The 72,089-nt window shown below is 37.5% G+C and overlaps 1 protein-coding gene and 1 pseudogene across 1 annotated transcript; one reads left to right on the forward strand and one right to left on the reverse strand.

The window, feature by feature from the left end:
- Nucleotides 1-3,589: 3,589 nt before the first annotated feature.
- LOC109676053 (vomeronasal type-2 receptor 116-like) lies at nt 3,590-35,046 on the reverse strand (annotated as a pseudogene).
- A 31,796-nt stretch (nt 35,047-66,842) lies between these two features.
- LOC109676052 (olfactory receptor 7A10-like) lies at nt 66,843-67,811 on the forward strand. Its single transcript, XM_020152586.1, has one exon. It carries the CDS (start codon nt 66,843-66,845, stop codon nt 67,809-67,811), a length of 969 nt encoding a protein of 322 aa, XP_020008175.1.
- Nucleotides 67,812-72,089: the final 4,278 nt, after the last annotated feature.

The raw sequence follows: 72,089 nt of genomic DNA on the forward strand, positions 1-72,089 counted from the left end.
TTTTATGTAGAATTGACCATTTCAATTTTATTTCTTTCAATTTTACTCTTTCTTGTGATCAATGGTATTAAGATTACAACAAATTTGTTTACTTTTATTTATTCATTCATTCATTCATTTATTTTTCATGGTTGTAAATGGAGTTTATTAAAATTTAGGAAAGGAAAATACAAAGGGGTGTATGGTGTGGCCCAGGTGAAATGTGGAGGCTGAGACAGCTTGCTTCTGCTCTTCAGCTCCTTTTAAAACTCATGTTATCCTAAGGGAAGGGGAGAACCAGGTGATTCCCATCCACTGATCAATGAGTGGGGATAGGTTTGAGCAGTTCCCAGCCAGATGAGCCAAAGTATGGTTAATCTAAGATGTAATATTTTTCTATGAGTCCAAACTTTCCCTAATTTAGCCTGCCTCAAATTCCCCCTGAGATATAATATTTTGTAAATTTGGGTGGGGAGGGTTGCTGAAGGGTGGTGGTCCAGCTTCAGTACCTGATTTGAGCTGACAAGGGGAGCATATCCTACCTATAAGAGGAAATTGTCTCTCCTATTTCTTTCCTTTGGAGCTCATTTGTACATAAGGTGTCTGAATTATCATCCAACAATCAAGGTTCCTCATGGAGCTCTGGGTTGCTCATGGAGATGTCACTCATCAGAGATTGCTAACCCTGTTACCTCATGATTTGGGTTCTAAATGCTTTCATCAATGTCTGTTATAGTTGATAGAGAAGTACTTGTCAGAGTAATTTTTCATGAATTTGTTTATAAATGTCCCAGTAGGATTATAAATGTGGGTCCAGGGTATGTGTTGTCTGCACTGCTCCCTCCAGTTGGCTAGGCTGTGTGGCTCCTGACAGTGGTAACAGGCTCTTGGCGTGGGTGCATGGGTGACACCGCTGCCGTTGCTACCACCAATGATGGGGCCAGCGATTTGGTGGGTGTGGGGATGAATCCCTAGCTTCTCTAATAGGTAGCAGGTAAGCATAAGTGGTGGACTTTCTCCTGGCTGGTTTTGCCACAAAATGTCAATGGTGCTGGTGAAGTCTATGATCAGAAGACTTCCAGATTTTTTGTGTCCCATGGGAAGAATCCATTGCAGGACCATGGGTGCAAATGGAATTTATTAAAAGTTAGTATAGGAAAATAAAAAGGCAAGCATGGTGTGGCCTAAGTGGAAATTGTTTTAAAAATAAAAACGCTGCAAAGATAAAAAATGTAGGAAGTGATTGAACTATGGGTTCTACTGCATTATTACATACCAGGTATAGAAGACTGGAGACTGAGAGTGAAATTTATTTTTTAGAATATACTTTAGCTATGCGTACATTTTATTTTGTTTTCCTGTAATATTTCATTTCATTTCTGTTTTTTTTAAACACATGATTTCCATGTAGCCCAGTCTGACCTCAAAATGGCTATTTAGTCAATATAGTCCTTGAATTCACTATCCTTCTGTGTTCTTCTGAGTTCAGAGTTTCTAGGTGTGCACCTAGAAACTCTTTGCTAATTTTCTTCCTTCCTTCCTTCCTTCCTTCCCTCTCTCTCTCTCTCTTTCTTTCTTTCCTTTCTTTTTTTATTCAACTTGCTGTAACTTTCTACCTGTGGAAAATATTTGATATGCAGAATTTCAGGCATGTTTCATTGAAATATGCATACTATAGCCACATAAACTATGGGATTTTACAGAACTGTACAAAGAGATTTAATTCTGTCCCACAAAATTTCATTCATAATATTTCCACATCTGACTGTAGATAATAAATATATTAATTACTTTTTTACAGAATATGGAGAGGTTCACTTCTTAAACTATAAAGCAATAAGAAATGACATCAATGTGTGCAGAGGAACATTGCTTTGAATTTACCATAACACCCATGTGTATAAAGAATATTTATGCAGACTAACTTCATTCTTTACTATATTGGGGACCTCAATAAATTTCTAAACAAATCCCCGCTTGGAGAGGGAAAATGGCATAAAACTTCTATTAATCTAAATATGAATATTACCAAAGTGATAATTATGAAATCTATAAATGTTTAATATTAGTTCTGTGTCCCTTTTCCATTCCATATTTGACCCCTCATTCCCACATTCTATGTGTTTCAGTCTGATTGAAAATTTTAAGCTTTATTATCATATGTACTGGTTATGTGAATTATTTTGCCACTTCTATTCCAACAAGAGTTTATTCCACTCTTTTTCCTCTGATAAAATAATAATACTCAAAATCTCTGTGCAGAACTCTTTACCACCCACACAAATCTGTAGATAATACAGGATAATTTCCCCTATATGTCTCTGCATATATCAATTGCAACTTTACATCACTGCCTTGAATTTATGTAATTATATGTTGCCTCTCCTTCTCACCTAGGTAATAGTGGAAAGCTGAGAATAAAACTACTCATGTAAGCATTATATGAACGCTACCCAGCACACATATACATACTTCTTTAAAAAAAAACAACCTTTCTGAGCCCTTGTTCTATGTCAAGATAAGTGCTGGGTATTGGGAAAGTAAAGATTTTCAAAATCCATGTTTTCATTTTGACATAAGTGTAGTGTCAAAAAGGATAAGAAACAGTTCCTTCATAATATTTTGTGTTTAATTCTATGATAGTAATGATGCTTGTGTTACTGACTCTAGGGATGAAGAGTATATCCCAGTAGATTAATGGAATTGTTGCTGGGGTGAGGGCCCTGCTGAGTGGAAGGAAGCATCATGAGGGAACTTGACCTTCAGTAGGTTTAAGGCAGACAGAGCAAAGGTGAATTGCCATGTTTTCAATTTTGAGATTCTGACTTTTTTGTTTGTTTTTTTCTCCAAAGTTATTAGCATATAATAATTGTACAAGTGGGTTTTATTGTGATATTTCTACTCATCTACATAATGTACTTTGATCAAATTCACCTCCTCTGTTATTCTTATCATTTTCTTTTATATCTTCCTTTTCGTAGTGATTAAACTATGAAAGGAAACATAAATATGACTTGATTGAGAAAATGATTGTGCCTGTAGCAACTCTCCTCAATAATTAGTCCTTAAATTGAGTACATTGCCACATGAAATTCAAGAATATATTTATGTCATATAACATGCCAATTCTGGAGAGAAATTCTGCAAAAATATTGCAAAAAGCAAATGTGGAAATAGAAATACATATAACAAAATATAATGTAATCAGTATAATAAAAGCACAGAACTTTTGCAAAGAAAAATAATGCAACACATAAGAGGACCTGGAATCAGTGATACAGAAGCAGATATTTATTATATTTAAAATTACAGAAAAAGTAATTAAGAAAGCCAAAGAGAAGACTGAAGAACAGTAGCTAATATACTCAAGATAGAGAATGATAGAATGAGGTACAGATTAAATGGGAAGAATAAAGAAATATTCAGAATAAAACTCAAATTTAGAAGGTGATGGCTACGAGTGATTATTTACTCAAAATAACAATACTAGCGAAAAGAATAAAAGAGACGTCTTCATGGAAGTCATTCCCACAGTGTAGTCTAATCTTTGACTAACAAAACAGTACAGATTTTCCTCAGATCCTTTGTGCATTCTAGGAAATAGATATATTTAATTGTAAGAAAACGTATTTCTCCCAGAATGAGTTTTATCCTTGAGTCTCCATAGAGAATTTATTTCTGGACAAAACAAGATTATGTAGCACTTAGGGGCAAAGATACAGCCTAGGAGCCCTGTGCTGGAGGCCAAGATGGAGAAGACCTCCACAGCCACCAGATCTTCCCCTTGGTGCTGTGGTAGACAGGCAGGAAGGTGACCCAGACACTGAAGAACATCAGCATGCTGAAAGTCAGGAACTTGGCTTCATTGAATGTGTCAGGCAGGTTTCTGGCCAGGAAAGCAACAGTGAAGCTCACCAAGGCCTGGGAGCCAAGATATCCCAGGACACAGTAGAAGGCAGTGACTGAGCCACTGTTGCACATGATGATGATGTGACCAGGTTCAGAGTGTGCATCTGTGTCATGAAAGAAGGAGAGGCTCCCAGCCAGATTCCACAGAGAGTCAGTTGAATCAGGGTGCAGATGGGGATTATGAGATTAGGTGCCCGTGACAGCAGTAACTTCCTCACCCTTCTCCCTGAAGAAGTGACTGTGAAGGCCAGAACCACAGTGATAGTTTTGGCCAACACAGTGGAAATAGCCACAGTGAACACAACTCCAAATGTGTTCTGTGGAGGATGCAGGTGGCTGTGTTGGGATGCCCAATGAACAGCAAGGAGCAGAGAAAACAGCAGGTGAGGGAGATGAGCAAGGTGTAGCTAAGGGCCAAATTATTGGCCTTGACAATAGGAGTGTCATGGTGCTTCACAAATACCCCAAGAACAACAGCTGTGAGTTCAGAGAAACAAAAAGCCATGCAGCCCAGAGCCATCCCCAAGGGGTCTTCATAAGCCAGAAAGCTCACAGCTTTTAGGAGGCAGTGGTTTCCTTCTGTGTTTGCATACTGATGATCTGGACACCTCACACACTGCTCCTCATCTGGTGAGGAGTGTGCACTGCCATTAGTTATTGTTCAGTATTTCCCTTTCTCCAGAGACTACTCATCCAGACCATCTCCCTGCCAGTGCAGCCAAATTGTTTTTTTTTAGCCAGCAAATAAAATATACCAATTAGATAATAATTCCAAATGAATATTGCCCATGGTTTATTATCATAAACTAAATTATTACTTCTTCTGATTTTTCTGTCATATCTATGACACTATTTTTATATTTTTTACAATTTTTTAAATTAAATTACCTTCCTAAATTAAACCACTATATGCTATCATTTTTATTTATTCATTAAAAACAAGATGCATACTGAGAAATAATTCCAAATATATTCTGTGGAATATAATTTGATAAATTCCAAGGAAATGAGAAGAGAAATAACACCTGTTGCCTGGTCAATTCACCCATCATTTACAACCTGTACTTTTTACCACATACATGCTGAAATTTGAATGGGAGGTGCATTGAAACATGACATCAATTTTGAAAGTAATGATATTTTTCTAGTATGAATCCTTACAGCCAGAAACACACCTTAAACCCACCCTAATTCCTGTCTGTTGGTATTTTTCTACATATCACTATACAATTTCTGTCAAGAATCTTCAAAGCAATCATTATTTTTATGTCTAGGTATTTTATATTTTAAAATGTACTAAATAACATCTTTTTAAAAAATCAATTATGAATGGTTTATGATCAATTTTTGAACCATTAATCTTGTATTCAGCCACCACAAATTCACTAATAGTTAGATAAATGTAATACTTTACAAGTACTATCTTGTGAAAATATCTATCTTATTCTTTCTTTATTTTAAGAATTTATCCATCCTCTTTGTTTGTTCTGGTGATAATATGGTATTGCCAGCATCCCACATAATATGTAGCAGAAGTGGACATGCTGAGGATTTTTAATCTCATTCTTGCTTCACTATTGAACCACAGCATATGATGCCTGGTTTAAGAGTCTGTAAACATCTTTAATGAGATGATGGTGATTTACACCTTCTGCCACTTTAGCAGGGCAAGTTTTGTTGTTATTCCATTTGTAAGCCATGAATGGGGTACAGGATTTAGTTATAAAATTTTTCTGAAGTTATCGATATTATTTCTCTTTTTGCAGAGTCTAGTGTATCTAGTTATGTTGCACATATCATATTTGATCATGTTATAGTGTTCTTTTTTGGTGATACTCAGATTTGAACCCAGAGCCTCAGGTTTGTTAGGCAGGTGCTCTATCACTTTAGGAGGCTGGCAGCCCTTTTTGTGTTGAGTACTTTTGAGATATGGTTTCAAGGACTATTTTCCTAGGCTGGCTTTGAACTGTGATTCTCCTGATCTCTACTTCCCAAGTAGCTAAGATTACAGGTATGAGCGGCCAGCACCCAGCATGTTGTAGCATTCTTAAAGTATCTAAGTTTGAAGAAGAAATATTTCTTTAGATCAAGATAGAAATTGACCTATGAAATTCTTTTAAAAAATATCATTGTCAGATGTGCCAACCAATTTTAAATATTGCTATAAAAATCATTTTAATTGTTTCATTTTTCTATACTGTTAAGTGGTTTGAAAAATGAGTTTTATCATATATTGAATTATTAATAAATTTCTCCAAGGAAGATGCTGGTCACCATAAAATTAGAAAAAAATTTGTTACAGATTCTACTTTCAGTAATATCTGCGTGTGTAGGCAAATCTTTTGGGGGATACTAGAATTAAATCCAACTTCTTGTGCATTTTATGGGAGTACCCTACCCTTGTGACACACTCCTAGCACTTTAGAAATCTTTTTCCTCTTGGTACTTTTGGTAGCTAGAGTTAACTGATATTTGTCAACTTTATATTTTAAATTTTATCAATATGAAATTATATTATACTTTCATGATGCTATTTTTCCATGGAATTGTACAAAGTATCCTCCTTTTTCAAGTATAGTCTTCCTTGGTGGCTAATCTTAAAGGTATATCAAATTTAGTACTTTGAATACACTTCACTTTTTTTCGTTTTACATGAAATATGTCTGACATTTTGGTCATCAAGTTAATGCAAATCAAATCTACACTGAGATTCCATGTCAACACAGCTAGAATGGCAATCATCAAGAATGCAAGAGAAATTTTGTCAAGATTAAAAAGAATCACTTTTTAAACTAGTAGGTATACAAGTTAGTCCAGACACTATGGAAATTAGAAAGCAGTTTCATCATAAAACTAGAAATACACCTAACATATGATGCAAGTATCCTGTTCCTGGATTATACACCCAAAGGAATAAAAATCAGCATATTCTAGAGATACTTGCATACCCATGTTTATCCACCAGTATTCTCAATAGACAAGATATAGAATCAGCCTATGTATTCATTAACAGATGAGTGGATATAGACAATATATATATATTGCATATATACACAATGGGCTACTACTGGACAATAAAAAAGAAGGAATTCATGCTATTTTTAGGAAAATTGGTCAAACTGAAGATCATCATGTTAAGCACTTCAAATGATAGAAGTAAATAAGAATCAAAGATAAGCATATATTGTACTTTCTCACATGTGGAGAAAATGATGACATAAAGATGACATGAAACTAAAAGGTGGATTATTAGGGAAGAATAGGCTGACTAAGGAGAAGTGAGAATGGAATAGAGAGTGTAATTTGGGGGTCATACATAATACTATATATGCATGTATGAATGAAAATCTTTTCTGTCCATGAAAAAATTTTAACCATGTTTGGCCAATAGTTTACTTCATGTCTGAACACCTTTGTAAATTCCTGGTTGCCTATCATTTGCACTCTGTTATATAATTTTCCCAATTAGTGTTGTTACATAAACCTAATCTCAAAATGTAGACTCTTAAATAATCTTGTGATGGTTTGAAGACAGATGAACACTCAGTAACTGGAGTCAAAATTATCTGAAATCATTTGTGAATTCTGAGTCTTATTCTAAAATGATTGAAGAACCAGATCATTTGATTGAGGCACTCTCCAGGTAGCTTTGGCTTCCTCACAACATGGTAGCATTGCCTGGGTGGTCTTATAAGGTGAATTGGGCTGTGTTGCATGAGCATTTACATAAGATGGAAGCTGCTGACTTTTCTGGACTAGCCTCAAAGTTAGATGGATTCTAACACAGAGAACCACAGAAAGATAGCAGCTGCAAGCATCTGGCAAGACCAGGACCCAACAAATACAAAGGGACACAAAACCTCTCTGGCTCCTGCCTGTTCTGCCCTGCAACTGACCCTTTCTCAACAAAGTGATTCTGCTTAGCTGCCAGGTGTAAGTACAACATGCTGTATGTGAGGAAACCTCATATTCTATTTCAACCAGGGAGCCAATTGCATTCCCTCTGGACAAAACTGGTGGCCAAATACATAGAGGTAATATTTCTCCTTTGCCTGGGGGGAGAGGCAGAATGCAGAGCTGAAAAAGCCTATGTGGGGGTGGGGCAACATAGCAGCCCCTGTGGAGAAAGCCAGGAATTGCAGTGATTGGAGAAACAGGAAGCAAGCTGAAACTCAAAGTCTCCCCAAAAGAAAAGCTCATTTCTAACCTCCCGGCTTGTCCTGTGAGTGGAAGGGGCTGGTGACTGCTCCTTTAACAAACCCTCATGTGATGATATCTGAAAACCCACCTGCTCCAGAGGCCCCACTCCACTAAAGAAAGCCAGGGCACCCAGAGCTGACCTACCCCCCTGCCCCAGAACTATCCGATAGGGAAGAGCAATACTCATTGCCATGTGACCCAACATAGCAACCTTAAGAAGGGACAGTCTTGGTCAAATCCCCTATAAAAAATGTAAATGTCACCACTTCAATCTGAATTCAGAAGAACAAGTCTAGAATATTCATTGAACTGATATATATAAAACACTTTTTTACTTACTAATTATATGTGTGCATGTGTAACTTTACTTTTATTCTAGTTTAATTTCATTTTAATATTTTTTTTAATTTTTAATTTTAACTTTTATTTCCTTCCTTTATTCATCCATCTTATTGTAACCTAATTCCCTTCTCCATTTGTCCTAACACTGACTCATTCAGCCCTCTATTGGCCAATTTCTTTTCTCTACCTTATTTTTTTCTTTCTCATCTCTTTCCATCATCTCCCCCTTCCTTTCTGTACCCAGCACAACCATTATCCACACCCCCCAGTCTCCACAGATAACAGATAATGTCACCAAGTGACTCACTACATATTGAATAAATAAAATGGTCTGGCATTGAAACTGTGAATTTGTTATTGCTAATTTATATCACCTAGGCAGGGAACAGAAATAGCACATCAACCTAGCTAGTGACTAAGCCAGTCATAGCATAGAAAATTGAGTGAAGGGGAAGATAACAGGTGACTAAAATCTCTCAACTTTCCACTCAGTTCTAGGAGCCTGCCATTACACAATTAAGTGAATCCCAGCCTCCATGCTTTCCTACTCTGGTGGTGCCAGTAGGCATCTCTCCCCACAGAGCATGGAAGCCCTGCTCTCACCACTATCCTGACAGAAAGAGCCCCTGCTCCCCCATCAGAGCAAGAATGCCAGATTTCCCACTGAGGAGAGGAAAGCTATCACCTGCTACTCTTCAGGTGGCACCAGAAGCCCTGTTCCCCAAGGTGCACAGAAACCAAGCACTTTACACTGCATCTCCCTGTAGAAGAGTCAGGTCTCTCGGATCCAAGAGCTGGAATCTGAGCTCCTCCAATGAGTGGCAATCAGCTACCCTGCTGGTGCTAAGAGGACAGCCCCCAACAATGCACAGAGACCCAGTGCTCCCTACTGGGACTGCAGAAGAGCACCTGTGCCCCCAACAAAGAGCAGTAACTCCAACCCTCTAGTTGAGGGGAGAGAAATAATTGGCAGCACAACAAGATGCCTGCAAGGGGCAACATATCTAATATACCCCTCTCTGAGGAAAATTGCTGGAGCTCCTGAAGAAAAAACAAACTTAAAACATCAACAACAGGGGAACAAGAGATCAAAACCTTAACCTTAAACAACTCCATATGTGTAAATCTTAATGTAGAATGAAGCAGCAAGACAACCACTCTCATCAAAAGCCAATTCCACCATTAAGGAGCCATCCAATAGTGAATTCCAAAAACAATAGTAAAAGTGTTTAATGACCTCAAAGAATAAACTCTGAAGTTAGTACTTGACCTCAAAGAGGACATGAACAAATAATTAAGTGAGCTCAAAGAGAATACAAATAAACAGGTGAATGAAATTAAGAACACTATCCAGGTTATGAAAGAGGAAATAAATAAAGGTATGGAAACACTGAAAAATAATCCAAAATAAACAACTCAATACCCCCCAAAAATATAGCAATCAAATCTTTGTGAACAGAGTGGTGCGAGATGAAAATAGAGTATGAGGAACAGATGACAAAGTAGAGGAAATAGGCCAAACAGTTAAAGATCATGAAAGAATGCTAAGAAAATATGAATGGAACATGCAAGCTATCTGGGACACCAAGAAAAGGCAAAACCTATAAATCATGGGTGTTGAAGTAGAAGAAATATAAACTAAAGGCAGTGACAATCTATTCAATAGAATAACAACAGATATAGTCCCTAACCTTTAGAAAGAGTCACCCAGGTGCAGGAAGTTTACAGAAAAGCAAATCAGGGCCAAAAAAGAAACACACTCAGACACATTATAATCAAAACACTGAGCATACAGAACAAAGAAAGAATTCTGAAAGCTTCAAAAGAGAAAAGACAAGTCATATAAAATGTTGAACCCATTAGAATTACAGCAGATTTCTCAACTCAAACACTAAACACAAGCAAGTCATGGAAAGACATAATTCAGGCCCTGAAAGAAAGCAACTGTTAATCTAAACAAGGAAAAACTAAAGGAATTTTCTACCAACAAGCCAGCACTACAGAATATATGTAAAGGACTTTTACATATAGAAGAAGAAACTAGAGTGAGTCAGGTAGACTCAAGAAAGAATAAATCCTTTTGAGCAAGCAGCATGGTAAACAAGGAATAGGTAAAAGTAAACAACAGGGAACAAAAATGACTAGAAAGAACTGGCACCTCTCAGTATTAACACTGAATGTAAATAGCCTCAATGCCCTCATCAAAAGGCACAGAATAGCATATTGGATTGAAAAACAGGACCCAACCATAAGTTGCTACCAAGAGACTCATCTCACTGAAAAAAATAACACTGGCTTAGAGTCAAAGGATGGAAAAATGTTTTCCAATCAAATGGACCCCATTTAGTACAAAGTAGACTTTGTACTAAAATCAACCAGAAGAAACTCAGTAGGTCACTTCATATTAATGAAAAAAACAATTCATCAAGAAGAAATATCAAGAATTCCAAGATGGCAGCTAGAGGGAAGAAGCAGAAAGTGAGCCTCCTATAGTGAAATCTTGGAGAGACACCGGAGACACACTTTGCAGGCATAATCACTGAGAAAAGGCATAACCTTGACCTCTCCACACCTCCAGCCGGTGCAGAGAATCTCCACCTCACGTTAAACAGAGAAACCAGGAGGGCCCCCAGGCTGCCAGTCGCTGGAGCCCAGATGGCTTGGAAGACGCAGACCAGGTGAGCTTTGTGATACCACGGTACTCCCACAGACAAGCCTGGGCCAGAGCAGCATGGCCCCCTGGACAGACTGACCTCCACCCAGGAAGAAAAAGAGAAACTGAGTAATAAGCAATAAGAGCAATAAAGACACACTGGAAAGAGGGTGGGGCGCACTGAGCACTGAAGATTGGGGGAAGGACTGTAAGTAAACAAGCTGTGTGGGCCGGAGAGCCTCTGGTGGGAGCGGGGGCGTGCGCCCAGCAACCAGGAGCGGGGAAGCTGGTGAGAGTGGTGGAGGGAGGAAAACTCCACAGGAGAGGAGGGAAGACCCACTTCCCACGTGAACTGTAAACAAACATGGCGGCTGGCAGGAGCAGCAGCACCTGCCAGTAAGCAGGAGCAAGAAAGCTTGTGAAAGCAGAGGTGGGAGGAGAACTGCACAGGAGAGGGGAGAAGACCCACCTCTCACATGAACTGTAAATAAACATGCAGGCCTGACAATGTGGGTGCAGTGTCACCTCCCCCAGTGTCCTTGGAAAGGGGAAAGCTTGTAGCAGAGGCTCACACACAGAAGAAATCTGAGCTACAAAGCCTGTGGGTCCAGGTGAGTGCTAAGCTCACCCCAGAGATCTGCATAAATAATGCCTCCAGCAACAGCAGGCTGACAACAGCGGGCAGGCAAGCCCTGGTTTCTGGTTGCAGAAACCATTCTCAGAACTGTCTCCAGACTCTTTTTTTTTTATTTGTCTCCCTACCTTTGATGAGAGAACAACCGAATTACACCTGCAAGCTGAAAACCTTACTGAAACAGTATTGCATTTGAACTTGGGACACATGGTGGGGTTATTTTTGTGCGTGTGTGTGTAGTTTTGTTCTTCTTTATGCGTCCCCTTTGATGAGACAACTGCAAAACAACATCTGAGACACCTTCTCCAGGATTGGAGACTGTGACTTCACTGCACTTGAACTTGGAGGTTTTTTGGTTTTTTGTTTTTTTTAAATTTTCTATTTTTTCATTTTATTTTAATACATATTTATAAATAGATTTTTCTTTCATTTACTTATTTTTTATTTTTATTCTTACTTTTTTTTTTACTTTGGATTTTCAATCCTCTCTCTCTCTCTCTAATGTCTGTTCAGCTTACTGTCGATTAGTACACTAAAGCTCCCTGTTTATACCTTTGAACTCTTCTTGTCTGACACCTTGTTCTGTTTTCTCCCTCCAGTCTGTGTATTTGTTTTTCCCATTTCTTTAACTTCTTGCTTTCCATCTCAGCTCACCCTTCCATTCTAAATATTACCATTGTTATTATTACAAGCTAGAAAATACTTAATTGCACACAGTACAGGGACAGTAACAACACCAAAGACAATGATGGGAAGACAGAAAAAACAGGGAAACCAGTTTCCTCACAGCAAAAAATTAGTACAGGAACCAGAAGGGAATGAAGAAAACAGAAACTCAGATCCAGACTCCAACAAAATGAAGATAAACTATGCCAAAGGACCCAATGAAGCCCACATGAACAATTTAAAAGAAGACATACTACAGTGCTCAATGAGAATTTTATAGAGATGATACTGGGTAGGGTCAACCAAAATGTACAGGAGACACTCAAGAAATTCCAAGACAACAAAAATAGAGAATTTGAAAAAACAAAAGAAAAAATAAAGGAAAACATAGAAGCACTGTATAAACACCAAAGTGAGAGAGAACACGATGAATAAACAGATAAATGAACTCAGGACAAAAATAGACAACATAAAAGAGGAAAACAGCCAGGATATGGAAAACCTCAGAAAAAAGAACGAAACAGAACTGCAAAACAAAACGGAAGGCCAATCCAGCAGAATAGAACAAACAGAAGACAGAATCTCAGAACTTGAAGATGAAATGGTAATTAAAGGAAAAACCAAAGAACTATTAATTAAACAACTCAAGACCTGTGAAAAGAAAATACAAGAACTCACTGACTCCATCAAAAGACCAAACTTGAGAATAATGGGCATTGAAGAAGGAGAAGAGGTGCAAACGAAGGGATGCATAATATATTTAACAAAATAATAATGAAAATTTCCCAAATCTAGAGAAAGATATTCCCATACAGATGCAACAGGCCTCCAGGACACCAAACAGACAAGATCAAAATAGAACTACCCCAAGACATATCATCATTAAAACAACAAGTTCAGAAACTAAGGAAAGAATACTGAAGGCTGTAAGAGAGAAAAAACAAGTAACATACAAAGGTAAACCCATCAAAATCACAGCAGACTTCTCAACAGAAACATTAAAACAAGAAGAGCATAGGGTGAGATCTCCTGGGCAGTGAATGAAAATAACTTCAACCCCAGGATAGTCTACCCAGCAAAACTATCATTCAAAATAGATGGAGCAATAAAAGTCTTCCATGACAAGCAGAAACTAAAACAATATGTGACCACAAAGCCACCACTACAAAGGATTCTGCAAGGGATTCTTCACACAGAAAGTGAAACCCAACTTAACCATGAAAAGACAGGCAGCACCAAACCACAGGAAAAGAAAAAGGAAGACAGTAGAGAGTAACCTCAACTTAGGTACACACAATCAAACCTTCAAACAACTAAGACAACTAAATGACAGGAATCACCACATACCTATCAGTACTAACGCTTAATGTTAATGGACTTAATTCACCCATCAAAAGGCACTGCTTAATGAAATGGATTAAAAAGGAAGATCCAAAAATTTGTTGCTTACAGGAGACCCATCTCACTGACAGAAATAAGCATAGGCTAAGGACAAAAGGCTGGAAGAAGATTTACCAAGCCAATGGCCCCCGAAAACAGGCAGGAATAGCAATACTTATCTCTGAGAAAGTAGATTTCAAACCTACATTGATCAAACGAGATAAAGAAAGACATTCCATACTAACAAAAGGGGAAATAGACCAAAAGGAAATAATAATCATCAACCTGTATGCACCCAATATCAATGGACCCAATTTCATCAAACATACCCTGAAAGACCTAAAAGCATATATAAACGCCAACACAGTGGTTGTGGGAGACTTTAACACCCCATTATCATCAATAGATAGGTCATCCAAACAAAAAATCAATAAAGAAATCCAAGATCTAAAATATGCAATAGATCAAATAGACCTAGTAGATGTCTACAGAACATTTCATCCAAACTCTATACAATATACATTCTTCTCAGCAGCCCATGGAACCTTCTCCAAAATAGATCATATCCTAGGGCACAAAGCAAGTCTCAGCAAATAAAAGAAAATAGAAATTATACCGTGCATACTATCTGATCACAATGCAGTAAAAGTAGAACTCAACAACAAAAGTAAAGACAAAAAACATGCAAACAGCTGGAAACTAAATAATCATTACTTAATGAATAATGTATCATCAATGAAATAAAAGAGGAAATTAAAAAGTTCCTGGAAGTCAATGAAAATGAAAACACAACCTACTGGAACCTATGGGCACAGCTAAGGCAGTCCTGAGAGGAAAGTTTATAGCCATGAGTGCATATATTAAAAAGACTGAAAGATCCCAAATCAATGACCTAATGATACATCTCAAACTCCTAGAAAAACAAGAACAAGCAAATCCCAAAACAAATAGGAGGAGAAAAACACTAAAAATAAGAGCTGAAATCAATGAAATAGAAACCAAAAAAACCATACAAAGAATTAATGTAACAAAAAGTTGGTTCTTTGAAAAAATAAACAAGATCGATAGACCCCTGGCAAACCTGACTAAAATGAAGAAAGAAAAAACCCATATTAGTAGAATCAGGAATGCAAAAGGGGAGATAACGACAAACACCATGGAAGTCCAGGAAATCATCAGAGACTACTTTGAGAAATTTTATTCAAATAAATTTGAAAATTTTAATGAAATGGACAGATTTCTAGATACATATGATCATCCAAAACTGAACCAAGAGTAAGTTAATCACCTGAGTAGATCTATAGCACAAAATGAAATTGAAGCAGCAATCAAGAGTCTCCCTAAAAAGAAAAGTCCAGGACCTGATGGATTCTCTGCTGAATTCTATCAGACCATTAACGAAGAACTGATACCAACCCTTCTTAAACTGTTCTACGAAATAGAAAGGGAAGGAAAACTGCCTAACACATTTTATGAAGCCAGTATTACACTTATCCCAAAACCAGGCAAAGACACTTCCAAAAAGGAGAACTATAGGCCAATCTCCTTAATGAACATGTCAATCCTCAACAATCCTCAACAAAATAATGGCAAACCGAATTCAACAACACATCAAAAAGATTATTCACCACGACCAAGTAGGCTTCATCCCAGGGATGCAGGGGTGATTCAACATACAAAACTCAATAAATGCAATAAACCAAATTAACGGAAGCAAAGACAAAAACCACTTGATCATCTCAACAGATGCAGAAAAAGCCTTTGATAAGATCCAACACCATTTCATGATAAAAGCTCTAAGAAAACTAGGAATAGAAGGAAAGTACCTCAACATTATAAAAGCTATATATGACAAACCTACAGCCAGCATTATACTTAACAGAGAAAAACTGAAACCATTCCCTCTAAAATCAGGAACCAGACAAGGATGCCCACTATCTCCACTCCTATTCAACATAGTACTGGAATTCCTAGCCAGAGCAATTAGGCAAGAAGAAGGAATAAAAGGAATACAAATAGGTAAAGAAACTGTCAAAATATCCCTATTTGCAGACGACATGATCCTATACCTTAAAGACCCAAAAAACTCTACCCAGTAGCTTCTAGACATCATCAATAGCTATAGCAAGGTAGCAGGATATAAAATCAACATAGAGAAATCATTAGCATTTCTATACACTAATAAGCAAACTGAAAAAGAATACATGAAAATAATTCCATTTACAATAGCCTCAAACAAAATCAAATACCTAGGTGTAAACCTAACAAAAGATGTGAAAGACCTCTACAAGGAAAACTATACACTTCTGAAGAAAGAGATTGAGGAAGACTATAGAAAGTGGAGAGATCTCCCATGCTCATGGATTGCTAGAATCAACATAGTAAAAATGTCGATACTTCCTAAAGTAATCTACATGTTTAATGCAATTCCCATCAAAATTCCAATGACATTCATTAAAGAGATCAAAAAATCTAACATGAAATTTGTATGGAAACACAGTAAGCCATAAATAGCCATGGCAATACTCAGTCAAAAGAACAATGCAGGAGGTATCACAATACCTGACTTCAAACTATATTACAAAGCAGTAGCAATAAAAACAGCATGGTACTGGCACAAAAACAGACATGAAGACCAGCAGAACACAATAGAGGACCCAGATATGAAGCCACAAAACTATAACCAACTTGTCTTTGACAAAGGAACTAAAAATATACGATGGAGAAATAGCAGCCTCTTCAACAAAAACTGCTGGGAAAACTGGTTAGCAGTCTGCAAAAAACTGAAACTAGATCCATGTATATCACCCTATACCAAGATTAACTCAAAATGGATCAAGGATCTTAATATCAGACCACAAACTCTTAAGTTGATACAAGAAAGAGTAGGAAATACTCTGGAGTTAGTAGGTATAGGTAAGAACTTTCTCAACAAAACCCCAGCAGCACAGAAACTAAGAGATAGCATAGATAAATGGGACCTCATAAAACTAAAAAGCTTCTGTTCATCAAAAGAAATGGTCTCTAAACTGAAGAGAACACCCACAGAGTGGGAGAAAACATTTGCCAGCTATACGTCAGACAAAGGACTGATAACCAGAATATATAGGGAACTTAAAAAACTAAATTCTCCTAAAACTAATGAACCAATAAAGAAATGGGCAAGTGAACTAAACAGAACTTTCTCAAAAGAAGAAATTCAAATGGCCAAAAAACATATGAAAAAATGCTCACCATCTCTAGCAATAAAGGAAATGCAAATTAAAACCACACTAAGTTTCCACCTCACCCCTGTTAGAATAGCCATCATCAGCAACACCACCAACAACAGGTGTTGGCGAGGATGCAGGGACAAAGGAACCCTCTTACACTGTTGGTGGGAATGTAAACTAGTACAACCACTCTGGAAAAAATTTTGGAGGCTACTTAAAGTGTTAGACATTGATCTACCATTTGATCCAGCAATACCACTCTTGGGGATATACCCAAAAGACTGTGAAACAGGTTACTGCAGAGGCACCTGTACACCCATGTTTATTGCGGCACTATTCACAATAGCCAAGTTATTGAAACAGCCAAGATGTCCCACCTCTGACGAATGGATTAAGAAAACGTGGTATCTATATGTAATGGAATTTTATGCAGCCATGAAGAAGAATGAAATGTTATCATTCGCTGGTAAATGGATGGAATTGGAAACATCATTCTGAGTGAGGTTAGCCTGGCCCAAAAGACCAAAAATCGTATGTTTTCCCTCATATGTGGACATTAGATCAAGGGCAAACATAACAATGGGATTGGACTTTGAGCACATGATAAAAGCGAGAGCACACAAGGGAGGGGTGAGGGTAAGTAAGGCACCTAAAAAACTAGCTAGCATTTGTTGCCCTTAACGCAGAGAAACTAAAGCAGATACCTTAAAAGCAACTGAGGCCAATAAGAAAAGTGGACCAAGAACTAGAAAAAAGGTGAGATCAAAAAGAATTAACCTATAAGGTAACACACACGCACAAGAAATCAATATGAGTCAATGCCCTGTATAGCTATCCTTATCTCAACCAGCAAAAACCCTTGTTCCTTCCTATTATTGCTTATACTCTCTCTACAACAAAATTAGAAATAAGGGCAAAATAGTTTCTGCTGGGTATGGAGGGGGTGAGAGGGAGGGGGGGCGGAGTGGGTGCTAAGGGAGGGCATGGGGGCAAGGGGGAGTAATTACCCAAGCCTTGTATGCACATATGAATAATAAAATTAAAAAAATAAAATAAAATAAAAAAAGAAGAAATATCAATTCTTAATATATATGCACCAGTCATAGGGGTACCCATCTACATCAAAAAACTCTACTGGCCCTAAAAGTACTGATAGACACTATCCCAGTAATAATGGGAGAACCGAATACCCCACCATCACCAATAGGTAGGCCATTCAGATGAAAGATCAACAAAGAAACTTCAGAGCTACTCCATGCATTGGATCAAACAGACATGGTTGATAGCTACAGAGAATTTCACCCAACAACTAGGCTACACACATTGTTTTCTTTTGCTCATAGAACTTTCTCCAAAATAGATCATAGTTTAGGACACAAAGCAAGTCTCAACAAATTGAAGAAAATTGAAATAACCCCCTGAATCATATCAAATAACAGTAGAATAAAACTAGACCTCAACAACAAAAGAAACCCTAGAAAATTTTCAAACACACTGCTGAAAAACCAATGGGTGACAGAAGTAATGAGGGAAGAAATCCAAAAGTTCCTAGAATTCAATGAAAATAGAACCTACCAGAATCTGTGGGACATGGCAAAGACTGTGCTAAAGGGAAAGTTTATAGCTGTAAGTGCCTACATTAAAAAACAGAGACCTGTCAAATAAACAATCTAAATGATGCACCATAAGCTCCTAGAAAAACAAGAACAAACCAAACCCAAAAGCAGCAGATGGAGAGAAGTAAGAAAGATCATGATTGAGAAAAATGAAATCAAAACCAAACACACTATACAAAGAATCAATGAAACAATATGTTGGGTGAAAAGATTAACAAGATTGACAAATCCTTAGCCAACATGACAAAACAGAGGAGGGAAAAGACCAAAATTAATAAAATCAGAAATGAAAAAGAGGACCTAGCCACAAATACCAATGAAATACAGAAGATTATTAGAGAGTACTTTGAAAACTTATATTCAAGTAAACTGGAAAATCTAGATGAAATGGATAAATTCCTAGATGCATTCAGCCAACCAAAATTGAACCAAGAAGATATTATCCACCTAAAGAGTTACTATTGGATGCAATGAAATTAAAACAGTAATAGTGTCCCTACAAAGAAAAGCCTGGGACCTGATGGATTCACTGCCAAGTTTTAACAAACCTTTAAAGAAGAACTAACACAATACTCCTCAAAGTTTTCCAGGAAATAGAAAGGGAAGGAACACTGCCAAATTCATTTTATGAAACCAACATCACACTCATTCTGAAATCAATAAAGATGTATCATAAAAGAGAATTATAGACCAAAATCTTTAATGACTATAGATGCAAAGATTCTCAACAAAATACTGCCAAACAGAATTCATCAACACATCAAAAAGATCATACACCATGACCAAATCAGTTTCATTCCAGGAATGAAAGGATGGTTCAACATACATAAATCCATAAAAGTAATGCAGTACATAAACAGATGAAAGAACAAAAACCACATGATCCTCTCAATAGATGCAGAAAAGGCCTTTGATAAAATCCAACACCCTTTCATGATAAAAGCTCTGAAGAAACTAGGAAAGAAAGAACATCCTTCAACATAATACAGGCTACCTAGGACCAACATCATACTAAATGGAGGACAACTGAAAATGTTCCCCTTAAAGGCAGGAAAGAGACAGGGCTGTCCATGTTCTCCATTCTTATTCAATATAGTTTTAGAATTCTTAGCCAGACCAATAAGACAAGAGCAAGAAATAAAAAAGGATTCAACTAGTGAAGGAAGAAATCAAACTATCCTTACTTGTAGATGACATGATCCCCCCAAAAATCAACCAAAAAACTATTAGGAATCACAAACTCTTTCAGCAAAGTAGCAGGATACAAAATTAACACAAAGAAATCAGTAGCTTTTCTATATACCAACAGCACACAGACTGAGACAGAAATCAGGAAAACAATCCCATTTAAATACCCTCAAAATCAGTAAAGTAACTTGGAATAAATTAAAGAAACCAAAGACCTTTTTAATGAAAACTATAAAATACTGAAGAGAGAAATCAGAGAAGACATCAGAAGATGGAAAGACCTTCCATGCTTATGTCCATCACAATCCCTATCAAAATTTCCATGATTTTCTGCCCAATCGAAAAGCAATCATGCAGTACATATGGAAATACAAAAGACCTCTAGTAGCTGAAGCATTTCTGAGCAAAACATCCATTACTGGAGGCATCACAATACCCTACCTCAAACTATACTACAGAGCTAAAACAACAAAAACATCATAGCATTGGCAGAAAAACAGACAAAAAGACATTAAATGCATTAGAATAGAAGATCTAGACAAAAGCCTACAAATCTATAGCCAACTGATCTTTGAGAACGGAGCCCAAAACAAAAATACAGCCTCTTGAATAAATGCTCCTGTGATAACTGAATATCCACATGCAGATAACTGAAACTATATCTCTGTCTTTCACCCTGTATCAATATCAATTCAAAGTGGATCAAAGACCTTAATAAAAGGCCTGAAACTTTGAAACAACTCCAAGAAACAGTAGGAAATACACTGAACATATAGGTATAGGGAACAACTTCCTAAACAGATCTCAAATAGCTCAGCATGTAAGAAAAACAATGAACAAATGGGATTGCATTAAACTAAAGAGATTCTGCACCATCAAAAGAAACAATCACCAGTCTCAAGAGACAGCCCATCATATGGGAGAAAATCTTTGTCAGCTACACATCCAACAAGGGTCTAATATCCAGAATCTACTTGGAACTCAGCCCCCAAAGAATCAACACCTCAATAACAAAATGTGTACATGAATTAAATAGAGAATTTTCAAAGGAAGAGGTAAAATTGGCCAGTAAATACATGAAGAAATGTTCAAATTCTCTGGTGAAGAAAGAGATGCAAATCAAAACAGCGCTTAAGTTTCATCTCACCCCAGTTAGAATGGCCAGAATCAAGGGTAATAAAAACAAGTACGCAAGTACATGGTGAAACAGGAACCCTTATACACTGCTGGAGGGAATGCAAATTAGTACAACCATTATGGAAAGCAGTATGGAGATTCCTCAAAAAACTAAAGATTTAACTGCCACATGATCCAGTGATAGCATTCCTGGGTAGGATACAGTAGAGATACTGTATGCCAAGGTTCATCTCAGCACTATTTGCAATGATTAAGCTTGGAAACAACCCAGATGCCCAAAAACTGATGAATGGATCATGAAATTATGTTATATATACACAATAGAGTATTACTCAGTCATAAGGAATAATGACATGGGGTTTAAAAGTAAATGAATGCAATTGGAGAACACCGTGTTAAGTGAAGTTAGCCAGGATCAGAAACACAAAAGACACATGTTTTCTCTCATACTTTCAAGATCAATCCAAAGATAAAAATAAGTACAAAAACAAGCATGATTTTATGCAAACTGACTTGTAGAACATGTTTGTAACAGTGTAACTATTCTATGGAACTTGAGGAAAGAGAGAAAGGCAATCAGAATGATAGAGCATATAACACAAGATGTGAAGGTAGAGGATATAAGAATGAGTATTGAAAGATGTTGAAAACAGGGGGTGGGAAGTAAAGGGGTAAGGGAGAGTATTCTAAGGGATCAAACAGACCAAAATAAATACAGACAGCATACATTGAGACACACCTCTGAATGTCAATTCAAATATCAATTCTAAAAACCAGAGCTGTAAAATAAGCACAGTGTGTGGGGAGTACTAGTGGGAGGGGGAGATTGAACTAAGGAGATTAAGGTGATGGTATATGGTAGATGGATACCATATACCTATATGAAACAGAACTAGAAATCCTCTTGCAAATGGTTTAAGTGGGGTGGGGAGGGGGCTGAGAGGGAGAAACAATGGGGACAATGTAACCAATGTACAATATAAGTCTAACCAGAATCACTAATATGAACCCCCCTGTATCATGAATATATCCTAATAAAAATTTATTTAAAGAACAAAATAAACTAAAAAATAATAAATAAAAGAAGAAAGTGAAAACAGTGTGATCCATATGCAGTGTTGCTGAGAATAGAAGAGTATTACTGCTCCTGTAGAAATTAAAAACATAAATTAAACATGGGGGAAGGGGAATAAAGGAGAGTGATGGAGGTGGTAAATTCAACTATGATGTATTGTAAGAACTTTTGTAAATGTCACAAAGTACCTCTAGCACAACAATAATAAAAACAGGTCTGAATCATATTGTGTCCTGAATGCAAAATAAATCTTTCAATAAAACATGGGGCTGAGTGTGTAGCTCCATATTAGAGCACTTCTCTAGCATAGGCTAGGGCCTGGATTTGATCCCCAGCATTGCAAAAAGTAAATTAAAAACAAAGTAACCAGATTATCCAGCAAGTCCATTTCAAAAATTGAAAGGAATAACTCAATAGATGTTTGTTTGACCATGGTCATTGCAGCATTATTCAGAATAGCTAAAAGGTAAAATCAATCTGAATATCAAGGGAGAAGTTGATCAACAATATAAGGTGTATATTCAACTGAAGATTATTCATGTTTAAAAAGGAATACACTTATTATACATGGTGAAGCTAAGTGAAATATAAGCCAGTCTGAAACTATTGTATGTTCTTTTGTTACTCAATCCAGGGTACCAAGTCTAGTGCCAGAAATTTCTTGGTCTCATCAGAAAAAGAATTTAAGGACAGACACAGAGAAGACATAGCAGGAGCAGGTTTATTAATATAAAACAAACAAAAAACATAATTAACGTACACTTCTTAGAAAAGAGAGTGGGGAAGAAGTGCAGAGCCACCTTGTATAAACACCTGTGGATTTGACTATTTATTCTGGACACACACACACCTCCAGTTGGCCTCACCTTGTTCGTGTACTGAGTTCTCTGTATTGCTGAGACTTGTAAGTACTGAGGGATCTGTGGGGAAGACTCTGGGGGAATCCAATATCATGAAAATAGAAATGGTGAATGTTCAGGGTTGGGAATGTGAAGACACATGAAGATGAGACATTAGGACTAACTGAAACTAACTGTGACAGAACTTTTACAGCTAAACTCTGTGCCTCCAAATTCCTTTGCCATACTTGGATAGTGATTTGGCTCTAGCCTGGGGCCATCTCCATATAAGCAGATCCATGTCACCCCCAGACCCTACAAGAATGATGGAGCGACTCCCATCTCATTTGTAGGATCTACCATTCAATTCCTTGAGAAATCATTTGGATCAGAACCTTAGGTTGAATCTAGGACAGAGATTTTTCATTTAGAGCAGTGGAAGTAAATTTTTCTTTGCTGATTTAGGGAGGAGGAGGTGTAGACTTACCATAGTTGTTGCTCAGAAACCCTTGTCCTCCATCCCCAGAGACATGTTCTATTCTAGGGCTTGCACCTGCCAAATTTGGGAATATATTTTACATGACAGCATGGTACAAACTGGCCAGGGCTTTATATCCCTGGATCAATGACTGTAAGAAGACATAACCATCTTGCATAAAACTTAAAACAAAGCTGACCTTCCCAGAATAGTTTAAAGCCTCTTTATGAAACAAACAAATGGTTATAGACCCAGACTAAACACATTTCTTTCAGAAATGAGCAGAATTTGCCATTCTTAAGAACTGTCTCTGGAAGGTGATGCTGCCTGTCAAGTAGTCATTGGATCCATGATTTTATCTGGTCCATGTCACAAGCCTGCTATGATTTTCTGTCTTGCATTGCCAGAATAAATTGCTTGAACGTCAGATAAGTCTAAGATTCTTTTTTCCCCAAGCAGGTGAACAAACTCACAATTTTGGTTGCACTGGGTAAGGGTTCTTCAGCTGAGCTATGTACCCAGATACAGCTCATTTAAGACTACATTTATTCAGCTGGGTGCCAGGATTCAAAACTGTAATCCTAACTATCTGAGAGCATGAGATCAGGATTCCAGTTCAAAGCCATCCCAGGAAAATAGTTTGCAAAACCCCATCTCCAAAATAGCCAGAGCAAAGAGGACTGGAGGTGTGGCTCAAATAGCAGAACACCTGCTTTGCAAGCATGAAACCTTGAGTTTAAATCTTAGTCAAACCAAAATGAGTGGATTTATTCAAATAAGACCAAACACAAGAGGTCGCTCATGAGAAATCTAGTTAACTATTATTCCCAAATCTTCTGAACTTGTTGCATATGTACAGAGTCATGAGTGACCATAATTTTTTCATTGATAATATTTTGAGACAAGGGCTGAAGGTATAGACCAGGTTGTCTGAACTCTTGATCTTCCTGCCTCTACCTTCTAAGTGCTGGGATTATAGAATAAACCACAACACTTGGCTTGCTTATTGGTATTTTGAGGAAAGAAATTCCAAGACTGCTTTATCCTAAAGTGATTGACCTTTTGTGGGGTCAGATGTTTATAACATAGGCAATAGCCAATGAATCTGTAAAAATGCATATGAAATCAGCTACCCATTAGAAATGTAACCCTGTAGGATTAACATGATGTCTTATATTTGGACTCCTCAAGCTGACCAGTGGTCTTGTATTTCATCAGGGATGGCCTCACATTATGGACAGAAATCAGCACATCTCCAGTAGAATCCATCATGTGACTTGGAAGGACACCGTTCAAAATGATTCTGAATGTGCCTGGTCACCCACAAGATCCCAAAGGCCTCCCCAGAGGGCCGACAGTCTAGAAAAGTAGTCATCTCGCCCATAACAATCACATAAAACTTAGAACAGAAAACCAGTTCCTCCTGCATATGTCCACTGAAGCACTTTCATATTTGGTACATGCTTGACACTCATGGATTGTCTGTATCCTCTGAGTATCATTTTCAGGGAGGAGGCCTCTATGACAAACAAGCCTATATGTAGCCCAAGTTAAAGTGGACATCTCATTGCATTAGATCATTAGCTCAGATCTGTGAAAGCCTCTACCTCCAAAAGAAAGCTGTTTGTGGCCAACAGTGGCTGTTCAAATTGTGTGTAGGACAAGGACACAGTTTCTTTCACCAGAACAACTGGGAAATTTTATGGCTGTCATGGATGATTTAGAGATTCTTGGTAGCATGATATGAGGCTGAAGAAAACATCTGCTAGGATTTGAATGTCCTCTCAAAACTCATCATTATCAAATTACTAATCATTGATTAGGACATGGCAACTCTCTCCTCATGAATGGGGAAGGTCATTATTGTACGTGTGTCTTCCTTACACAGGCCAATTTCATCCCCTCATCTCTCATATACTCTATTTGCCTTCTTAACATGGTGTGATGTAGCAAGAAGGTCCTCAGCAGATGGCAGGTTCTTGGTCTTGGACTTTTCTGTCTTCAGAATCATCAGGGAGTAAATTCTGTTCATTTTGAATCACCCAGCTTCGGGTATTTCTGTATTTTGTTGCAGCACAATATGAACTGAGATAGCAATTTTTGTGAAGGAGTCTGGAGAAAATGACAAAAAATGGTGTGTTGGTTATTTGGACAGGTTGTAGAGCAATGTATTATTAAAGTGTGTGGAACTGTAGTTTGTAAGTGGAGGTTGTAATGTTGTAGCATCAGGATTATGGTGGCCCAGAGCCATTTGCTGTGTGACATGGATTCTGTGGTTACTTGTCTGAATATGTCACCTAACATCCATTGGGCATTGATACAAAGGAATTTTTCAGAGTTGGGGGTTGTGGGTTTCTGAAGATATTTCCCAGCAAGCAGGCACAGAGTAAACAGAGCTGGAAATGGCCAGAGAACAGTGCTAGAACACATTTCCTCATACTTTTGAATTGGCATGTCCCCAAGCAGTCCTCACTTGGGGACAGTCATGGGATATGCTTTTATAGCTCAGAACCACAGCATTTCAACTAATAAGACCAATGAAACTGATGGACACTCCAAGACTCCTATTGAGGAGTCCTGTCCATTCTTTCAAGTTGAGTAAATGAGCTAAGGGCAAGTACAGCCCTGGAGAAGTGTTTCATAATTCAAGAAGTGTTTGCTATTAATATCTTTTTGGTCAAAGTCCTACTTATCCCATCAACACATTCTTTGATATCACAGTGGGAACAATGGTGAGGAGAGATTAATATTTTTCTTTTTTCTTGCTGGAACTTGGGTTGGAATTCAGGGCTTCATGCTTGAAAAGTAGGTGCTGTAGCACTTGATATATACCTCCAGTCCATTTTTGTTCTGGTTATTTTGGAGATGTGGTTTTTTGAAGTATTTTCTGAGCTGTCCTGGAATTGCAAGCCTCCTGATCACAGACTCTTAAATATCAAGGTTTACAAGTGTGAGTCAGTAGAGTCTGGCAAGTTTTACATTCTTTAGCATATGGAAGCATTGTTTTTAATACGTGTAGCACAATTTTAAATGTTTTTGTATATTTACATACACACAATCAAAATGGAAAACATACCTCAAAAAACTATCCTTGTGATGTCCATTTCTGTTCACCACACCCAAGCACTGATCTGTTTTAAATGTCCATATACCTTTTCCATTACCAGAATGTCATATAAATGGAAAATTATGTTTTGAGTTCTGTATGGAAAATGTGAAGTCATGTTTGTCATGACATGAGAACAGATCACTTCAACATTTAAGAGATTCTGTTACCACAAGTACAGGAACCAAGTAATTAATTTGTTTGATGCAAGAAATTCTATTTTCCATGTAAAAGATAAATAAATTGGAAATGTGAAAATTGCATGTTATCATCAAATTTAAAAATTCAGGCATAAATATGACACGAAAGAGTAATAAATACATGCCATGTATGTCTGCATAACATACAAAATACACAACTCCAGAATAGTGTTTAAACCAGGGCAAAATGAAAGATAAATATGACCTCAGTGGGAAAACACTTGTGCCTCTATCAACTCCTCAACAATTACTCCATATATTTCATACATTGTCATGTTAAATTGAAGGGTATATTTATATAACATAACTTGCCAATTCTAGAACTTAATGACAATATTGGAGAGAAATCCTGCAAAAATAATCCTGAAAATATTGTAAAAGGCAAATGTGGGGAGAGAAACACATATAACAAAACAGAATAAAATCAGCATAATGAAAACAGACCCATAAATATAGTGATGCACAGGCAGTAATTTATTATATTTAAAAATGTAGAAAAAGCAGTTGCAAAAGCCAATGGAAAGAAAAGAGAACAGTAGATAATGTTCTGAAAAGTGTTAATGATATAATTAGGGGCACATTAAATGGGAGGAATATAAAATAGCTAGAAACAAAGTCACATTTAGAAAGTGACAGATACAAGTTTAATGATTAGTACACTACTAGAGAAAGGAGTAAGAGACAATTATTCATTGAAGTAATTTCTATAATTTAATCCAATGTATGAGTGGCTAAATAGTAAAGGTTTTCCTCTGTGCATTGCAGGAAAGAAATGTGTTTAATCATAAGAAGTATTATTTCTTCCATAATGAGTTTTATCCCTGAGCCAATGCAGGGAATTTCTATCTGGCCTGAACAAAGTGATGTAGCACTTAGGGGCAAAAATGCACTTTAAAAGCCCTGCACTAGAGGCCAAGATGGAGAAGACTTTCACAGACACCATGACTTTCCCCATGGCACTCTGGTAGATAGGCAGGAAAGTGACCCAGACACTGCAGAACACTATCTGGCTGAATATCAGGAACTTTGCTTCTTTGAATGTATCAGGTAGGATCCCGCCAAGGAAAGCCACAGTGAAGCTTGCCAGGGCCAGGGAGCCCAGGTATCCCAGGACACAGTAGAAGGCGGTGACTGAGCCCTTGTTGCACAGGATGATGATGTGACCATGTTCAGAGTGTGCATCTGTGTCAATAAAGGGAGGCGAGGTACCTGATTCAGTTGAATTAGAGTGCAGCTGGGATTGACGAGAATAGATGCCAGAGACAATAGCAACTGCCTCACCCTTCTCCTTGAGGAAGTGAAGGCTGCAACTTCAGTAATAATTTTGGACAAGGCAGTGGAAACAGCCACATTGAACACTAGTCCAATTGTTACCTGCTGGAGGATGCAGGGGTCTGTGTTGGGATTTCCAAGGAACAGCAAGGCACAAAGAAAACAGCAGATGAGGGGCATGCATAGGATATTGCTGACAGCCTGGTTATTGGCCTTCACAACGGGAGTGTCTTGTTGCTTCAAAGAAAACCCACAAACACCATTTGTGAGTGCACAGAGCCATGCAGGCCAGAGCCATCTCCAAGGGGTCTTCGAAATCCAGAAAGCTCACAGTTTTCAGGAGGCAGTGGTTTCTTTCTGTTGCATACTAATGATCTGAACTGTTCACACACTGCTCCATATCTAGTAGGAGTGTGAATTACCTTTAGTCCTTGTTCAGTATTTTCCTTAATTCAGAGCCTACTCCTACTACCCTAAAGCAGGTCATTTTTGCAGGTCAGCCAATTTGTCCAGTTGTTTTGCTTTCAACATTTGAACATTTCAAATAAATGTTCATCAGAGAATATTTCTAAATGAACATTGCCCCTATTTGCATGGTGTCATAAACTAAGCTATTCCTTCTTCTCCTGGTTTTTGTGGCATATTCATGATGCTACTGTATTCATTCTATCTTCAATAATTCAAAAAATATATCTATTTCCCTAAATGAAATCGCTATATGGCATGTTCTTATTCATTAAAAAAAACACACTTCTAGAAATAAGTCCACATATACTATGAGAAAGCTAATTTGATACGTTCCAGGGAAATAGAGAAAAACAACAACACTTGTGATCTGCTCAATTCTCCCCTCCTGTATCAATTTGTAGTTTTCATCATAAACATTGAAATGTCAGGTACTTTGAATCACTATGTCATTGACTAGCTAAATGTAATATTTTACAGTTACTATCATGCAATGTCTATTTTATACCTTTAGTATTAAAATGCATCCCTTTTATTTGTTTTGTTCACAATATTAATTGGCTAACATTCCTCACAACATGTAGCAGAAGTGGACGTATTGAGGACTTTTGTCTCATTCTTGGTTCAACATTGAGTCACAGCATGTGATGCCTGCTTTCAGACTCTGTGAACACCTTTAATGGGATTACTCATGACTTCTCCCAATTTACTAAGGCCAGTTTTTGTTCTCAGTCCATTTCTAAGTCACAAATAGGTATAGAATTTAGTTATGCATTTTTCTGAAGTTATATACTTACTAATCAAGAGTAATCTCTTCTTTAAGTTACAGTTTGTGAAATGGGTACTTCATGTTTCAAGCACATATTACTGTTGTACTGGGTATATACTGTGACATTTACAAAGTAATTGTAACTTATCCTAGATTCACGCCTTCTACCATTCTCTTTATACCATTTCACCCTTCTTAGAACAGTTTCAACAGACTTATGTCTTAGTTAGATTCAACCCTTACATCATTCTTTTTACCCCCTTTCAACCTTCTTAGAACTGCTTCAACTAGTCTCATTGTTCCATTTTCACACATGGAAACATAATATTTGCACCATATTTGCCCTGTGTCACTGGACAGGGTTATTTCCTAATCTGTAACCATGTAGGAATTTACATGGGTGGGTATGGTGTTTGTGTGTGTGCAGATGGAACATGGGCCAGGCCTTATCATGAACCCTTTGTTCATAGTGGATATTTATGCAAATAAACTCTATTTGGCATTGTTTTGGCAATGTCAATATATTTCAAGACAAAAATTGAAACATAATGAGTATACTATGAAATCATGCTAATGTAAATTACGCAAGAGATTTAAAACCCACATTTTGATATGGTAGTAGCATTACAAAATTTATTGTCACATAAATGGATGTCACCACTGTGTTAACAATGCTCAATACTAGTTTGTGTTTATTTTCTCCTTCATATTCCATTCTTCATTCCCACATTCTCTGTGTTTCACTCCGATTGAAACTAGTTTTTAACCTCAGTGACTATCACAAGCATTGATATTGTGCCATTTTTGTAATTCTACTATTGTAACACAATTTATTCCTCCCTCATTCCATATGATACAATATTCATGCTTATGACTATGTGAAAAACTCTAAAACACCCCCAAAACCTGAGTCAAATAGCTTACTTTCCCCATATGTCTCTGTGCATTCTTTCATTGCAGCCCTAGGGCCTTGCCTTTAATCCTTATCATTGTATGTTGCTCCTCCAACTCCCCCATGAAATAGTGTAAAGCGGAGAATAAAGCCACTCATTGGCATTTTAAAAGTACATTACACATCAAGGGTCTAACTACTTCTTATAACCTTCTGAGAATTTGTTCTGTGTTAAGAACAATACTGGGCAATGGAAAAGTAAAGATTTACAAGATGCATGTTTTCATGGAGATCTAAATGTAGCTTCTGAGAAGATGGAGACTTGGTCCTTGTGCTTAATTCCATGAAATAGGTGAAACTTATGTGACAGAACAGTGCTGAAAGGGGTGTTCTTGAGATAATGCCTATATTTACTAGAAAATATTAATGATTTATGTAATCAAGGAATAGTGGGTTGTGCTTTTTCAAGGAACAATACCATCGATTGTAGCAATTAAAATTACTACCTAATGAAAGGAAGCCTTTTTTCATGACACTCCTATTACATATTTTTTCCATTGTCTTGGGTGGATTGGAACACAGTAAAGATGTGGGGAATTTCTCCATAAGTCATAGGCTTACCTGTCCCATTAGAAGTCTCATCCTCTGGACAAAGGTTACAGTCAAAGCAACAGAACACCTTTCAAGCCTTAAGGGATTTTATGAATCCAGGACCACAATTCTCACTGCAAACAGAGTGAGGAGTCTGAGAAAAATCAGATATATGTTGGGAACTGTTAAGAATTTTACCTAAAACTCCAAAATTCCAGTGTTTTATGTAATTGGATCACTAAAAATTAGTTTCTCTGTATATGAATAAGTCAACTTCTTGGATACTGTTATATGTTGGATACGTCATGACCCAAAAAGTGTGTATCTTAATGATTTTATATTTAGTCCATGTTGCTATTGGGAAGCTATGGCATCTTTAAGAGTCGGGGCCTAGAAAAGCAGGAAATTGGAGAGATACCCTATTGTACTTCCTTGAATTCATGTGATAACATGTGTGTCTCCTTTTCACCTCTGAAATAGTGGTAAGAAAGGAATGAAAAACACTCATTCAACTTTAAAAAGATGATAAAAAGCACAGATTTTCCTTGTAGGGGGTATTGGTACCCCAGGACTTTAATGTATTTTTCTTTCTTCCCAGGTGCCATGAGGTGAAGGTCTTTAATTGACACATGCTTTTTTCCTTGTGTCCCAAATACAACAGATCAACTGACTATCGTCTGAAGCATACAAAGTGTAAACAAAATAAACAAAATGATGTTTTATAAGCAGTATATAAATATATAAAAACATATATGTATATATAAATGCATATTTCTCTGTGTGTATTGCAGCATTGGGATTTGAATTCAAAGTCTCAAATTTCCTAGACCGTTGCTCTATTACTTGACCACTTCTGGCAGCCCTGTTTTAGATTGAGTATTTTTGAGATAGGCGCTCATGAACTACTTGCCTGGGCTGGCCTCAAACCATGTTCCTCTTGATTAATCTCTGCCTCCTGAGGACCTGGAGATACAGGCATGAGCCACTGGTGCCTGGTTACATGATGTCATGTACATTTTATGATATGAAACATATGAGCCTTAGGAAACATACTGGTAGATAAATATGCTCCTTTTCCCATCTATAAGTCAGTTTTGAAAGAACATATATTAAATTGGAAGTTGGTATATGTACATTGCTGAGTCTACAATGATCATAAATTCCAGGACAAATTGAATTCTGAATTTAATTAAATTCTGAATTTAATGATGTAGAAAATATTATAGTTAGATCCAATGCAACTCTCTAATTCCTGTGGCCCACCCTACTGTATAATCAGATAAAGAGAATTGTTGACCATGTGAAGAATATGGAGAAAACTTCCCTACTTTACCCTTCAGTCCAAGACCTTCTGGAAAGTTCCAAAGTATATAAGGTCATATTCTTCTTCCAATTTCCTTTTCACATTCAAAACTACTTGATCTCTGGCAGGTTGTTGAAACAAGTTTTCTTCAGAAATTGTTGCAGTTAAAAGAGATGCATAATGCCAGAATGAAGTATGACTCAGTGTTGACAGAAAACCTGAATAAGAAAAAATCCTTCATTGCCTTTAATTCCTGCTTCATATTTCAAGTGTGAGACAGGCATCCAATGAATTTTAACAGATGAAACCCTGTGGAGAACTCAACTATCAGAATCTTACTAAAACCTGCTACTGAGAATCAGATTATAAGGCAGGGTTTTAGGAGAAAATACTCAGCTGCAGCCTCATAATCATGATAAAGATGGATCTTAACTGCTTAGCAATAGCTTGCTAAAACTATTTAATATTTGGATACTTAGAGTTTCACTCTGAACAATAGATAATAATATCTAAATTGGAATTAAATAAGATAATTTGTGTAAGGTATGAATTCGTGTGTTCTACAGGATTTTGGTAGTGAAAGCTTGTGTCACCTTTGTTATTTTAGAAATTCAAGGATTATATCTGGATTTATAATATTGAAAACTTAGCCTTGAGATTATGGTGGTCATTTTATGCAAACAGCATTGATGAGGACTTAAAAACATTCTTTCCTTGGAACTCACAAGTTTTTCTTTAAAGATATTTTTACACATGACTAGAGTTACCTCAGACAGAGGTAAGCAAATAGTTTCCCTTGTGCTGTGGGAAAAAGATCCTAAACTAGTTAGTTTGATCTCCTCTGAAATCCCATTGGAATGTTCCATTGCTCATGATGAGGGCTATCCAATGGAAAAGACATTACCTATGAAGGGAAAACAACACTCCTTTCACATTTCTTACTGGTTACATTTCATTTTGATGAAGAAACATCTCGTGAATGGAATAGGTCAAAGAATATGAAGCATTTTATAAATTGTAACTCTCTTCAGACATAGCCATGTCAAAAATGTGCCTAGACAACCATTTCAAGGAGGCATTGTATGAACAGTTCTCCACAGTTACACAGTCAGACTCAGGCAATGAGCAATTAAACAAGAGAACCCCCAACCTAACAAGGTAGAAGTCTTTGGATATTTGGATGGGATTAAATGTCTGCATAAAACTTGTGAATCCTGAAGTTCTTCCATGGTGGTATGAAAAAATGAGATGTGCATTGAATGAGTCTAACATGAAATGTGTTCTACTGATTTCTAAATCAGATTGTGAGCTCATGACACAGACTTTTCCTGTCATTAGATATTTCTGAAAATCCATCATTAAGATTATTAGGAATTCAGTGTTACCATAAATGTTAATTACATTTGTTGATGATTTAATAATCTGTTCATAATTCATCCTGACTTTTGACTGAATATAGAGTGAGATCACTTCCTCAAAGGCTACACAGACTCTGTTCTTGTTAATCTCTTCTCTCAATTCTGGGAGAATTTACAAACCAGTCCCATCATCTGAGATCAACAGGTCCAGCTGAAATGAGGCATTATGGAGATCTTGCCAAGGGCTAGAGATGTGCCCTAGGGGGCCATCTGATAGAGAGAAGGAAACTAGCCATGGTTACTCAGGATAGGATCATAAGGTCCAAAAGTAAGCTAAAGTAAAAAGATAATTAGGAGCAAAGTGAGGAGATGGGTTGCCATCAATGATATAGGAATAGTTAGGGGAAAGAATTAAAAATTGATTATCCTCAAGTACAACGCAACAACATTGCTGGATTGAATGCTTGTTTAAATGATGTTAGTCATGGTTTATATTAAGATGCAAGTGGAAGTTGTCAGTAGGGATCTTTTTCATACCAGTTTAAAACTTCCCACTTCTGATCCCACTATTGATCAGTCTCAGAGCACCAGATAATCCAATTTTTTAACTATCATCTCCTGACTCACTATTTCAAATGACGGGTATGTGGATACTCACTGAATTTAGAGTCCTTATCCACTGAGATCATTCAATTTGAGATATCCATAAATCTCTTCTCATCTTTTTCATCTTTAGACTCTTAGGCCTCTGACCAAAGGAGATATGAAGTCACATCCCTCCATCATTTCTACCCTCACCTGTGGAAATTTGTAGAGCTCCAGAAGTCTCCCAATTTTGGCAGATGTTATGCCTGATGTTCCTATAAGTACTGCAACAGATTTGCTGTCTCTAATACAGGTGAAATTAGGGATCTTCTTATCCTGCCCAGAGAGCCAAATGGAGAATCCAGTGGCACTGATTCACTGTAAGTAACATCATCTTAAATCCCAAAGTCATGTTTTGAAAAATATCCATAAACCATTCTCATCTTCTGAGATAAACAGTCCTACCAGGTCCAGATGAAATGAAGCATAAAGGAGATCATGCCAAGGGTTAAGTGTTTTCACTGATCTCCTCAACAGCAAAAGTCAAGGTCAGAACAAATTGGTAGTTCTTGAAGTTAAACCTGCATCAAGGATATAGGATATTTAGAGGAAAGAATTAGAAATTTATTATCTTGAACAGATCCAAGATGATGATGGGAACACAGCCATAGACCTTCTGACCTCAGTGATCCAGGGACTTTGATAAGAAGCTGGAGACTTGCTTGAATAAGGTAAAACACCAGGGAGAGCTGAAACATCAGTACTCCAAACCCCTAGCTCCTGGGAGGCCTCTCCACCCCACCACATACTAAAAGAATAGCAAGCGCTGCATGCCAAGCCCCACCCCATAGGCCCGTGGGGCCGCTGCTCCATACCCCATGTTATTGATCCTCCGGCCCTGCTCCTTTGCCTCACCAGGGCTGTGCTACCCCAAACTCCTACCCCTCAGACCCACAGGATCTCCATGGGAGGAGCCCTTAATGCCAGGGATCCACAGACACCTACGATCTCCACCAGGCCATGCCCCCCCAAGCCTGTACAGCCCTGCAGGAGCTCCATCATGCTGAGCTGCGGTCCCCAGCCCTGCAAGATCTCTGCTTTGCCTGCCAGCCTCCCAAGGCCTGCACAGCCCTGCAGGAGCTCCATCTTGCTGGGCGGCACTCCCCAGCCCAGCATGATCTCTGCTTTGCTGGCCATGCCCCTAAAGCCTGCACAGTACTGCACAATATTCACTCTGCAAAGCTGTTCCCAAGGCCTGCCAAGCTGGGGACCCACACACACACTATCTCTGTTCTGCTCCACCACACCCCCCCAAGCCTATCAAGCCAGGGATCCATAGACCCACAGGACTATGTGCCCTTCAGGCACACCAAGCCCATGCTCCAAAGGCCCACTACTTCACCTCAGCTAAAGGCCTCCACCTGAAGGCCCGTGGGACCCCACCCACCATCCACTTGTCACAGGAAGGCACCAAACCTGCCTAAGAGACACACACAGACAGGATGGATGCTAATGAACTAACATCAGAACAACTAAGACTGAAATTCTGCTGCTCCAGAACTGGTGATTTCTTTTTTAATTTTTAAGTTTTATTTTTTTCCCTTCTTTGAGGGATTTGCTGCCTGGTTTACTGTTTCATCACCCACCATCTATACCATTTTTTTCTCTTTTACTCTCTACTCTATTCATTTTATCCTTCCATCTCTCTCTCTTTTTTATCCTTCTCTCTTGGTTTTGTTAGTATTAGTATTGCTACCCAGCTAATACTAAATTACACATAGTTCAAGGATAGAAATGTTACCTAGTGGAAATATGGGAAGAAGAAAAAGGGAAGGAAACTATTCCCCCCAAAAAATAAAGTACTGCGGGATTTAAAATGAAATGAAGAAAACAGATACCCAGACCTAGACTCCAACAAAACAAAGGTAAACTACACCAAAGAACCCAATGAAGTGCACAAGAACACTGTGATAGAAGAAATCCTACAAGTAATTAATGAGAATTTCATAGAGATATTACTAGACATGGTCAACCAAAATGTACAGGAGGCACTCGAAAAATTCCAAGAGGAAAAAATAAAGACTATGAGAAAACACAAAAACAAATAAATGAAATCATATAAGCCCTAAATAAAAGCTAAACTGAAATTCAGACCACCAAAAACAGAGAGAAAAACGAATTAAGGTCAAAAATTGACAAAATTAAAGAGGAAGTAAACCATGATATGGAAAACTTCAGAAAAAAGAATGAAACAGAAATATAAAACAAAATGGAAGGCCATTCCACTAGAATAGAACAAACAGAAGACAGAATCTCAGAACTCAAAGATGAAATGGTAATTAAAGGAAAAACCGAAGAACTATTAGTTAAACAACTCAAGACCTGTGAACAGAAAATGCAAGAACTCACCTACTCCATCAAAAGACTAAACCTGAGAATCATTAGCATTGAAGAAGGAGAAGAGGTGCAAGCAAAAAGAATGCATAATGTATTCAACAAAATAATAGCAGAACTTCCCAAATCTAGAAAAAATTATGCCCATTCAGGTACAGGAAGCTTCCAGAACACCGAACAGACCTGGCCAAAATAGAACTACCCCACAACATATTATCATTAAAACAACAAGTACTAGAGGAAGAATATTGAAGTCTGTAAGAGAGAAAAAATAAATAACATACAAAGGCAAACTCATCAAAATCACAGCAGACTTCTCAACAGAAACATTATAAGCAAGAAGAGCCTGGAGTGAGGTCTTCCAAGCACTGAATGAAAATAACCTCAATCCTAGGATATTTTGCCCAGCAAAACTATCATTCAAAACAGATGGAGCAATAAAAGTCTTTCATGATAAGCAGAAACTAAAACAATATATGACCACCAAGCCACCACTACAAAAGATTCTCAAAGGAATTCTGCATACAGAAAATGAAAGCAAACAAAACCATGAAAGAGCAGGCAATACCAAACCACAGGAAAAGAAAAGGCAAGAAAGTAAAAAGTAACACTGATTCAGCTACACACAATGAAACCCTTAAACAACAAAGACAACTACATGACAGGGATCACCACGTATTTATCAATACTAACACTGAATGCTGATGGACTAAATTTCCCCATGAAAAGATACTGATTGGCAAACTGGATTAAAAAGGAAGATCCAACAATCTGCTGCCTACAGGAGACCCATCTCATTGACAGAAATAAGCACTGGCTGAGAGTGAAAGGCTGGAAGAAGATTTACCAAGCCAATGGTCCCTGAAAACAGGCAGGGGTAGCAATACTTATCTCAGACAAAGTAGACTTCAAACCTACTTTGATCAAATGAGATAAAGAGGGATGCTCCATACTAATAAAAGGGGAAATACACCAAAAGGAAATGACAATTATCAACCTATATGCACCCAATGTCAATGCACCCAATCACACTCTGAAGGTCCTAAAAGCATGTATAGACCCCAACAAAGTGGTAGTGGGAGACTTTAATACCCCCTTATGACCAATAGAAAGGTCATCCAAACACAAAATCAATAAAGAAATCCTAGAGCTAAATCACACCATAGATCAAATGGACTTAGCTGATGTCTACAGAATATTTCATCCAACTTCTGCACAATATACATTCTTCTCAGCAGCCCATGAAACCTTTTCCAAAATTGATCATATCTTAGGGCACAAAGCAAGCATCAGTAAATATAAGAAAACAGAAATAATCCCACGCATTCTATCTGACCACAATGCATTAAAACTAGAAATCAACAGCAAAAACAGCAGTAAAAAACATGCAAACATTTGGAAGCTGAACAACACATTATTCAATGATGAATGGGTCACTAATGAAATAAAAGAGGAAATTAAAAGGTTGTTGGAAGTTAATGAAAGTGAAAACACTACCTACCGGAACCTATGGGACACAGCAAAGGCAGTCCTAAGAGGAAAGTTTATAGCCATGAGTGCATATATAAAAAGGACAGAAAGATCTCAAATCAATGACCTAACACTATAGCTGAAACTCCTAAAAACAAGAACAAGCAAATCCCAAAACAAGCAGAAGGAAAGAAATAATTAAGATAAGGGCTGAACTCAATGAAATATAAACAAAAAAAAAATACAAAGAATCAATGAAACAAAAAATGGTTCTTTGAAAAAATAAATAGGATTGACAGACCCCTGGCAAACCTAACTAAAATGAGGAGAGAAAAAACCCAAATTAGTAAAATCAGAAGTTCAAAAGGAGAGATAACAACAAACACCATGGAAATCCAAGAAATCATCAGAGACTACTTTGGGAGCCTATACGCTAATAAATTTGAAAATCTTAAAGAAATGGACAGATTTCTAGAAACTTACAACCACCCAAAACTGAACCAAGAGGATATTAATTACCTGAATAGATCTATAACACAAAAAGAAATTGAAGCTGCCATCAAGAGCCTATCAAAGAAGAAAAGTCCAGGACCTGACGGATTCACTGCTGAATTCTATCAGACATTTAAAGAAGAACTAATACCAACCCTCCTTAAACTGTTCCACAAAATAGAACGGGAAGAAACACTGCCTAACTCATTTTATGAAGCCAATATTACTATCATCCCAAAATCAGACAAAGACACCTCCAAAAAGGAGAACTACAGGCCAATTTCCCTAATGAACATTGATGCAAAAATCCTCAATAAAATAATGGCAAACCGAATCCAACAACACGTCAGAAAGATCATTCACCATCACCAAGTTGGCTTCATCCCAGGGATGCAGGGGTGGTGCAACATACGCAAATCTATAAATGTAATACAACACATCAATAGAAGCAAAGACAAAAACCACTTGATCATCTCAATAGATGCAGAAAAAGCCTTCGACAAGATCCAACACCACTTCATGATAAAAGCTCTAAGAAAACTAGGAATAGAAGGAATGTACCTCAACATCATAAAGGCTATATATGACAAACCTACAGCCAACATCATTCTTAACATTGAAAAACTGAAAGCATTCCCCCTAAAACCAGGAATGAGACAAGGATGCCCACTATCCCCACTCGTATTCAACACAGTACTGGAATTCTTAACCAGAGCAGTTAGGCAAGAAGAAGAAATAAAAGAAATACGAGTAGGTAAAGAAACCATCAAAATATCCTTATTTGCAGATGATATGATCCTATATCTTAAAGACCCAAAACCTCTACCAAAAAAACTCTTAGACACCATAAACAGCTACAGTAAGGTGGCAGGATACAAAATCAACCTACAAAAATCATTAACTTTTCTGTACACCAACAAAGAACAAACTGAGAAGGAACACATGGAAACAATTCCATTCACAGTAGCCTCAAAAAAACCTCAAATACCTAGGAGTAAATTTAACCAAGGATGTGAATGACCTCTACAAGGAAAATTACAAACTCTTGAAGAAAGAGATTGAGGAAGACTACAGAAGATGGAAAGATAGCCCGTGCTCATGGATTGGTAGAATCAACATAGTAAAAATGGCTATACTACCAAAAGAAATCTACATGTTTAATGTAATTCCCATCAAAATCCCAATGAAATTCATCACAGAGATTGAAAAATCCACCTTAAAGTTCCTTTGGAAACACAAGAGACCACAAATAGCCAAGGCAGTACTCAGCAAAAAGAGCAATGCTGGAGGTATCACAATACATGACTTCAAACTATATTATAAAGCAATAGCAATAAAAACAGAATGGTACTGGCATAAAAACTGACATGAAGACCAGTGGAATAGAGTAGAGGACCCAGATATGAACCCACACAACTACACCTACCTCATTTTTGACAAAGGTGCCAAAAACATACGATGGAGAAAAGACAGCCTCTTCAACAAATGTTCTGGGAAAAGTGGTTATCCATCTGCAAGAAACTGAAAGTAGATCCATGTCTATTACCCTGTACTAGTATCAACTCAAAATGGATCAAGGACCTAAATATCAGACCTGAAACTCTGAAGTTATTACAGGGAGGAGCAGGAAACACTCCGGAATAAATAGGTATAGGCAAAGACTTCCTCAATAGAACCCCAGCAGCCCAACAACGAAGAGAAAGGATGAATAAATGGGACTTCATAAAATTAAAAAGCTTCTGCACAACAAAAGAAATGGTCTCTAAACTGAAAAGACCATCCACAGAGTGGGAGAAAATATTTGCCAGCTATACATCAAAGGACTGATAACCAGAATATACAGGGAACTTAAGAAACTAAACTCTCCTAAAATCAATGAACCAATTAAGAAATGAACTAAAAAGAACTTTTTCAAAAGAAGAAATTCAAATGGCCAAAAAATACACGAAAAAATGCTCACCATCTCTGGCCATAAAAGAAATGCAAATCAAAACCACACTAAGATTCCACCTCACCCCTGTTAGAATAGCCATCATCCAAAACACCACCAACATCAAGTGCTGACGAGGATGTGGGAAAAAAGGAACCCTAATATGGTGCTGGTGGGAATGGAAGCTGGTACAACCACTCTGGAAAAAAATTTAGATACTTCTTAAAAATCTAAACATAGACCTGCCATATGATCCAGCAATCCCACTCCTGAGGATATACCCAAAGGAATGTAACACAGATTACTCCAGAGGCACCTGCACACCCATGTTTATTGCAGCACTATTCACAATAGCCCAGTAATGGAAACAACCAAGATGCCCCACTACTGATGAATGGATCAAGAAAATGTGGTACTTGTACACAATGGAATTTTACTCAGCCATGACGAAAAATGAAATTTTATCATTTGCAGGTAAATGGATGGAACTGGAGAACATCATTCTGAGCGAGGTCAGCCAGGCTCAGAAGACCAAAAATCATATGTTCTCCCTCATATGTGGACTTTAGATCTAGGGCAAATGAAGCAATGTGTGTTGGACTCGGATCACAAGAAAAGGGGAGAGCACATATGGGAAATATAGGAATAGGTAGAAAACCCAAAACATGAAAGCATTTGATATCCCCACTCCAGAGGAACTAATACAGAAACCTTAAAACGACAGGTTATCATGAGCAGAGGATCAGGAACCAATGTAAAGATCAGTTAGAAATGAATCAACATGGAACGTAACACATGGGTACATGAAACCAATAGTAGGAATCTTTCTGTATAGCTATCCTTAACTCAACTAGCAAAAATGCTTTGTCTTTCTTATTATGCTTATGTCCTTTCTTCAACAAAATCAGTCACAAGGGCAAAATGGGACCTGCCTGAAATGGAGGAGGGGAGGGGGGAAGTGTGAGGGAGGGGGGCAGGGTGGAAAAATGACCCAAACAATGTATGCACATAATAATAAATAAATAAATAAATAAATAAATAAAACCTTTAATACATTTAAGTACAATGTAAAAAAATTTATTATCTTGAAATCCAATGCAAGGGCATTGCTTGATTGAATGCTTGTTTCTTCACAAAATTAGTGTGTACAAATATTATCCCCTAATGTGCTGGAATTAGAATTTGAAGTCTTATGTGGGAAGTTGGGGTGACTTGAAATAATCAAAGATATTTTTTGATACTCATTTCCTTAAGAAAGCCCAGAGAGAGTTTTCCTATTTTCTCTATTATATATTGACACACCAAGAGGATTGCTATCCATGAGAAAGGTCCTATGATACCAAGATTTTGGTGTCTTGAGCTTTGTCTCCTAGCTGCATGAGTGAGAAAACTATCTGCATGGTTTTTAAGCTACTGGGCTCATGTTATGTGATTATAGGGAACATCAAGGGTACTAAGACAATGCCTTCATTAAAGAACACCAAGAATCTTGTCAAGATGGCAGCTGAGTAAAATCCTCAGGCAATTCCAAGTCAAGATACACCAAAGCGCTACTTTTATGTAACAAATTAGCAGCACTAGAAATGATGTCATGTCTTAGTTCTACTTTATTATAACAAATTTAAAAATGTGTCAAAAATGCGAAAGGAAATAATTCCCCTTGTTACTCTACTCCACAAAATTCCAAGAAGCCCAGCATGGAGAGAGGAATTTACTACATGGGGGAGATTGGGAGAATTTAATCCAGGCCTGAGACTTAAATCCCAATATCAAGTCCACCAAGGTGAAACCTAGTGCTGGGGGAAGTGACATGAGTTCTTTTATTAGGACAATACTTCTAGATTGAGCTACCTTACCTGTGATACTTGTGTAAATGATAACACCACTTCCACTATCCCTCCTCCAACCTGGGAAGCAGGGCATGAAAGCAGCTCAGGAATTTTTCTCCAAACCCTGAATCAGGCCCGTCAGAGAGAAATCAAGCAGCCAGTTGAAACTAAAGACCCTGCTCAGTACAAAGGACAAAGCTCATAGACCCTTTAAACAGACAGTGTAATGCTTTCAGGACTAACCATGTCCATCCACAAAGGTGGTCATCATGATCCCTGCTGTCCTGCTTATACCATACAGGCCTCTGAGGCTATAAAACTCAGTTGTGACTGAGCTTTGTACTAGCCTTATTGGATGAGGGCCTGTCTTCACAACTCATCCCCCAGCCTGAGGTAACTGTGCTGTTAGGACACAACTAAATATGAAGCTACCGATAAAACTTGAATACAGGCAGAGACCAGGACAGAATAGCAGTTTTGTCTCCATCAACCCTAGTCAGTGTAACAATAAGTTGTGTAGGATCTTGTGACTGTGACACTCAGACAGGATACAGCTTACAGTCCTCCTATATGGCCACAAGTTAACAATTACAAACAATACTCTGACCTCATGCAGCTCATTGTGGTTCACTATCCCCTTCCTTGTGGTATAATGGAGTAGTAATTTTATAATTTTGCTTTGGAATTTATTTCCAGCCTTGTGATAACACTGAGCAAATACTAATAAACCCCATCCCCAAGCCTGCTTGTGTTGGAGTCTCTGTAATAGTTCCAGTGCCTTGGGAAATCATGTAGTGTGGAACTATCAGATTTGCAATTCAGGTGGCATTACCTGAGACTGGTTATAGCAGTCTTGGATCATGAATCCAACCAAAGAATAGGTTGCCTTTGTCCTAACCCAGTGTTGTGGCTTTGGTGAGCTAAGGGATGAGTAGCCCCAGTTTCTTGCCAACGTTTCTGTAAGTGTAGATGAACATTTGCACCTACTCTGAACACATAGAATGATTCTAGGTATAGAGTACTATATTTAGTTACTCATCTGTTCCTTTCTTGAATAATAGACTAACAGAGTATTTTTTTTGGATAAAGCAGGGTTTGGAGTCTAGTAATGAAACTGCAAAAATATTCCAACTGATTTCTGGAAAATCTGTATCTTGGCACCATCTAGTGGTGAAATGGTGGAAGTGTTGCCAAGCTCATCAAAGAAGGAAACTGGCTCAGAATTTCTGGAAAAACAGGCACAAAAATAAGGCAATTCATTTTACTGGTGTAAAACCTGACCCTCCAAAATCAATACAATGTGACATGTCAGAAAGAATTACTAACATTCAAGAAACTTTGGGGAAAATGGCAGAGTGCTAACAGCTACCACATCCTGGAGCCCTCACTGACCTGAAAGAAGTAAGAAACTGAGGGCCCAGGAAGACAAGTATGAGGTGTCACAGTCATCAAGTAGCAGAGTTCTGTTCAAACTCAGGAAGGGAGAAACAACAAAGTTTTGGGTGTTCTCCAGTTGCGGACTTGAGCTGAGCACCACCTCCACCAGGGAAGAAGGGAAGTTGAAATGTTCACCCTATCAATATCAGACAATGTTGGTGCCAGAACTGTGACCTGTGCAGAAAAGCTGCTGGGACCTGGAGAGCAAAAGTGATGGTCCACAGAGATCTCTCTGAATGCGACATTGCCTTAAAAGAAGGAAGTTCCCTGGAGCAAATGGACGTAATGGCAGCAAACACAGAGAAGGTTGGTGCCAAATAGCAAAATCCCCCAGAAAAGAAGGAGGGTCTCAGTGAGTTCAAGTGGTGACTCAGAGGCCAAGGAGAATGTGACACAGTGTTGCATGTCTGAGAACAAAAAAGTTCCCTGGAGCACAAGGTAGCACCAGTGGTAACAGGGGCAGTGGCCACAGTCCCTGTGCTACCAAACACAGTAAGCTGTGCTACCAAACCCACTGCAGAGACTCCGTGACAGTGAGGAAATCTGACAAAAGTCCAAGTTCAAGTGTAACTACGGTGTGAGTACTGGGGAGATTGATAGAGGGGAAGGCTGAAAGAATGACTGTTGTGAGAGTGGCATGTGGACATTACAAACTTCAGAGAACATGCTTAGATCTCCAAATACTCCCTCATCCCTACCCTAACTGAAGAAGGAACACAGGATGTGCTCAGCAGACACCATCATAGAGGCAGCTCTTCAATTAGACTTCCATCTAATGGAATGAAACACCTAGACACTGAGGGGGAACAAAACCCAGCTGCTCAGAAGACCACTAGGAAATTTTCAATTTTTATGTAAAGTTGTATTCGCCACTGTTAAGACTGTGGTGGAGAGACTTTTTTTTATACATTTGTTTGTATTTTCTTTTTCTGTACATTCTAGGTGAGCAATTTAGCATTCTCTCTCTCCTAATTTCTCTTTAGTTTTATCCCCCTTCTCCTTATCTATAGTCATCATGTGAGAGCCCCATAACCTCCCTTTTAGAATACAATCTTAAAAGATTCTTGGGGCTGCACTATTAAAGGAACAAATAACACACAGGGAATCCCTATTCACCTGACAGCAGACTTCTCAGCAGAAATCGTACAGGCCACCTGAGAGTGGCATGAGTTCTTCCCAGCACTGGCGGTAAAGAAAATTAAACTATCTGCTGGGATTACTGTGACCAACAAAGATATCCTTTAGCAATGAAGGAGGGATTAAAAACTTTGCCAGTCATGCCAAGCTGAGATCATATCTCCACTTGACTTGTTCTACAAGAAATTTTAATGGAAATTCTTTAAACTGATAGAATCATTATTGTATAGAACTTAAAAGAAGCTATAAAACTGGTAAGAGTGACTATATAACCAAAATAAAAATATTTTAATATTGCAAGTGAGATAGTAAACCATACACGTATGTAGTATGCAGAGTGAAAGACAACACGTTAAAATTATATTAATATATTAACTGATAGGACATACAGAGTTATGTAAGAATGAGACTAGGAACAGAATGCAACTGGACAGTGTTCATTTCTATGCATTTAATGCTTTGGTTGTGCAAAGTAAGGTGCTCCATTTTGACAATTCCATATATTCACTTAGGATGTTTTGATCTTCCAGTGTAACTGGGGACTCTTAGAATGGCACATCTGTAGAGAGACTGAAACACATATGAGATTAGCAATTTCTACCATAGATAAACCTTTGATCCTTTGATTAGAGAAATTCATCTGTATCATTTTCCTTTTTTTGTCTTTTTGACTGTACTGGGATTTGAACTTAGGGTCTTTGCTTCCTATGTAGACACTTTACTATGTGAGCTACCCTTCTTTCTCTTAATAAAAAATACTGTAACAGACACTTTAAATGCTTATACTGAAAAGCAATGACCTCTTCCTGGGGTCTTCAAATTAACTAAAAGTAGGGGAAATGCTTGGTATCTCTGCTCCCATTTCATATGTCAATACTCTTAAACATTCTTTCTGCCTTCACTTGGCAATCGCGTTGGATTCAAGGAAGATGAGAACTGATAAATAGAATCTTCATGAGAATTGACCAATACCACTCCTGAGGAACAACAGAACATTTGGAGGACAGATACGAGCCCTTCAACTAAGGACAATTGCTTATAATAAATGGCTGCACCCTAAAACATGGTTAGTCACCCTATGGGAACAAGATTGCTCCCCTCAGTTGATGACAATGGCAACAAATTCTCCAGAATCCTCAAAGGAAAAGAACTAAGATAAAAACCAACTGTGCCACCTTCAACTTGGACTGTTTTAAGTATGCATACCTTTTGCCTCCTGCATTAATTGTTTACTTAAACTTAAAGCTCATATCTATACCACAAAGATGGCTAAAGGTATACTGAAGGGCTTACATTGCCTTTTATCACTGTAATAAGTCTTCTTTCTCTTCCCTTTACCATTACCATTTTTTGAGATCTGGCATATAAGTGTGAGTGGCTGGACAAGATATGTGGAATCCCAGGAGTGTGGCCCTTAAATATAAAAACTGTGGTTTTAATACGTTGTTTGGTATTTCCCAATCCAAGTAAAGGAACACATCCCTTTTAAGAGTGCAGGAAGAAAGAGAAGTATGCATCATAATGAGAATGGTCTTATTCAAAACTTTTCCCAAACTAGGGATTGGTTCCATTGTTAGTCATGAGCTCCTGAATGTCTTAATTTTATTCCTATGACAGACATTTTCTCTCAGCATCAAAAATTGGCCAGACCACTATGGTGCTGACAGGAATGTTGTTCTGTCATGGAATTAGTGTAAAATGGCAATGCATTTGCCAGCAGACAAATTCTGAGACATCTGTCGGATCCTAGATGTATGTATGGAGGGATAGAAAAGATGGATTGGGAACTTATCTGTGAACTACTTCTCACAAGTTCTCCTTATTCTCTACTCAAAAATTAATTTTTGGTTTGGATCCATAGGTTATGAGTAGAGCACTTGACTAGCAAACGTGAGGCCCTGGATTCAGTTCACAGTATTACAAAAAATAAGTCAATAAACTTACCTTCACTACATAATCAGCTCTCACGTTTCATCTTGGGTCCATGATTCTAAGAGTTAGAAAGAACACAGTTTGTGTCAGAAATTGGTAACAGTAATACCTAATATTCATGAGAATTTTAGGTCAGTTTCAAAGAACAAAGTATAGGGCCATTTTTCTAAAGGAACTTAAAGAACGCAAGTATATTTTGATTCTCAATCTGCAAAGCTCCATCTCTCTATAACCACAATGTATTACTCAGCTGAGTCAAACAGTCCCATTCACCCCAGCCCAATCAGCTCAGTCCTTCAAAGCCATCATTCTACCCTGAATTTCTATGAAATGAACTTTTTAGATTTCTGCTATAAATGAGATCATGTGACATTTTTCTCTCTCAGCATTATTTCACTTAACATCATGACCTTCAGTTACATTTATGCATCCAAAATGACCATATAGTTGTCATGAGATCCATAACTGAATCATATTCCCCCATTTAGACGCACCACATTATCCATTCATCCAAGGATAAGCACTAGGTAGATTCTGTATCCTGGCTATTTTTAACAATGCTGCAATGAATATGTACAGGTATCTCTTTGAGATTCTAACTTCATGTCTTTGCCTAATTACCTGGCAGTGGGATTGTGGAATCACATTGTACTTTGCATATGAGTACCATTGTTATACTGAGTACCATGGCTGTGGTTTAGTGCTAGGGTCAGATTCAAGCATTTGAAGATTTTATGCTCTGAGACTACTTCACCACCTCAGTTCTAATTTTAGTATTCTGATGTTGGATTCAGTAGATCAGTTGCTCACTAAAACTTGACATTTTTCATTTGTATTTTTCTTTCAGGAGAAGAAGTCAAAGTCATAGTCCTTTGCTCCTTATATAGAAACTTGAAATATGCACCTAATTTGTGCAGATTATTTATGAACTAAGAAATATTTTAAAGTTCACAGTAAATAGCCAGCAATAGTAGATGGTCTTCAGAAAGCAGAAATTGTTGTTATCATCCTACTCCTCATTACTTCATTAACTGAGACACCATATGTTTTCATGGGACACAAAGCAAGTCTATATTATCCTGCTCTTAGGAGGCAACAGTGGTGATGCAGAAGGAACAGTGCTCTGGAGTTCACCATTGTATTCTCTCCTGACCTCACAGATTCTATGACCACTGCATGTAAGCTCCAAGTAGGCCCGTTAATACTTTTGAACACTTTTTGGGATGTTTTAAACAATCATGTATATATATATGTATGATAAACATGTAGCTCGTGTTTATTGATGGATCAGATTATCCATTCCAGTCTTCACATTCTGCTTGTTGCAAAATCATAGCACGTAATTCATGAATACTTGGCATCGACAGAACAATGAATTTCTTGCCTGATTGTTTCTGAACCAGATGACATTTCTTCTATATTTCACCATTGGTTATTATTCCCACTGTTTCGTATAGGAGGAGTTTACAATTGCATGGATTGCTTTAAGTCCTGAGAGCACTTCACATGATAGGAGTGCACATCCCCCTATGTGGCTTTGGATTTGGAACTCTGATTGGTTAATTTAGGGTGTCAGTATAAGTAGCTTGAGGGATGCCTAGAAAATTTGTAAATCATTACTTCTCAGTGTGTCTGGGAAGATGTTTACAGAGAAGATTCCCATGTGCCACAGTTAACAGAGAGAGGAAGCACCACCCTAATGTAGACAGCACAATCCAGTTGTCTGTGTGCCTGGATGGTGCTTTCTCTCACTCTATGTCTCTGTCAATCTCTCTCTCTCTCTCTCTCTCTCTCTCTCTCTCTCTCTCTCTCATTTTTCTCTCTGGTTCTCCCTTCTGGATCAGGGGATGCTTTTTCAACCTGCTGCCTTCAAACAGCACAATCTAGTATCTTCAGAATTTAGACTCTGACTGGCACCATAAGCACATAATACCTTATCTGTAGAACATTATTGTCCTTTATTTTTTATTAATTTTGAAAATTATGAGCTTCTCTATGATATTGTCATATGAGCAATAGATGTACTTCAATCTCATTCTCCTACATTCATTTCTAGTCCCCATCCCTCCTCCCACTTTACCTCCTGAAAAATATCCTTTGCTACTTTGATGGGTGTTTTTTTCTACCCAGAAAACTCATCCAGGTAGTTGGAGAGCCAAACGATTTTTTTTTCATTTTTCTTTTATTATTCATATGTGCATACAAGGCTTGGTTTATTTCTCCCCCCTGCCCCCACCCCCTCCCTTACCACCCACTCCACCCCCTCCCGCTCCCCCCCTCAATACCCAGCAGAAACTATTTTGCCCTTATCTCTAATTTTGTTGTAGAGAGAGTATAAGCAATAATAGGAAGGAACAAGGGGTTTTGCTGGTTGAGATAAGGATAGCTATACAGGGCATTGACTCACGTTGATTTCCTGTGCGTGGGTGTTACCTTCTAGGTTAATTCTTTTTGATCTAACCTTTTCTCTAGTTCCTGGTCCCCTTTTCCTATTGGCCTCAGTTGCTTTAAGGTATCTGCTTTAGTTTCTCTGCATTAAGGGCAACAAATGCTAGCTAGTTTTTTAGGTGTCTTACCTATCCTCACCCCTCCCTTGTGTGCTCTCGCTTTTATCATGTGCTCATAGTCCAATCCCCTTGTTGTGTTTGCCCTTGATCTAATGTCCACATATGAGGGAGAACATACGATTTTTGGTTTTTTGAGCCAGGCTAACCTCACTCAGAATGATGTTCTCCAATTCCATCCATTTACCAGCGAATGATAACATTTCGTTCTTCTTCATGGCTGCATAAAATTCCATTGTGTATAGATACCACATTTTCTTAATCCATTCGTCAGTGCTGAGGCATCTTGAGCCAAACGATTTTAATGGGAAAGTTTCAGAGACTTGAAAGGCACAAACATTTATTGATGGTTACTCCCAATAGCCAATACATTCTAGCCCACAGCTGAGAGATGATTTTGATTGTTCACATTCTTTATTAATTTATCAGTGTGCCATATGTACAGGAAAGCAATGCGAGTAAACTCCCTGTATAGCTATCCTTATCTCAACCTAGCAAAAACCCTTGGTCCTTCCTATTATTGCTTATACTCTCTCTTCAACAAAATTAGAGATAAGGGCAAAATAGTTTCTGCCTGGTAGTGAGGGGATAGAGGTGGAGAAGGAGGGGGCAGAGAAAAAGGGAGGGATTGGGGGGAAAAGGGGAGAAATGACCCAAACAATGTATGCACATATGAATAAAAGAAATAAAAAATAATTTATAAGTGTGCTTATCTATCATGCTAGAAAGGGAAGTGAACATTAAACTCATCAATGCAAGTTAATTGTTGACAATGAAGTGATGGCAGTGAGATCCCAGTTATAAGAGGACCTGAGAGATGTAAACTGAGAGAGTTTTAGTAGAACAATTGTCCAAGTTTGTTTGCAGTTAATTAGGAGGAAAAGTTAATTTTTTCATTACTCATGGGGGGGGTTCAAACAATGAACTTATTTCACAGATACAGCATCATTTCCATCTACTCATTATAATTTCACACCAGTTGTTTTCTAGTTGTATTTCAATGAAATTTTCTAACTTGTTATTTCTCTAAATACTTTTTTGTTGGGACTAGGGTTTGGGTAAATGCTTCATGGGACAATGGCAGATTTTATTGTTTGTGGAGGTCCTGCCAATAACCTCATGGATATCAAGGAATGACTGAAACTCAATATCATTCTCCTCAGTAAGGGTGATGGATGTGAAACGAGTCATTTCCCAAGGCTTGTCTCCAGCATTGGACTTTTTGCTCAGAATTGATTTGGCTATTTGAGGTCTTTAGTGTTTCCATATGTACTTCACCATTGCTTTTTCTATTTCTGTGCAGAATGTCATTGGAATTTTGATAGGGATTTCATTGAACATGTAGATTGCTTTTGGTAGTATGACCATTTTCACAATGTTGATTCTACTAATCCATGAGCATGGAAGTTCTTTCTATCTTCTGAAGTTTTCTTTGATTTCTCTCATCAGTGGTTTATACTTTTCATTAAAAAGATCTTTGGTTTCTTTTGTTAAATTTATTCTGGGATACTTTATTGTTTTTTAGACTACTGTAAATGGGATTGTTTCCCTGATTTCTTTCTCCGTCTGTGCATCATTGGTATATAGAAAAGCTACTGATTTCTAAATGTTAATTTTGTATCCTGTTACTTTGCTAAAAAAGTTTATGATTTCTATTAGTTTTTTGGTAGAGTTTTGGTGTCTCTTTTTACAAGATCATGTCATCTTCAAATAAGGATAGTTTGACTTCTTCCTTCCCTATTTGAATGCCTTGTATTTCTTTTTGCTTTAGCTAGGAATTCCAAACTATATCCAATAGGAGTGGAGAAAGCAAACAGCCCTGTCTTGTTCCTGACTTTAGGGGATCAAAGGCCTTTATATAAAGCCTGAAACTTTAAAACAACTCCAAGAAGCAGTAGGAAATACACTAGAGCAGATATGTATAGTGAACAACTTCTTAAACGGAAATCCAAAGGCTGAGTATCTAAGAGAAACAATGAACAAATGGGACTGCATTAAAATAAAGGGCTTCTGCAAGCAAAAGAAACAAACACCAGACTCAATGGACAACCCACAGTATTGGAGAAAATCCTTGCCAGCTACTCATCTGACAAAGGTCTAATATCTGGACTCTACAGTGAGCTCAAAAGACTCAGCCCCCAAAGTATCAACATACAAATAAAGAAATGAGCACATGAGTTTAATGGGGAACTCTCAAAGGAAGAGTACAAATGGGAAGTAAATACATGAAGAAGTGTTCAACTTCCCTGGTTATAAAAAAGATTCAAATCAAAACAACAGCTAGATTTCACCTCACCCCAGTTAGAATGACCAGAATCAAGGTTAATAACAACTACAAATACTGGTGAGGATGTGGCAAAACAGAAACCTTTGTACACTGCTGGTGGGAATGCAAATTAGACAATCATTATGGAAAATTGGGTGGAGATTCCTCAAAACAACTAGAGATGGAACTGCCATACTATCCACACCTGGGCGACTACCCAAAAAAATGTAAAACAGGATACATTATAGACACCTGTAAACCAATGTTCATTGCAGCACTATTCACAATAGCTAAGAGCTGGAAACAACCCAGGTGCCCTATAACTGATGAATGGATCATGAGATTATGGTATATATACACAAGGAATAATTACATGGGGTTTGAAGGTAAATGGATGCTATTGGAAGACATCATGTTAAGGGAAGTTAGCCAGGATCAGAAACAAAAAACATGCATATTTTCTCTCCTACATGGAAGATAGATCCAAAAATAAACATATACACAAAACCAAGCAAGATCATATACAAACTCAGTTATAGAACATGTTTGTAACAGTGTAAATACTCTATGAGACACAGGGAATGAGAGAAAGGCAAAGAGAATGATAAAGCAACAGTGATATCACATACCACAAGATGTGAAACTAGAGGATATAAGAATGTGTATTGAAAGATGTTGAAGAAAGGCAGGTGGGAGGTAAAGGAATAAGGGAGAGTATTATAAGGAATTGAATAGACCAAACTAAAGCACACCCACAGAGGACATACATTGAGACACCCTCTGAACATAAAGTCAAATATTAATCATGAAAACCAGGATTGGAGAATGGGCACAGTGTGTGTAGGGTGGGGGTACTAGTGGGAGTGGGGAGGGTGATCTAAGGAGATTAAGGTGACTGTATATGGTAGATGGACTTCATATACCTACATAAAACAGAACTAGAAAACCTCTTGCAATTGGTTTAAGTGGGGTGGGGAGGGGATTGAGGGGGAGAGACAATGGGGGAAATTCAACTACTGTATAATATAAGTCTAATCACAATTGTCTCTATGAAACACCACCATATCATGAATATATCCTAATAAAAATTTATTTGTAAAAGATATATTGAAATCCTAATCCTTATATATATTAAGATATATATACATACACACACATACACATATATGTATATTATTGCATGAGTCTAGGTGTATACTTTTGTGATGCACAGTGTGGTCACCCCATGCTGAACCCCTTCATCTATACTCTGAGGAATAAGGACATCAAAAGTGTTCTGAAAAGACTCTTTCAGATCAAAATAATAAAACGGTCAATTGTGCTGAGATTAAAGAAAGATCCTTGATAGTAGGACTCAAAGCCTGTGGGTCAGACCCAAGATTCTTTTATGCTATGGCAGAAGTAGAAATTTCTCTAGAACAAGTCTAGTAGTACTTCTGCATCATTCCTGATGTTTTTCTTACTCTGATCATCTTTGCTATGAAATTCAAATACAAAATTTACCTTATGACACCTTCTATTCTTGGTGACATCTATTCTTCTCCATTTTATCATGTTTCATATTTCTCAAAGCTTTCCCAACCTTGAATCACTTGGATATTCTCTTTCCTCCAATAGGACACATTTGGGGGAATTATTTCGTGTCAAAAGACTTGTATCACACCAAATAATTATTCTTTTGTTTTACTGAAATAGTCATAAGTTTTACTCATGTCAAGAGGGAATATATTTGGAGAGTCAGGTCATTTGGAAGATTTCATTTTGTAAGAAAACCATAGTCTACAGTATTTTGTTTATGTTTTTATCATTTGTTCTATTTTTTCAATAACTGCCCTTCCCACTTTAAGGAGCAAAGATTTATTTAAATTCATAGTTTTATTGGTTCCAGTCCATGCTCAGTCTCCTCCACTGTTTCTGAGATGTGGTGAGGAAGAACTTCACAGAAGGTTTGGTGGAGCAATGAAGTTCATTTTATGGTGGCCATGAAGCAAGATCAAGAGAGAAGAGACAGAGGACAAGATATACATGTGCAATGCATGCCCTCAAGTGACCTACTTTCTCCAACCATACCTCACATCCTAGTTTCCTCCACCTCCCAATAATTATATCAGATTAAGAATCCATCCGGGGATTAATCCATTCATTACTTCATATCCAGCCATTTAAAAAGACATTCAGCCAACAGTCATGTGCTCAAACCGTGAGCCTATAGAGGATAGTTCATATTCAAGTCATAATAAAATATTATACTTAAAATTAGCATACCTTCTTTTGTCAAAGGATGTAAATAAATATGAATGCAAGGGTTGTTGTAATGTCATTCTAGACATTCTGGAACCACATAAGTGATAGCCGTACAGGGTGATTAAGCTTCTTTTTACAAATTGATGTAAATAAGTTGAATAATAAAGCAGAATTGTGAGAAGATTAAATGTTGATGCCCTACCTTGCATTGTTAAGATCATGTGTTCGGAGTTGATTCTGAGGGAGACAGTGAGCAGAAAGGAATTAGTTCTAGAAATGTGGTTTTTCACAGTGAACATCTCCTACTTCCTCACAAACATAGAAATCCTGTTGTTTTCTGATCTGAAATCCTGAAGCTTACCTGTTGTGACAGCTTCTTTAATAACATTGTGGTGTGTTATTTGACCATTGTTCTAGCAGTTTTGCCTTTTTCCCTCTTCCTGAGATCATTTTCTCATATTCTAAGATTTTTGTCCTCCATCCTCAGAATTTCACCAGCTTGGGGGATGTACAAATTCTTTTCCATTTGGTTGTCTCTCTCTTGTTGGTCTCCTTATTCTATGACATTCTCTTTATTAGTTAGCTTTCCATTGCTGTAACAAAATACCTGAGAAAATGAGCTTATAAATATAGAAGGTTTATCTTGTCTCACATCTTGGAGGTTGCAGTCTGTGGTTTTGAACCTGTTGGTAAGCAGTATGACATAAGTGTGGGAGGTGGTCCTGTAGTGGGGAAAACTGCCAGTGTCATGACCACAATGTTCAAAACTTGATTAGATGCTAATGTTTCAACATTCTCTTCAAATGCATGCCATCAATGATCTAAACTTTCCACTACGTCCTATCTCTTACAGGTTCTATCAACTCCTAATAGTACTAAACTAGGCACAAAGCATCTAAATATGGTGGTGTCACAAATATCTAAGAGCCAAAATGTAGCAATGACCCTGTGGTCTTCCTCAGTTCTGTAGCCACTCTGTCCTGTAGGGGAATCAGAACACCTCAGGGATGTGCACTCTTCTCACCTCCATGATAAATCCATTCATCTGCAGTCTGAGTAGTGGGAACATGAAGAGGTCCTGAAGGGACTCCTGGGCAAGGAAGTGCCTCTTGGTTGAATGGCAAAGACAGGGGCCTCATGACTAGCAATGTGCACAGTCTTGAGGTCAAGAGACACTGGCCTAGTCTAATATTTTACTTCTGCTTTTATCTATTTTAAAGCAAGTTTTATTGGATTTATGAACAACTCCTGTTCATAATGTTACATATTGGGTCATCTTTTTCACTTTTTAACAAGCCATTTTAATTTTGTATGTACAGAAGCTGGCATTTTATTCAGTTATCAACAATAATTGTCTCAGGTTTGTTAAATATTTTAAAACTTACATATTTAACATACATCTTTTGATGGGATGTTATGTGGATCTTGTTTGGAAATCTTACCCAGGAAACAGGTATAGAGATGGATTCTGAATTATGTGAGTGAAGTCAACTCAAGACTTTCCTACATTTTTATTTATTCACTGTCCTTTCATTCCACTCAGGTTAGTGACCATATTTACTCACAAAAATTGAGAAGTTTCTTATTCCTGTTTTCAGCCATAGCATGTTGTAGAGGTCTGGGTTAAGATTTTATACCAAAGGATTTTTATCAATTGGAGCAAAAATTCGACACAGATGGTAAAATATGGAGTATTATTCAGAAAAGTACATGTGGACACATTGAAAAAATGGCTTTGAGATAGAAAAGAATTCTGATAAGGAGCTGAGGGAATATCTTAAATGGTAGAGTGCTTGTATGCATGATGATATGGGTTTCATCCTCAGTACTGTAAAAAAATTCTTTATGTCATGTATGGTGGCACACACACACGTGCTCTCACCTGTGTAGGAGGCAGAGAAAGGAGGATTTCAGTTTGAGATCAACCTAAGTGAAAAATATAGCCATATTCTATTTCAAGCAACAAGCCAGGCATGGTGTATCATAGCTAAAATCCCAGTGACACAGGAGGAAAATGTAGGAAGGTCATGATTCTGAAGGGAAACTTCTTGGATCAGAGCTCAAGTGGTAGATCGATGGCCTAGCAAACATATTGACCTGAGAGGAAGATCCCCGCAATACTGAGATATTATTCAAGATCACAGTCATTGATTTTGAAAACAACAGGAAAAACAATTATGTAGTCCTAAGTCATCCCTGTACTCCCATGTTTATTGAAACACTATCCACAATAGTCAATATAAGGCTCCCATCTACAGTCCCATTAATGGATGAATGGAAAAAGAAAATGTGATCTTTAAACACAATGAAATATTATTTAGTCATAAAGAAGAATTAAATCCTGACATTTCCAGCAACCAGACATAACTGACCACTAGGTTATGTGACGTAAACCAGACATAGAAAGACAGGTATTCTGTGTTCTTTCCCAACATGCAAGTTCAAATAAGTCAATTTGAATGCAGAATAGTGACTCCTAAAATGTGGAAAAGATGGGAGGGACGGTGGATAAAGGAAAGTTGGATAATGAGTGTCAAAACAGACAAAAAAGAAGTAAGTCATGGTGTTCTACAGCACTGTGTGCAACTGCAGTTTGCATAATCTTGATATATATTTCATGAAGATCTAGAAGTGAGGGGCTCAAAGGTAAACAGTCAATGGAGAGAAATGCTCATTTACGCAATGCATGCTGCGTATATGAGTTGAAACACCACACTGTACCCCATCAATATATACAGTTATTACCTTAAATTTTACAATAACCTGTGCTAATTATATGCCAATAATGTTAAACCATGTCACATGCATTTTCTCATACAGTGTTCCTAATAACTCTTTGTTGTCATTGTTTTTGTTGGAACTGGGGCTTGGATTCAGGGCTTTACACTCACAAAATAGTCACTATCCAGCCCATTTTGCTCTGGTTATTTTGGCGGTGGGGTCTCCTGAACTATTTGTTTAAGTTGGCTCCCAATCTCAGACTCCCAAGTAGTGAGGACCATAGGTGTGAGCTGCTGGTGCCCTGCTCCTAGTAACTCTTTTATGAGGAAATAAGAGGTTATGATAACCTGGCAACTAGTTTGAGGTCACAGATATAACGAAGAGGCTCAAACCCAATGCTGTCACCCTCAGCTGTTTTTGTAGACCTGGTGTTGTCTTCAGACAAGCTTTATGAAATGATGGCTAAAATTCAAAGGAAATAATACCAGCCTTTTGATATCGACTCCTGATTCTGGTATTTTCCCTAACAAAAAGTCTCTGGATGTGGCAGACTTAGAAGTAAGGTAAATGCCAAAGTAAGATTTACTAAGATTCCCTTGATATTTTGACTTTAATTTCTTGTATATTTATGAAACTAACATATTTTTATGTTTATGATTCATTCATATTTATTCTTGAAGTACTGATTCACATGCTTTGTTCATGTTCTTAATTGTTTTCATTCTAATTGTTTTGAAATAGTTTGTGTATGTTTATTTTGTTACTTGAAATTTCACTTGACTTAATTTTAAAAATAAATGTTATTGTGTATATTTGAGGTAGAGCACCTGCCTAGGAAGAGAAAGGGCTTAATTTCATACCAGTGTATCACCAAAAAAAGAAAAAAATCAAAATGTCTGTAGAGCTATATTACTTTCACGATGTCATAAAGGGAAGTTCTTTCTCTTTCCTTTTCAGCTTCTTTACACTGCATGCATTCCTTGGATTTTGGCCCCTACCATCATCTTCAAAGCATACAAAGGCAGTCATCATATTACATTATTGTAAAATTGATTTTCCACATTCCTCTTCCACATTTTAGGGTTTTGTGATTACTTTGACTCACACATGACATGCAGGTGAAGGCCCCTGTCTGTGGTTAGTGTATTAGAAACAATATCACTAACTACAAAATTTTATCCTTGCCAATATGACTAACTTATCCACAGACTCTGTCAAGTTGAGTCATGAACGTCACTTTTCTATCTAGCACTTCATTTGTTCTAATTGTGTTAAAAGGGATGGCAGCCAAATTACGCTGTGAAATTTCCTAGAAAACATGCATTCTTAATTGACAAAATGTATACTTAGAAACATAATATTTGACAGAATAAGGGAAGCACAAAAATGCACATTTTAATTCTAATTTTATGAAGCTTAAAATGGGCAACATGTAACATATGCCATTATTATTTTAGGTGATGATTACCAGGGAAATACAAAACAAGATTCTATGTGACTAGATGGATTCTTTATCTTTGAATGTTTCCTTGTAACTTGGAGAATGTTCACTAAGTGAACTCACATGGGGCATTAAATATAACCCTCAGCCAATATATATTTTATTCTTCATTTCTTGGCTTTTATTTCCTAAAAACCTACAGGGAGCATGCCACTATTACTCACCCTTGATTCTCCTGGTCTTCCTACCTGCATATGGAATCACTTCATGGAGGTGAAGCAATTATTCTGTTTCCATAAGAATAAAATAAACAAAAACCAGACATTGAGGATGGTGGTACAGAAAAATAAAAGTTCCCATCCTAAATGTGGTCAAACAGCTGTCAGCTGTATGTCATCATCAACTCGATAACTTGTTCTCAATGTCATTATTTACAGAAATGAAAACTTAATCTTAAAATGCATTTTGAAGCATGAAAGTACAAAAATCATTTCAAAATAGGTGCAATACCTGAATGTAAAGTCTGAAAACTTGAAACATGTAAAGGAAAACATAGGGAAGATGCTTGAAGATACAAGTATAGAAAGCTTTCTGAACAGGACTGTAATTACTCAGCAAACTAGAGCAAATATTGACCAAAGGTCTTGCCTCATTTGAAAAACCTTCTGCACATCAAAGGAAAGAATCATCAGGATAAAGAGACAGCCACCAGAATGGGAGAAAACCTTTGCAAGCCGTTCATCAGATAAAGGATTAATATACAGAACATATAAACACTTCCAAAAACTAAATGCCAATGAACAATCAATCCAATGAATAAATGGGCAAATGAATAAAACAGAGAATTATTAAAAGAAGTACAAATGGGCAACAAATAAAGGAAGAAATTCAACACACTTAGCCATAAAAGAAATGCAAACCAAACATCAAAATGACATTGAGATTTCCAACTCACACCAATCAGAAGACTGACAATCATCAGGAAAACAAACAACCGCTGGTGAACATTTGGTTAAAAAGGAATACTATATCCTGTAGTGAGAATATAAATTAGTGAGACCTAATAGAAATAAGTATAGAGATTTCTCAAAAACTAAAAATATAATTGCCATATGATCCTGCATACTACTCTGGGGCCTATATCTGAAGTAATATAAGCAAATGTTGACATATTTGCACATGCATGTTTTATGGCATCATCATTCACAAGGGTCAAGCTATGATATTTGTCAAGGTGCAAAACAATTGATGAATGGATAGAGAAAGTGTGGTAAATACACCCAATGGTGTATTACCCAGTGTTGTTGGTATCATGATGAACATAGCTGATTTCCAATGGAGTAATCAAAAATAGACATTTTGTTGTTTACAGGAAAGTGGATGAACGGGAAATTACTATGTTCAGCAAGGTTAGTGAAGCTCAGAAAGATCAGTATCACATGTATTAACCTATATGCAAAATATATACCTAAAAGATTAATAAGGTGACATAGTTATAAAGGGAAATTTTTTTGGCAAGGACCAGCAAGAGGTGAGAAAAGAATGAGGGATGATCAGTGAGGTGAATAGTGTTGAAGTACATTACATATGTATAAAATAGCAGAATGAAACCCATCAAAATATTTTAGAGAGAGAGTGAGTTAAGGAGGAGTAATAGAGGGTGTGAATAGCCTACACTAGGTTGCATTCCCACCAGCAGTGTATGAGGGTTCCTTTTTCCCCACATCCTCGCCAACACATATTGTTGGTGGTTTTTTTGATGATGGCTATTGTAACAGAGGTGAGGTGGAATCTTAGTGTGGTTTTGATTTGCATTTCCTTTATGGATAGAAATGGTGAGCATTTTTTCATTTGAATTTCTTCTTTTGAGAAAGTTCTATTTACTTCAGTTGCCCATTTCTTAATTGGTTCATTTATTTTAGGAGAGTTTAGTTTCTTAAGTTCCCTGTATATTCTGGTTATCAGTCCTTTGTCTGATGTATAGCTGGCAAATATTTATTCCCACTCTGTGGGTGGTCTCTTCAGTTTAGAGACCATTTCTTTTGTTGTGCAGAAGCTTTTTAATTTTATGAAGTCCCATTTGTCCATTCTTTCTCTTAGTTGCTGGGCTTCTGGGATTCTATTGGGGAAGTCTTTGCCTATACCTATTAGTTCCAGAGTGTTTCCTGCTCCTTCCTGTAGTAACTTCAGAGTTTTGGATCTGATATTAAGGTCCTTGATCCATTTTTAGTTGATACTAGTATAGGGTGATAAACATGGATCTAGTTTTAGTTTCTTGCAGATGGATAACCACTTTTCCCAGCAACATTTGTTGAAGAGGCTGTCTTTTCTCCATCATATATTTTTGACCCCTTTGTCAAAATAGGGTGGAGAAAAGATGTCTCCTTATTGTACTGTACAAACATAGGTATGTACCTCAGTTCTGGTTAACTCAAACTCACACTCAGCTGCAGGAGTCTTGGTGATATACAGTTTGGTCACCATCATGACGAACCCCTTCATCTATAATCTGAGGAACCAAGACAGTAAGAGTTCTCTTATGAATCTATTTGAAATAGAAATAATAAAATGTCCCCTGAACTGAAACCGAAGGAGTGTCCATGATTGTGGAACTCAAAGCTTCAGAGATGGTGTTCTTTGATCAGACGGGGGAAGTAGAAATTGTTCCTTCTATTATAGTCTGACAGTTTCTCTTTTACTCATTTCAAGTTCTTTATACAATTCAATTACAAAAATTTTTATCTTACAATTTTTCTTTTTATGATACTCAAACATCTATATTTGTTGTGCCAAATATTCCCAAATGTTTTCCATCTTTGGAAAAGTGCTTATAAATTGCCACTTATCCATGAGGACATATTTGGAGCAATAATCTCATCAAAATTACATAAACATCACTAAATAATTGTTTCCCTTATTAGCGTACTCATAACTTATACTACTAAGTGGAAATCTTCATTTGACTACTAAGGTCCTGTATATGATTTTAAAGTGAAAATGTCTGAGGCCATGGGTTTTCACTTGTGGGTTTATCATTCCTTGAATATCATTGCCTTAACCTTTCCTTGCCAACAATGTGCATGTGTGTATATCAGGATGTGTTATGGGAGATGATGACATTTTATTTTCATAATGAGGATCCTGTTTCTATTTTGGCTCAGTTTTTATGGAGCATAACATAGCTCTTAACCTGCTTCACATTCATTACCAGGCAGATGTTTTAATATTTGCGACAGTATTTTCCTTATTTGCTACCACACATGAATTGAACAATAGTGGGAGTTTCATCATGATATTTCCATACATGCATATGATATATACATTGATCATAGCTATCTCCCATTGCTTTCTTATCTCCATGCTCCAACACCCTCTTTTTAATCTTCATTGCAGTTTTCATTGGGTTTCATTGTGACCTTTTTATGCCTGCATACAATGTACTTGGATCATATTTTCCATCCGTCACCTTCCACTGGGATCCCCTCTAATAATTCTATTGTTATTTTCATGTCCATTTTATTTTCTTTAGATGCAACTGTTGTGTATGAGACAAAATATGCAATGTTTCTCTTGCTCAGCATGGCTTATTTCACTCAACATGATGATCTCCAGGTTCATCCACTTCCTGAAAATAGTGTGTATACTTCACAATTGTCAATGAGAGCCCCCCATATGTGTGCCATGTTTCCTTTATCCATTCATTGCTTCATGGGTACTAAGGCAGTTTCCATAACTTGGTTATTGTGTGTAGTGCTACAATAAACATAGGAGCAAATTACCCCAATTGTGTGCTGACTTGCATTCTTTTAGTTATATGACCAAAAGTGGAATAATTGGATCACATGGTAGTTTTGAGATAATAAATAATTATGAAGAATTTAAATATTTCTCATGAACATGTTGCTTGCTCTGAAGGATAAGTCACTGTGGATGGAAGCCAGTTGATACCGATAAAAAAAGAGTAACATTAGTACTCTTTGAACTTTGGAACTGTTCTGTTTTTTATTTTGTTTTGATGGAATATACTTATTAAACAATGTGTGCAATGTGATATTTCCCCCATATGCACACAGCAGGCACTAAAGAAATCCAGTGCCTATCAATTTCTACATCTACAGACCAACTACCCAACTTCTATTAATCCCTGTCATACAGTATAGGTGTGTCAGCTGAATACATAGATATAACATGAATTTATGTCAGAAAACATGAGGCCCTTCTCTATCTGATCTGGCTGACTTTAAATGGCAATATGTCCTCCCATTCCCTTCATGTTGCTACAATTGACAATTCTTCATAGTCAAGTAATACTTCATTGTACACATGTGCTATCTTTTCGTTATCCCTTCATCCTGTGATGGGCACTCAGGTGGATTACAGATCTGAAGTATTGGGCAAATTGCCACAATGAGCATGGATGGGCCGGTGTCTTATTGGTGTTCTGAATTCATTTCCTTATTGCTAGGTTAACATCCTGCATGTGACCTTGCTCTTTGTTTTTTTCTCACATTGTCATTGTGGAAGGTGAATAAATGACACATAGATCATTCTGTTTCATTTCTTACTCAAGCACATTAGTTTACACTTATCCCAAAATAAAGATGTAAAACTAGCACCTTCAAATATAATCATTGAAAGTTGTGGTGGTTTCAAGCATTCAGATTTTGACACTTTCCTTTTTCTCCTTCAACTCAGAGTTCATTTTCACTTTCTGCGGCATAATTTTAGGTTTTCATAAAATATAACTTTCTTTATATGAAATTACCCTGTGGTATCTTGTCTTAATAAAAACCGGTAAATGAAAACACTAAATTCATTTTTATATGCTAGAAATCAATAAAAAATTAAAAGCATCATGAATTAGAAGGTTGTGGTAAATCCTGGTATTTCAGACACTGGAGAAAAAGTGAACTATGAACTGGCAAAAGTGCTAAGAAAGTGAGATTTTTGTAAGTCAGAGATTTCAGGGAGAAGATATAAACAGACTGCATTTGCCTAATTCCTCACATGATCTCTTTTGAACAAAGAATGAGGAGGAAAAATTTCCTTTCTTCTGAGACAACAGTTCCTCAGGGAAATCAGGGAGAAGCTCAGGAGTTGAGGTAATGAGAGGAAAAGTACCTAATGAGCACCGGGAGGTAGAAATACATCCCTTGTGTGATACCTCAGGGTGCTGTCTTGGCTAGAACATGAAAGACTTGTTCCATTGGAGGTGACCAATGCTTCATTCCCTCCTGCTGCCTTATCTGGGGCATAGCTTCAGTCTCCATTATCGTCTATCCCTGAGGAAATTCACATATTCACATGGAATCCTTCTTCCCAGAAACCACATCCAGGTGAGTCTGAAGAGATATTGAGCAAAAAAGAAGTATGTGGTACCTGGGAACCAAGCCTGCCAAACCCAGGTGTGAAAGATCACTGTTTTCTGGCTTACTTGACTGAAAATCTATTTAATATGTTAAAAAGAGGAATGGGTTTTAGATTCTGAAATGCATGGACCATTGTTGACAAGGATGTCATGGGAATGGGAGTGCAATGGGGACTGAATGAAAAAGTGGTTTAAGGTATTTCTCATTATATTAGAACATGTTCAAGGATGGTTCAGTTAGAAAGAAAATTGAGTAGAAAGTGTAGTGAGGCACAGTGAATGAGTGCATATTTTCTTAAGATTTTAATGCACAGTTTAATTTACTCTGTTTCCATGTTCATTTAAAAAGCACCAAGTAGTAGTTTCCTTACAAATACTTCATTGCAACAACAGTTAGTGAGATACCTTCCCCAGTGTCTGATTTCATGCTGGGTTTTCACATAAGCAAAATATGTTGTACCTGAAAGATCAAAGGAGAAACTAAAGAGATTTTCAGACTAATTCCTTCCTTACTGCCCATCTTGAACCCCTGTTTTGGAACTTGCTATCTTTTACTTTTCTCTTTGTAATTGGAAATTTGAAGTTTTTACCTGTGTGGGATATAAGTGTTTTTAAATTTTGATTTCGAAGAAGAAACTAGAAGGTTTTTTCCTTGAGTTTGGTACTTGATTTTTAGTTCTTTTATACAGGTATGAATACATCTTACAGGGGGTATGTGAAATTTTATGAATTTTTCATGAGATAGATGATCTGTCATTCATATTGCATCTCATCCAATCACTCTCTTTTACATTTGGAGATTTTTCTGCATCATGAGTATTACTAAATTGGCTTCATACTTGCAGCTATTTTATTTTGTATCTGTTTGTCTTGAATTGTAGAGCATTGCCTTTTGTGACATTTTCTGTTTTTACAAAAGAAATCACCTTCTGATTTTTGGTGGAATAGTTTCTTTGAAATTCATCTCAAGATCACCTACATCTTCTGTAGGCATATTTCCATACATATCAACTTCATCACCTGTGTGGAGATTACCTTTCTGGACAATGAATATAAATAACCGGCAGTACAGGGTCAGTGTGAGAAATGAGTGTAATAACACATGTGCTGCCTAAGCTGAGTGTGTGGTGAGAACTCAGGAAGAGAGCTGGGAAAACATTGTCACATGGTTTCACGTAATGTCATTACTGTTACCTGGAGCTGTGTCCAGTATGACAACCATACTTGAGTCACTTTGGGTTTACACAGGGTGAAATCAAAACTTTAGATAGTGCTTCCTCCACTGTTTCTAAAGAGAGTACCTTCTGGCATTATTAAAATCATTTTTATTAATATAGGTTATAGGGGTATCATTGTGAGATTTCCACATAAGCATATATTTTACCCCATTTGTTTCATCCCCTCCATTGTTCTCCCATCTCTCTTCATCTTAAAATTACTTTGACAGGTTTCAATGTTACATATTTATACATGTAGAGAAATTACTTCAACTGTATTTACCTTCCTTTATTTTTAAAATCTATAGGTTTTTATTTCTTTCCTTTATTGTTACACTGGGTGGGGGTACATTGTGGCAGTTACAAAAGTACTTACAATGTATCAAACATATCATACTTGAATTCACCACGTCCATCATTGTCCTTTATCTATCATGCCCACATTCATAGCAGTTTCAACAGGTATCATTTTTGCATTTATAAATGTGTACATATTAATTATATCTTGAATTAGAAACTCGAGTTCTCTCATTAAGCTTGTTTATTACAGATTTTTCATTGCGATATCTCAGATTTTTCATTAAATTTCATTTAATGCAATTGCGTTGAAGCCATTTATTTACCTGGTTATTCTTTTTGCATTACACATTTAATTTCTTAATTGTTTTCTATATTTACCTAAAATTTCAAATCTTTGAACAAAAAAAAAACCAGAATAGCACATAAGATCTCTGCTCAACTGGATCTCACATCATCATGGAAAACGCAATTCAATGAAATAAATGCGTACATGGTTCAATGGCCCCACAGGTAATCACATGAGACAGAGGACAGATTTTCCTGACAGGCACAGCATCTTATAGAGCCTTCCTCAGAGCACAGGGACGTGAGCTTACATAGTCTAACCTGGGAATAAAGCTTTGAACTTTCTGTTGATTTCATCTTGCTAGCATTTTGTTGAGCACTGCTGCACCTATGTTCATCAAGGACAATTGTCTGTAAGTTTTTTTCTTCTGGAATCATTCTGTAGACCAGTGGTGACTATTATCATACAGGCACTTAAAGACTATAGAAACACTGTGACCCAGAGGACACATTTGATGTCAAAATTCTTCTTGAATTCATGTACATGAGCTATCTAAAACAATCTGAATCATGTATGCCCCAAATAGAATGGTGGAGAGGAGGAGGGGCAATGTGGCATTATTCTCAGTGTATATAAAGAGATAGTTACCTAGAATGTTACATTTCTGGAAATGTGCTGTCTGATATAGCACCTAGAGCTAACACTAACATGATATTGTACACTTGAAGTTAGTTGTGGACTAACTAACAAAGTCCTTACAATGGCCTATGTGAGGCACACCTATAAACCTGCAACTCAGTGCAGGAGATGAGGCAGGAGAGGCCAGGAATTCAAGGACAGCCTGTGTCCCATAGCAAGACCCTATCAATTAAAAAAAAGCAAAACTAAACTAAAATAAATATGAACAAGAAGAAAATTTAGTATGAAGATTGATCCCATGTTAAGTGTTTTACTACAGAAAAAACAATAAGACAAAACAAAATAAAAGGAAACCAGAGCCCTCTCAGACACACAGTTTGTGTCTGTGACATGGGTTATGGTGATGGTGTGACCAGGGAGTGCCTACATCCTAACTCATGCAGTACATGTACACTTCTTGGCATGTGGATTGTGTCTCTACAAAGCCCAAAGTGTAAAGGAAAGGGAGTAAATGGGTCTCTGCATCTGAAAATCTTAAAATTTCTGTGTCTTCCCAGAGGCCATGTTTTCAACATTATTGGATAGAATCAGTCTATCATCTTCTTCTTGCTCATTCTTGTTGCCACAGGGCCTTATTTTGAAATTTGGAATTCCATAGAAGCACCAACCTCTAGGCCTTTCCACAGCTCATGCCTCCTGCCAAACACAGACTTCTGAGTGACTGTGTGGCTCCACCTCACTTCACTGAAAATTCTCCAATGTTATCTTGTTTACCTGACCATGCTGGAGCTCATCAGAAGGACATCCTTCCCCTATCCATTTTCCTACCTACTCTTTATTCATACTAATTAAATAATCTCATAGGTCATATGATAAATTCTCTTCCCTTTTAACTGATACATGTAATATTTATGACATGTAATGTGATTATGGTTGAATGTAAACTTTATGTAATTTTCAAATCTAGCTATGTCCTCAAACATGTATCATTGTTTAAGTTGAACACATTCAAATCCTCTTCTAAGTCTTATTTTGCAGTATTTGCCTTATGTACCTACATTTTCTTTCTGTGAAGAGTCTGTAAGAGTTTTTATTTGTCTGTCTACTATACTCATGATGTAGACTGTGCTAAAAACATGTTTGCAACTCAATTCGTATTTCTCAAATAGATAAATGAATTCCTTATTAAAACTGCTGAATATACAACAAATTTAAGAAATTGTGGAGATGGAGATCAGTTTCTCATAAGAAATGTCACAGGGGATGGCCTAGAGGGATAATCGATAAAACATCATTTTCTTCTTTTCTGGTAAGAATACACATCACATGGAAACAAATAACTATACCCAAACTTCAGAATTTCTTCTTCTGGGAATTTCAGAGGTTCCAGAACTGCAGACCATCATATTTGGACTGTTCCTCTCCATGTACCTGACTGCTGTGCTTGGGAACTTTCTCATCATCCTGGCCACGGTCACAGACTCCCACCTGCATACACCCATGTACTTCTTCCTCTCTAACCTGTCCTTTGTGGACATCTGCTTCACTTCCACCACCATCCCAAAGATGCTGGTGAACATACAGACACACAGCAGAGCCATAACTTATGAAGGCTGTATCACACAGATTTATTTTTTCACATTTTTCGTAGTTTTGGACAACATTCTTCTGGCTATAATGGCCTATGACCGCTTTGTTGCCATCTGTCACCCCCTGAACTACATGGTCATCATGAATCACAAGCTCTGTGCATTGCTGTCATTGGTGTCCTGGATCACATGTGCCTTGAATTCTTTATTACAAAGCTTAGTGACATTGCAGCTGTCCTTCTGTACACAGGTGGAAATCCCTCACTTTTTCTGTGAACCTGACCAGTTGATTCACCTTGCCTGTTCTGACACATTTCTGAATGACGTGGTGATATATACAATAGCTCTGGTGCTGGGTGTTTGTCCTGTCAGTGGCATCATTTACTCTTACTCAAAGATAGTTTCCTCCATCTGTGTGATCTCATCAGCTCAAGGGAAGTACAAAGCATTTTCTACCTGTGTGTCTCACCTCTCAGTTGTCTCCTTATTTTATTGTACTAGTCTAGGAGTGTATCTAAGTTCTGCCATGGCCCAAAACCCACACTCAACTGCAAGAGCCTCGGTGATGTACAGTGTGGTCACCCCCATGCTGAACCCCTTCATCTACAGTCTCAGGAATAAGGAAATCAAGAGGGCTCTGAAAAGAATTTTTGATATAGTAATAATAAAATTACCTCATGTTTCAAGATGGAAGAAATGTCCATGACTGCAGGACTGTAAGATTTATGGTCAGACCTGGAGTTCATGATGAAATTGGGGAAATGGAATTTGTTCCTTCTGTTTTGTTCCTGGAGATCCTCTTTCTCTGATTTCACATTTTCTATACAATTCAATTACAACATTGCACTTTTTCTTTCTGTGACACCCAAATAGCTATATTTTATTGTGCACAAATATTCCCAAACATTTTTGATCTTTGATCAAAAATGGTTATAAATTGCCACTTATTCATGGTGACATAACTTTGGCAATAACTTCATCTCAGTGACATACATGTAACTAAATATTTTTATGTTATTAAAATATTCATAAATTATACTGTCATGGGAAAATACTCATTTGGCCACTAAGTCCCTATGTATAATTTTATAGTAGAAAAAATCTAAGTCTATGGGTTTTCATTTGTGCAATATATCATTCCTGTTATTTCACTGCCTTAAATTCCCTGCCCAATAATGTGGGTGTCAGCATCTTAGGATGTGTTATGGCAGGTGATTAGGTTATGTTCTCGTATTAAGGATTCTGTTTCTAATTTGTCTCAGATTCCACAGAACTTAATATGATCATGGGCAAAATAGCTTCTTTGAAGTATCTGCTCCATGTTCTACCTTAGGCAGATATTTTAAACTTGAGACAATATTTACACATTTTCCTACCACATATGAATTGAACAATAGTAGGGGTGTCATAATGATATTTCCATATGTGCATATTATATGCATTTATCCTTGCCACCCCCCGATTTCTTTCTTATCTCCATACTCTTTAAGCCTCCTTTTAATTTTTCTGTCAATTTTAATGGTTTTCATTGTGACACTTTTCTGCACTCATATAATGTACTTTGATCACATTTTCTTTTTTTATTCATTTATTCACATGTGCATATATTGTTTGGGTCATTTTCCCCCCTGCCCACCCTCTCCCCCTTTCCCCCCTCAGTTCCAGGCAGGTGATCATATTTTCTACTTCCCACCTTCTACTGGATTCACCTTCCAATACTCCCACTATTATTTTCATGTTCATTTTTTTTCTTTAGATGTAGCTGTTGCAGATGAGAAAATACACAATGTCTGCCTTTCTGAGCCTGGCTTACTTCATTTAATATGATGATCCCCATTATCATTCACTTCTTGAAAATACTGTCTGAGTTTCACATATGTCAATGAGAGCCCTCCATTTGTGTGTGTGTGTGTGTGTGTGTGTGTGTGCAAGTGTATTTGTGTGTGTGTGTATCACATTTACATTATCCATTCATCACTTGATGGGTACCTAGGCTCATTCCATGAATTGGCTATTATGAGTAGTGCTGTGATAAATATAGTTGTGAATTATCGATTTTGTGTTGACTTGCATTCCTTTAGTTATATGCCCAAGAGTTGTATAATAGAATCATATGACGGTCTTGTGATAATAAATATATATGATGAATATGCTTCTGTGGCAGGAGGCAGGCTGATGTGAATATAAAATAATAGCATTAATAATCCTTGAACTGTGGATCTGTTCTGAATAATCATACTATATATTAATGTGTACAAAATGGTATTTCCCTACATGCACAGACAGTGCACTGAAGATATCCAGACTCTCTTCATTCAGCATCTGCTCACCCCCTTCTCCCAACCTCTTCTAACCATGGTCATACAGTTTAGGTGTATCAGCTGAATAAACTCATATAACATGAAGTTGTAATAAAGAACGTGTGGTCCTTGTATTTCTGAATCTGACTGATTTTAACTGGCAATATAGCCTCCAGTTCCTTCCATGTTGCCACAATGACTGCCTTCCACTTTTCTTCATAGTCCAGTAATATTTCATTGTGTACATACACCATGTTTTCTTTATCCCTTCATCCTGTGATGGGCACTCAGGTGAAATACAGATCATCTATTTTGAAAATTGCCACAATGAGCATGGCTGGGCTGGTGTCTTATTAGTCTTCTGAATTCATTTCCTTGTTACCAGTGCTAACATCCTGGGTGTGACTTTGCTGGGTTGTGTTTTTCTTGATGTTGTTATTGTGGAAGATGATTAAATGGCCATTTCTTCCTCCTGAGTATTAACCTATCTTTTCTGAAACTAAAGAGGTACAATTAAATTTATAAAAATATTAATTTAAAGCTAATGGAAGATGTTTTCATGCTGTTCAGATTTTGATGTTTTCTCTTTTCTTCACCTCACACTTCCTTTTACTTTCTCTAACACAGTTTTATGCTCTATCAAATACAGTTTGCTTAAAATTATCCAAAAATATTTTGTCCTAATAAGAGCTGGTAAATAAAAAGAATGAAAGCATTATGAGGTTGGGCACAAGCTAGTAGAGTAGAGGCTGTCTCCATCCAGACTTGTGTATTAGGGTTTGAATAACAAAGAACAGACTACTTATAAAAATGCCAAAAAGGAAGAACACAGAGAAACACAAAAGATTTACAGGATATTTGAAAATACAGCAAATCAAGAAGATGACAGACTGAATCATAAAACAACTTGCAGCTCCAGTCCAGATCCCCCTGGTGGAGCAGAAGCTGAAGCCTCTACCTCAAGGTAAGTAAGGCAACAGCTTTCATGGACTGGCTGACCTAGACCTGGAACAATAATTTCAGTCTTTATACCCAAACCCAGGGTATAGATATGAGAGGACAGTCATTTCCTCTGTGTGACAGGGCACCTTCAGACATGACAAACTCTCATTCTCCACACCTCAGAGAGCTGTGACCAGACACCATCTGCAGAGGATGTCCTGGTTGGAGTCTGAGGTGCTAGGGGGATCCTGAACACAAGAATGATTATTCTTCAGGATGTCTCGAGACACATGACTACAGAGAGGCTTTGACTTGCAGCAAGCTCAGAAGTTAAAGGGAGTTGGGCAAGGGAACTGACCACCACAACTAAGAGCTTGTAGAAGATTTCCTAAACAAAGCATCTAGACTTTGCTGGCAGAGCACTGAGATACATGCAGCTCCTTGTAGCTAGGAGAGTTTTGACACTGAAATATGACAGCCAAGAGAGTTCTGGGATGTCCAGTCACAGTGTTAAGGAGGGAATCTGCCACCAGAAGCAAACTTAGTGAGGGAGATAGTGGAACAGTGAAATATCAGGGCTCCTGGCTAAAAAGCATAAAAAACATGTCAGGGAAGATAAAACCAATGCTTCCACAACAGCCTTATCAATTAAGGTCCATTTCAAAAAGGAAACTTGAGTCCCCACTGATGAGACTGCAAGTTAGACTAGCAGCTTAACTTCAAACAAATAGAAGAAATGAGATGGGAGACCAAGATGGCAGTTAGATGACTAACCCTGCCTGAACCTTGACCTGCACGATTTTAGAAAAGTACTCTGGATTTTCATGTTGGCAAGGATTGGGTAAACTTGCTATTTCTGCCAACTGAGATACCACCAATACATAGGGTTCACATAATATTCAATGAATAACCCATAAATTAGCTTTTCATAGCACATAACAGCTGGGCTGTGTAACAGACAACTGGCTACCTCTCTGGGCCAAAACTTGTAGCCAAATACACAGAAGGAACATTTCCCCTGCTCCTGGTGGGGGAGGGGTGAAACACTGAGCTGAACTAGCCTGTGTGGGGTTGGAATAATCCAGAGCTACTCTGGTGAAAACTACATATTGGATTGCCATGGAGAATCTGGGAGTGAACTGAAACTGACAGACTTCCAAGAGAAAAGCTGTGACCCAAAAAGTTCAATTCTACCTCCACTGTTTTCTCTGTGGGTGGAAGGGTCTATTAACTGCTCACATTCCAGCTCCTTGTAACATCGATTGCAACACAGTCCAGCATACCAACCTTAAGAAGGGACAGTGATATGATCAAAGCCCCTCCAAGTGTGTTTTACCTAGATTTGAAAATCACAGGAAAGAGTCAGAACACTCAACACTCATTAAACTGATTATATATATATATATATATATATATATATTATTCTCCTTACTTTCCTTTCCTCCCCCTCCCTTCCACCCAATGCCCCAATCTCAACACTTACCACCCACTGAATAGTCTGTTATACCAACTTTCAATATTACCCAATCATTCCTATCCCTCTGCAATGCCTGACAATAGCACCCTTCCACACAATGACTTAACTACACCTTAACACACATTAGGGCCTTATTTTCATATACCTCCCACAACATGCACCCTTTCCTCACGTTACCCACCCCTAACTTCTGCCCCCTCCTGTGGTGCCACTTTTTATATTATTTAAGTATCTGTCTCTGTCCAAACACCTGTCATTCCCCCAA

The sequence above is a fragment of the Castor canadensis genome, chromosome 14, assembly GCF_047511655.1.
Source record: "Castor canadensis chromosome 14, mCasCan1.hap1v2, whole genome shotgun sequence".
NCBI lineage: Eukaryota > Metazoa > Chordata > Mammalia > Rodentia > Castoridae > Castor > Castor canadensis.

Excerpts from the sequence above, each read along its gene's own strand:
- LOC109676052 (XM_020152586.1), top strand. The coding sequence starts at position 66,843 with ATGGAAACAAATAACTATACCCAAACTTCAGAATTTCTTCTTCTGGGA.